The sequence below is a fragment of the Lissotriton vulgaris genome, chromosome 7 (genome assembly GCF_964263255.1).
Source record: "Lissotriton vulgaris chromosome 7, aLisVul1.2, whole genome shotgun sequence".
In the NCBI taxonomy this organism is placed as follows: domain Eukaryota; kingdom Metazoa; phylum Chordata; class Amphibia; order Caudata; family Salamandridae; genus Lissotriton; species Lissotriton vulgaris.
This window is the reverse complement of record NC_141695.1, coordinates 206,992,854-207,064,942: the sequence shown is the minus strand read 5'-3', so window position 1 is coordinate 207,064,942 and position 72,089 is coordinate 206,992,854. Positions and strand designations below refer to the sequence as shown.

Below are 72,089 nucleotides of genomic sequence, written 5' to 3'. Positions count from 1 at the left end.
TGCGTTCCTACATATTATACCTTTTATCCGTCATGTAATTGGACTGCTTTATTTCACTTGCCTTTTACTGATTCGAAAACAGTCACTAAAAGTAAAAACTTTACAAATGAAAATACTACTACCGTGTTTTGTTTTAAAAACCTTTATTGTGAAAATGTCAGTATACAAATACGGGCCTATAACCACGTGGGCCGGCCACGGAGCAAACTGAAATCGTATATGATGAGGAGACATTTACACTGTAGAAGAACGTAACGAGCGGACCATTAGGTGACAAGAACAAAGGTGTCTAACAGTTGCGGAATCGGTGGACGTACATTTTGTAATTAAAATACGACAGGGCCACTTACAATAACATTTTCTAGATATACATTTGCGGGCAAAGAGTTACGAGTCCCATTTATACCGGCGCCATTTTGGGCGAGGCCGGGCAGGTCCAAGATATAGTCAAAATGTCTCCACCAACCATCGGCCAGACCAGAACCCCTTTCGGCCCTTTATGTTACAAGATGGTGTCTTCCATTCAGAAAATATTGGTGGCAGCATTTTGAAAGGAAACAGAAACAGCCGTTCTCCTAGTGAGTTTCACATTGTTACATTTAGGAAGAATGTTGAAGAGTAGTATGTGGAAAATCTGAAGCCATTTTTCTACAAACTCTCAATCAGACTTGGATGGAAAAAAAAACCTGAAGAATGTACAAACTGAAAACCAATTTTTGTCTGTATAGCACCAACAGTAACGCTTGAGTCAGCTTTGTGTCAAGCCGCCATTTTCATTCAATCAATAGCGTCCCCCTGCACACATTCAGGGACCTGGTCGTGTCTTCAGATGAAACGCATTGTAGGAAAAGAAGCAGAAAGGAAAAGGAAAAAAGTTCCGCCGGACCTAGTGAAGCTGCAGCAGGTGCAAATAAGCTTCAGACAGTCTTCAACTTACTCTGATTCTTATAATAAGCTTCAGACAGTCTTACAAGCACTGCTCAGAACTCTCAACTGAGGCACTCAACATCCAGGACTTGCCATTCGGATCTTGGCGCCTTGTATTTTTGTTTTGTTTTTGATGGAGGGGAAACAACAAAAAACAGACATTGAAAAAGGCTCAACAGTGCAGGGCGCCTTGTGCTGGTTCCGACCTATTCACACATCGGTCCGCTACTGACATCACCTCATAAACCAACGGGGCACCCCACGCCGACTTTCGGCGCAGCATTGTAGGATGGCCACACCAGTGCGGCAATTTGCTGGACACCACCTCGGTGCCATCCAGATCTCGGCGCGTTCATTCAATCAATAGCGTCCCCCTGCACACATTCAGGGACCTGGTCGTGTCTTCAGAAGAAACGCATTGTAGGAAAAGAAGCAGAAAGGAAAAGGCAAAAAGTTCCGCCGGACCTAGTGAAGCTGCAGCTGGTGCAAATAAGCTTCAGACAGTCCTACAAGCACTGCTCAGAAATCTCAACTGAGGCACTCAACATCCAGGACTTGCCATTCGGATCTTGGCGCCTTGTGCTGGTTCCGACCTATTCACACATCAGTCCACTACTGACATCACCTCATAAGCCAACGGGGCACCCCACGCCGACTTCCGGCGCAGCATTGTAGGATGGCCACACCAGTGCAGCCACTTGCTGGACACCACCTCGGTGCCATCCGGATCTCAGCGCGTTCGAGTCACTGTGCCGGAAGAGTGACCGGAACTCAGCTGAACACGCCGTCTTTCGGCGCAGCATTGTAGGATGGCCACACCAGTACGGCAATTTGCTGGACACCACCTCGGCGCCATCCGGATCTCGGCGCGTTCGAGTCACTGTACCGCAACAGTGACCGCAATTCAGCTGGACACGCCGTCTTTCGGCGCAGCATTGTAGGATGGCCACACCAGTGCGGCAATTTGCTGGACACCACCTCGGTGCCATCCGGATCTCGGCGCGTTGTGCTGCCTTCGGCCTATTCGCACATCGGTCCGCTACTGACGCCGCCTCACGTGCCAACGGATTTTCTACGCTTTTTGTAGCCCTATGTCGCATAACAGGTCATGTGACTTGTTTATAAAACTTTTCATTGGTTCATTTTACTTTTGGTTTCCTAAAGATGGAAGGCTTGGTCATATGACCTAAAAATAACACTTTTCATTGGTTTAGAACATTTTTTTTTCCCAAACGATGAAAGCCCCACCTTGTTTCTGGATCATTCAGACTGAAGCTGGCGTCAGCATGAGAGCACCACCATCTCGTGGCTCCGTCGTGGTCATTCCGCGAGCAATCATGGCAGCCGCTCCCCACCGGAAGCCTGCGGGAGTCGGGGGCCCCCAAGACTTTTATACAATCTTCACGGCTGAGGGGACGCTTTTCGAGAATGGAGCCCAAGCCCTAGCAGGCAAGCGTCCGAGTTCCAAAGTGTCCCAGGGCCATTTCAGTGGACCAGACCCAAAACCGAGGAGCCGTCCGCCATTTTAAGGGCCATGTGGCAGCCGCCTATCGCTGCACTGCAAGAGTGGGAGCAACTCAACAACATGGTGAGCGAGACGCTGTGGCCGCAAGAGCGAGCGCAACTCAGCTAGATGGCCGCCACCTGGGGAGGCCCGTTCACGCCGGCTCCCCCACGCCCCCCCGGGCCGCCGCACGCCAATTTTCGGAGCAGCATTGTAGGATACCAAAACCAGTGCGGCAGTTTACTGGACATCACCTGGGTGCCTGTCGTACATGTTGTGTCAGCCATGTGACACTGGACACAGACCGCTACTGACGAGGCCTCCCCCCGCACCACCCGGGACGCCCCACGCTGTTTTTCTGTGCTGCATTGTAGGATCCCTAAACCAGTGCGGCACCCAGGCGACATCACCTGGGTGCCGTCCAGAACTCTGCACGTTGTGCTGCCTTGGGACTATTCGCACAACAGACCGCTACTGACGAGGCCTCCCCCCGCCCCACCCGGGACGCCCCACGCCAATTTTCGGAGCAGCATTGTAGGATCCCTAAACCAGTGCGGCACCCAGGCGACATCACCTGGGTGCCGTCCAGAACTCTGCACGTTGTGCTGCCTTGGGACTATTCGCACAAAAGACAGCTTCTAACCATTGTTGCTTTTTGTGTTGAGAAATGTTTAAATGTTTTTAGTTTTTGTTCCGTTTGTTAAAGTTAGTAGTTAATAAAGTTTTATAACCTTACTTTGTTGGAGTGTTATCTATTTTTTTTAAAACGGGTGAATGGGGCCTTGATTCGGGTTATTGTCATGTGTGGGCTTTGGAAGTGTGCTGCTGCAGGATCGGACATTTCAAACTCAAATGCACGTTCTTTTTCTTACCTTTCCGAAGCATGGAGCGCAATAGCAGGCAGAGAAAGGGTGATGCACGTGTTGAACACTACCTGACCTGGCAAGTTGCTGGCAGTGCCCCCCCGCCCGCTCCTGAAAGAGGGCACACACACACCGCCGCCCCGAGTACTTCACAAATCTTTAAAAGACCATGCGCTTGTTCATGAGGCTTAAATGGTTTATCACCTCTTCTAGAACCCCTGCATCGACCCTCTGACGTTTCATGGAAAAATTACCATGTAACACAATACCAAGCCCTGTCAGCTGAAACCCCCAAGGAATCGTGGGGCATATTATCAAGGGGGTTTATCTCCGCTTTTTTGGCTTTAAAAACCATGAAAGCGGAGATAAAATTATTTCCCTATTATCAAGCTGTCGCTAACACCAGTTAGTGACACCTAAAAGGAGATAGCGACCATCTTGGGCCCGGCTTTGCATGTCAGTGATACTTATCACTAATGACATGCAAAGTGGCGTGCCAAGATGTTAGCGACTGGAAACAGTCCCTAACATCGCTACCTTCTATTACCAACTTTTGGAGATATTCGCGCTAAGCGCGAATATCTCCAAAATCTAACACCTGCCCTGAGCAGTTCTTAGCCATGTTATCCAATGGGAGGTGGATAACATGGCTAAGAGCATTAGGTTGATAATACATGAATATCGCTGACTTTTCTGCGATAATAGCAAGGTTTATCTGCGATAAAAATCGCCGATGTGCGGCGATAATTTTTGTCTCTAAACAAGTTATAGACAAAAATTATCGCTAGTTGTTCGTAATATGCCCCCGGGTTTTTGCTTGCAGAAATCGGGAGGCGGGAGACTAGCACTGAAATCAGTACTCACACGCCTGAATCAGGAGGATTGGCATGTCTGAATTCTCTACAGCTGGGGCCATAAACTACATCCGCAGGGGTAGGTGATAGCCTGGGACCAGCCTGGCATCTAAAATGGCTGCCGTGCACGACAAAATTGTGGCATTCGAAAAAAGGCAAGATGGCGCAGCCGCTGGAAGAGATATATCAACATATATCAGCCTCCTCAGCCACCCTCAGGAAACATAGGGGATTAGGATATGTCTCCCGCACCCCCTTATACCTAGTACTTTAATTAACGAAGCACAAAATGGCGAATTCCCGTTTCGCTACCAGTTTGCGGCCCAGTTCGCGGCCCGTGAAGCGCTTCTACCGTGAAAAATCATTTTTTTTTTATTTTCCCCACGGGACCCTTTAATAACCCCAACAACATTCCTAGGGGGTCAAGAGGGGGATACCTTGCCCCCTTTCATTAAATTCCCCCTTAGTTTTTCACCTTTTCTTCTCTCTCGATCCTACCGAGAGACAAGATGGCGGCCGCTCCGGACTGTCACGCAGCAAAAAAAAAAAAAAGCTCACGCACAGCCGCTGGAAGAGATGTATCAACATATATCAGCCTCCTCACCCACCCTCAGGAAACATAGGGGATTAGGATACGTCTCCCGCACCCACTTATAACTAGTAATTTAATTTACGAAGCACAAAATGGCGAATTCCCGTTTCGCTACCAGTTCGCGGCCGCGCTTCTACCGTGAAAAATCATTTTTTTTTTATTTTCCCCACGGGACCCTTTAATAACCCCAACAACATTCCTAGGGGGTCAAGAGGGGGATACCTTGCCCCCTTTCATTAAATTCCCCCTTCGTTTTCCACCTCTTCTTCTCTCTCGATCCTACCGAGAGACAAGATGGCGTCCGCTCCGGACTGTTTAGAATGTTGACAGACACCGGAGAGCCAATCAGCTTTCTGCGCGCAAAGTTCCGATAAGCGAAAAGTAAGCGGACCGGATCGCTGCCCAGAGCGCTGTTACAGATATATATCTTGGTTTGAACGTTAATTTCTCAAAAACTACTGGAGCACATATATTGAGACCTAGCAAAGGCACATCGGGCTAACAGTCCCTACAATTTTGCCAAGTTTCGTGCAAATCCATTCAGCCGTTCGAGCTAAAAGTGAGTCCAACCGCCCTATGGAAAACTCAATGCAAAAAACGCGTTTTGGGACCCCCCTTTTTTCTCAGCCCCCCCTTGACGAAACCCCACCAAATTTTCAGGGGCTGCTCAGAAACAAAATGTGCCATTTTCCTGAAAATTTCAGCCGATTCCGTCCACAAACGCCAAAGTTATTAGACATAGAATTTTCAAAAGTCCCATAGGGAATTAATCCTAACTATATATACCTACTGGCGATAGCCAGTAGGTAATATATATATATATATATATATATATATATATATATATATATATATATATATGACCTTCTGGCGGTAGCGAGTATCTAGTTCTAGTTAGGACCCAGTTTCCATAGGAAGAGCATTTTTTGTTTTAATTATAACTTTGGCGTCTTTTGATGAATCTTCATGGAATTCTCCAAACTAATTCTTTGTTCATATCAGCTCCTATGTTGAAAGTTTGGGGGTGATTCGTCAAGGAGGTGCCGAGAAAAAGGGAGGTCCCAAAACGTGTTTTCTCCAAGCAATTTCCATAGGAAACTTTAGACAAGGCTACAGGTCGAACGGTTGAACAACATAACCCCAAATTTGGCAGGGAGAAGGGTCTTGGTCTAGAAAGCACACTTTTGTGTGGCTGAGTTTGTCTGGCTGAGCCTGGGGCAAGTTGGACGGCCCTGGGTTGTGGTGCCCTGGCCGGAGTGGTGGAAGTGCTGGCGGAGAAGGCTAGCATGAGCAGAAATGTAGGGGCATGCGATCGGCATGGGACCCCTGTGCTGCAGACTGCTGTGTTGACTCAGCAGTGTCACTGGTGAGGCGGAGGCCTAATTCCTTGCCACTATACTGGAGCTGGTTCGATAATCATTGTCATCTGGCGTGTGGTGGGACCGTCCCCTTGGATCGCTGGTCGGCTTGAGGGTCGGGTGCTGCACTGACCAGACAGAGGTGAATGCGGTGTCGCCCACGAGGCTCTGCTAGGTGCTATTGTCGTGGTCGCAGGCTTGCGGCCACTACTGGAACAGCTCTTCCCTGTTCTTCGACATGGTGACTAGAACTGAGCCGGAGAAACAACAGTCAAAGACGGCTAGAGGGGCTAGGTACACTCAAGCCAACAAACTAGATCGCTGCACACAACCCAGAGGGTCGCCTCCGGAACTGGGAAGCCGCAAGATGGAAGTATCGACACGTTTGCTGCAGCACCGGAATTCACGCTGCAAGATGTGATGATCGCGATCGACGGAGAGAAGACCTCTCTTGGTCGAAAGATGGAGTCCCTAGATCATAAATTGGACACGGTCACTATAGAGGTTAACTTAATCCGGGTGGACCTCACCAAAACTAGTGAGAAGGTAAAGTCACTAGACATCAAGACGTCCAGTCTTACTGAGGATGTGGCGCAATTGCAGCAAGACTTGCGTGCTCTCAAAGCCTCCAACGCAGCCGCAGGTCATAAGTTGGATGAGTATGAAGGACGGGCTCGTAGAAACAACGTGCGCATTATTGGTGTACCCGAGAAAGCCGAAGGACAGGCTGCGGACCTATTCGTTGAAGACATTATACTCGATCACTTGAAACCCAAAGGGCTGGGAAACTTTTTTACAGTGGAAAGAGCGCACAGAATTCCGGGAGGTAGACCGCGACCTGGAGCACTGCCCCGGCCGATGATTGCGAGGGTGCCTAATTTCAGGGACAGAGACGCTATCCTGCAGGCCTCCAGAGCTGGGGGCCCCCTGAAGTATGACAACTCCACCCTCAATTTCTTCCCAGATTTTTCGCAGGCGGTACAGAAACAACGGCAGTCTTTAATGGGTGTCAAAAAGAAACTCTGTGATAACGGACTGAAGTACGCCATGATGCACTCGGCCAAGTTGCATGTTGAACATGAAGGTAAGGCGTTTTACTTCGATAATCCTGTAATTGCCTTGGATTGGCTGGAGAGTCTTTCCTCCTGGGATGAGCAACGACGACAGAGTGGTGCTGAAGATGAGGGCGTGCAGGAGCAAGAATAATCATTCACATTGTTGCAGGTGGGGCTGGGCCGATTTGGGGGGTGGACCCAGGCTGAGAAGTGTTTGTGGAAATGTTAATTGTAGTAATGGTTTTAACTAGGTCCAACGATAATTTAGGGGTCAGGCAGGGAATCAGAGGGTCGCACTCCTCCTCGGGTTTCCTTTTCGATAGATAGGTAGTTAGACCATGGGGCGACAGGCACACTGCGAGTTGGGGGCGGATGTACACCGTGAGCAGGGGTGCAGGAGGGGGGTGCTAAGTGGGGTTTGTTTGAGGGGGGGGTTATTTGTTGTGTTTTCATTGTATTTGTTGTTGTTTGTCAGGGCATGGAATCGGAAGGTGGCATGACTATGTATCAGTGGGTGGGGGGGCAGCCTCTCCGTTGGCATCTCATGTGATGGGGGGTATGGACCTGAAAGTATTGAGTTGGAATGTGAATGGGTTAGGGTATAAAATCAAGCGTGGTGTGGTTCGTCAATATATGAAACGTCACACCCCCAACGTGGCTCTCTTACAAGAAACTCATCTAATTGGGAACACATGTAAAACACTGCATAGAATGGGATTCAGATTGGTGGCACATGCAGGCTTTACTTCGGGCTCCAGAGGGGTGGGAATCCTAGCCCGGAAGGTGCTTCCTTTGGTTATTGATTCCGTACTTGAGGATGACAGGGGCAGGTATGTTGGTGTGATAGGCTGATGGGAGGGTCATGTTCTCTCCTTGTTGTCGGTTTATGTTCCTCCAGGCATGCAGGCTCTCACGTTCGACGATTTGGGAAAAACTTTGCTGGCTCTCCCGCGTGGTCTATTGATACTGGGGGGGGACCTTACGCAGTAATCTCGGGAGTTAGGGATAGGCATCCTCCGCGGGAGATGGGACGCACTCATAGATGGCTGGCCGATTTCCTTGAGGTGATGGGTTTGGTTGACGGCTGGAGGTTGCTCCATCCGGACCAAAAGCAGTGTACTTTTCATTCTGGGGCACATGGTAGTCTTTCCAGATTGGATTACTGTCTTGTTCCTGCGGCTCATGCTTCTTATGTGGTGGAGGTGACACATCTTGCTAGAGGTATATCGGATCATTCGCCGCTCTGGGTCGTGCATAGGTGTTTCCTCGGGGTCTGAGGCTTGGTGGCCCCCATTTATCCCTAGCATCTGCGCAATCCCAAAATTAGGAGAGACCTGATTAAGGCATTAGACCACTATTTCCTAGAAAATGAACGATCGCTGTCCTCGGCGGTTACACTTTAGGAAGCTTTTAAGCCGGTTCTACGGGGTCAGGCTCTTTCATTGATCGCAGGGGCTAGAGGAGACCACAATAATGAAGTGGTAGAGTTGGAGGCTGAGATAGTTGGCCTGGAGGTGGAGCTGGAGTGGGAGGTGACGCGTGGTAAGCTGCATGTCCTCAATCTCAAGCAGCACGAATATAGAACGCTGGTCACAGACAGCGCGAAAGCCTTGAGTAGAGAGCAGCAGGGTCGGTTCTATGACGTCGGTGATAAAGCAGGGAAACTTATTGCTTGGCTGGACAAGAAGGATAGGGTGGATCGTGTGGTCCCAGAGATTATGACGGAGAACGGAACACGCATCACAGACCCCCAGAATATTGTGGATAGTTTTGCAGATTATTTTTGCAAGGTATCCACTTTGGTTTCGGATCTTATGGAGGAAGACTTCCAATTGATGCTGCGAGATTTGCAGCTTCCGTGTTTGACCACAGAGGACAGTGAGTATATGGACAGCAACTTCACTGTGGATAAAGTAGCACAAGCGGTGTGCTCGCTAAATTCTGGTAAGGCGTTGGGACCAAATGGGATCCCAAACGAATTGTACAAGCTTTGGCCTGATAAGATTGCCCACTACTTGAGGCGCATGTTTATTGAAGTCCGGGAACAGGGGACATTGCCCTACGATCAGAGAGTAGCTTCTATAGTAGTTATACATAAAGAGGGCAAACCAAAATCGAGTTGCGCTTCCTATAGGCCTATTTCACAATTGAATGCGGAACCCAAGATCCTTGCGAAGATCCTTTCTATTAGATTGATGAAGGCGATCAGTGGTCTGATCCATCCTGACCAATCGGGTTTCATCCCTCACAGGAACACGGCCCTCAATTTGTGTAGATTGTATGGTGTGATCACTAGAGCCCATACCCTGATGGAACCCACCGTCATTGCATCGCTCGATGCAACGATGGCCTTTGATACCGTAGAGTGGTCTTATTTGTGGGCGGTTTTAGCAAAATTTGGTTTTGACCCAGATTTTGGCCATTGGGTCCAATTGCCCAGGTGGTAGTGAATAATCGAGTATCATCTCCATTTTGTCTTGGCCGTGGCACCAGGCAGGGGTGTCCCCGCTCTCCCCTTTTGTTCTCCTTGGCTCTGGAGCCACTGGCTGCATGGATACGTTGGGAGCCCTTGGTCCGAGGTCTCCGGTGGTCACCGCAGTGAGAAAACAGGATCTCTCTGTATGCGAACGATATTTTACTTTATTTGGCTTCACCTAGGAAATCCCTGGATGCGGTTTGCAATGTGTTGACCTCCTTTGGCCGGAATTTGGGACTATCTATAAATTAGGGCAAATCGCTTTTGTTCGTTCTAAGTGGGGATGCTCTGCTCCCCCCGCGAACTTGTCTGATTCAAATAGCTCCTGATGGTTTCAAATATTTAGGGATATTTGTTTCATTGGACCCTATGGCTCGTTACGAAAGGAATCTCCTCCCCCCCTTGGTTAGACTTAAAAGCGATGTCGCGGGCAGGAAGAAGCTTCCTCTCTCTTTGTTGGGGCGTGCAACCCTCCTTAAAATGATGTCTCTGCCTCGTTTTCTATACACTCTACAAAACACTTTAGATGTAGTACCTGTTAGTTATTTTCGGGAGGTGGAAGGATTACAGCGCAGTCTATTGTGGGAAGGTAGACCCCGGATCGCATTAGCCAAATTGACACTTCCGTGGTATGACGGCGGGATTGCGCTCCCTGATATACGGCGCTACTATTGGTCTTCTCAATTGGCAGCAAATAACCTTGGCACTTATGGGCCCCCTTCTGACCCTGGGTATGCAAAAGATAGATGGCTTCTTCCTGGAGTCAATTATAACAGAGCATTGTATACTAGGACGGCCGGAAAAGTGTTAACGGGCCGACTAAGCATGCGGTGCAGATCTGGCGTGACGTTACTAGTTCTTTGGGATGGAAGGGTCGTTTGACGCAGGCCACCCCCCTGTTTGATTCTGACATGTTAGGCAAACTCTGGAATACGAAGGGTTTTGACAGGTGGGACTTGATTGGGTTCTCGACTGTCGGCGATGTCTGGGCTAAGGGTAGGCTTAAAACGTTTCCGGAATTGCAAACTGAATTCACTCCAATCTGCCCCACTCCAATCTGTTCAACTCCAATATGACCTGCTCCAATCCATCCCACTTCAATCCAAAACAATCCACCTCACTGAAATCCACCCCACCCCAATCCAATACATCCCCCCAAACTAATCTAATCCACCCAACTCCAATCCACCTAACTCTAATCCACCTCACTCCATTTCAATCCACTCCAATCCAATCCACCCCCTCCAGTCTACCCATTCCAATTCAACCCACTCTACCCAAAGCCAATGCACCCCAGTCCAATCCACCAACTACCTCAATCCACTTCAACCCACTCAATCCCACTCGACACCACTCTCCGACACTGCACTCTATGACACCCTCTGCCACTGAACTCTGCTCCCCTCTACTCAACTATATAACACTCTACTCCCCGTACTCCACTCTATGACACTCTACTCCAACAAATACAGTCTACGACATTCTGCACCACCCACTCCACTCCAGGACACTGGCAACTTCCACATATCAACAATCCACATCATGCTGTTGCAGGGATTCTGCACATACACAGAACTATCCGCAGGAATATGGGACTTTGGTATATAGCGGCTAAGCCTTCCCACCACCTTAGTTCCCATGAACCCAAGACCCACAAGCTAAAGTGTCTCACTCGCTCTCCTACACACTCATGAAGAAGCAAATGATTATACACCCCATAACACAACACTCCCGGATCTCTCAGGAATCGTGGTAACAAGATACACCTTTTTGCTCACACTCTCGTACCTGTCCACAATAAGAACTGAATGAAACATGAGTATAGTTTAACATGTTTGTTTTAACTATCATGCTGTAACCAGCAGAAAAATGCCTAAAACTAATAGTTAGCATTACAGCTAGGCCAAATATCATAAAGGGAGATGTCATCTTATAAAGACAGAGGAGAAAGGACTATAAAGCCTAACCACCCTCCCCCTGGTAAGGAGAAGTATTATTATATATTATAAAATCTTTGGGTTTTGTCAGCAGACCGCATACCTTACACTATGGTTGGTATTTCTACATCGTACATGCATGTTGCTCTTCTCTCTGGAAAAATCCCTCTCCTTCTGTGTCCCTCCTCAACATGCATCCCATTAATATCAAAGTACGAGTACCCAGAAGCAGCTGCATGTGCATGTTGTGTCTAGGTGCTAGGACCTGAACAGAACATAATAACAACTCGCATTGTTTATCGACCTTGTTCACAATGTTCAGACTAAACTCCAGGAACCAGCAGAGAACGAACTCAACAGACGGTTCTCATGTGAAAGGCATAAACAGGTATTGCAAAAATCATGGAGTAATGTGTGCAAAAGCTGCATGATGGCAGCAGGCCTCATGCTAACTTAGTGATGTCGACAAAGCCCCTATCGGCCATGTGACAAAGCCACATAATTCCAAAGCTAAAGAACCGAACAAGGGCTTTGACTCACCTTCAGTAAAGCAGAGTCTAATTTAGATAATGAACAACAAAAATGCCAATGCTGAGTTCTACTCCAAATCATATCATATTCAACAAGCTAACAACAAATGAATTATTAGCCCTGTGTTGGATTTAATCCATCAATAATTATTTCTTTTTTTCCAAATTTCAAAAGAACACACATAGTACACAATGAATTTATAAATATGTGCGAACACCTAGAAATTGTTTAGGATACAAACGTACACCACAAAAATGAACAAACACATATTGTGACACATTCGCGCATAAATCCTTACACACCTGATTCAACTCGTCTTTAAAACAAACTCACACACATTCAAGCTTGTGAAACCAGACAAGACACACAACAACGAATAATATTAGGGACATGTCTACGTGTAAATCAAAAGGTTTTTGAATAAGCCACAGGGGGATCTTTTAGAGACTTCCAGACTTAATATGCATCGCTACTCAAATACATCAATACATGTACAAATTAACAACATAAACCCTACAAACAAGGTCGACGCATTTCGAATCAGGCCCTTTGTCCGATTCTCATCAGGACCAGACAGAGAATCTGAAAGAGGAAAAACAAGTTCCCTTAAAATCGACACAATTCAGTGTATGATGAAGACAACAATCAAGCGAGTACCAGCTCCACAAACTCCCTACCTGAGTGATCACAGCTGTCGATACGACTGTTTTTTTAAAAGAGGAAAAGGGGTGAACGTCTGTGAACCAAATAAGCCCAAGGTTAGTACACACGATTAGTGCCTATTTGTCATTCTAGGAATGAAAGAGCCCAGAAGCGGGGCATTACCTGCAACAAGGACTGAGTGAGGACAAGTCTCCTGGTTAAAATGCTGGAAAACTGTTTGGCTTCTTCATATAAACAGAGTACCCACGGGCTGTAAAACAGGGAAAAGCCGCTAAGTGGCAAGTACTGGGCCGATCTGAGCAGACTCAATGTGAATGGTTACAGGGATTACCTTTTGTGATGAGTCTCTGGAGGATGAAAGTGTGGTGCAGGTATTTAATATCTGCGAGGCCCCTCAGACGGTGGACTCAGTTCCATTACTGTTCGCCATGTTTCTACAAAGAGTAAAGAGCGCTCGTCAATAATCCGCAGAACTTTCATGCTAAATGAAGCAAACTGGCGTGTTGTAACGGGGGTAAAAGTTGTTTGTTCAATGCGCGGTACGTACCTTATGCGACAGACTCCACACGATCGAGAAAGAAAGACAGGCCGAAGTTCAATGCGGCCGTACGCTCCGAGTCACCCGCGGTACTGAGGGAGATGGTTTGAAACGGGTGTCTAATGACAAGCATTGCTATTGGTCCATAGGAGACCATAGGGATTCTGGTAGTTGTAGTGTATTGAAGCACCAAAGGTCCAGTTCCGTGTAGATTGGGGAGGGGGTTTCAGCAATTATCAGTTGCTACAAGGGTGGTTGGGAATCTGTGTATAAAGGGCGACCACGTCCATTGTCACCAGCTGGTGACAATGGACGTGGTCGCCCTTCATACACAGATTCCGCAGGAAGATGCCCTTGACACTTTGTCATATTTTTTAAATACAAGGGAACAACCTGTGAGGGTACCGACCGATTTCATCATCGCTCTGGCCAAACCAGCTTTGCAAAAAAACTACTTTATGTTTGGATCAGATTTCTTCTACCAAATCAAAGGGGTCGGCATGGGCTGCCTCTTTGCGCCGGAATTGGCAGTCCTGTTTATGGGACTTTTTGAGGCTAAATTCATCTTGAACAACAACCCTTTTTCTACTCGTATTAGCCATTACATGCGCTATATTGATGATTCCTTTTTCATTTGGAGCGGTGAAGAGGAACAACTTATAGATTTCTTGACTTGGCTTAACAGACGCACAAAAGACATTCAGTTCACCATCAATCATGCTAAACATCAATTCACGTTTTTGGACGTTAAAGTGTATTCATCAGATTGGTCACTAGCCACCACCCTCTTCAGAAAAGCCACAGACCGTAACCGCGCACTACACTACACAAGTAATCATCCACGGAACCTTCGCCAAAATCTTCCATTTGGCCAATTCTTACGTATCAGACGTAATTGCACATTCAAAGATGAATATTTTGAACATGCCTAAAATCTACTTGAACGTCTCATGGAACGCGGCTATCCGAAGAAACTACTCAAACATGCCATGCAGAGAGCATGGTGGACCCCACGAGAATCCCTTTTCGAGAAAAAGTCTAAGCCACCATTAAACAGAATCGTTTGCGTGACCACATTTTGCCCGGATGCAAATCAGCTTAAAAAAGTGGTCAATCAAAATTGGCACTTGGTAAAGAAACTAGAAGCCAGTTTACAACAACCGCCACTGTTTGCCTTTAAAAAGGAGAGGAGTATTGCCAACTTTGTGGTACAAGCAGCACTACCCAAAAAGGAAACACCAACATTGCGGAGCATGTTCAGCCTACAGCCCATACATGGACACCATAAATGCGGCACTTGCGTGTGTTGTGACAACACAATGGAAGGAGATGTTTTTGCACATAATGGCATCTCCTGGAAACACTCTGCCTTTTCGAATTGCAAAACCAAAAATGTTGTCTACGGAATTCTGTGCCCTTGCCAGAAACTATATGTTGGAAAAACGTCACAAGAGATCCGCCAGTGGATCACCCAACATAAGTCAAGAGTAAGAAGACTTGTGGCGAATGCACCTTTGGTAAGTCATTGGATCTCTGAAAAACATACAGAAAATGATCTAAAATGGACGGTGCTGTCCAAACTGGAAATGGATATCAGAGGAGGTGATATGGAAGCAAAACTCTGTCAACGTGAAGCACAACATATCCTGAGATTTGACACCGCTACTAATGGACTGAACGAATACTCGGAGTTACCGAGGGCACTGTAACACTCCCAGCAACCCTTGTAGCAACTGATAATTGCTGAAACCCCCTCCCAATCTACACGGAACTGAACCTTTGGTGCTTCAATACACTACAACTACAAGAATCCCTATGGACTCCTACGGACCAATAGCAATGCTTGTCATTAGACACCCGTTTCAAACCGTCTCCCTCAGTACCGCGGGTGACTCGGAACGTACGGCCGCATTGAATTTCGGCCCGTCTTTCTTTCTCGATCATGTGGAGGCTGTCGCATAAGGTACGTACCGCGCATTGAACAAACAACTTTTACCCCCGTTACAACACGCCAGTTTGCTTCATTTAGCATGAAAGTTCTGCGGATTATTGACGAGCGCTCTTTACTCTTTGTAGAAACATGGCGAACAGTAATGCAACTGAGTCCACCGTCTGAGGGGCTTCGCAGATATTAAATACCTGCACCACACTTTCATCCTTCAGAGACTCATCACAAAAGGTAATCCCTGTAACCATTCACATTGAGTCTGCTCAGATCGGCCCAGTACGTGCCACTTAGCGGCTTTTCCCTGTTTTACAGCCCGTGGGTACTCTGTTTATATGAAGAAGCCAAACAGTTTTCCAGCATTTTAACCAGGAGTTTTGTCCTCACTCAGTCCTTGTTGCAGGTAATGCCCCGCTCCTGGGCTCTTTTATTCCTAGAATGACAAATAGGCACTAATCGTGTGTACTAACCTTGGGCTTATTTGGTTCACAGACGTTCACCCCTTTTCCTCTTTCAAAAAACCAGTCGTATCGACAGCTGTGATCACTCAGGTAGGGAGTTTGTGGAGCTGGTACTCGCTTGATTGTTGTCTTCATCATACACTGAATTGTGTCGATTTTAAGGGAACTTGTTTTTCCTCTTTCAGATTCTCTGTCTGGTCCTGATGAGAATTGGACAAAGGGCCTGATTCGAAACGCGTCGACCTTGTTTGTAGGGTTTATGTTGTTAATGTGTACATGTATTGATGTATTTGAGTAGCGATGCACAGTCTGCAAGTCTCTAAAAGATCCCCCTGTGGCTTATTCAAAAACCTTTTGATTTACACATAGACATTTCCCTTATATTATTCGTTGTTGTGTGTCTTGTCTGGTTTCGCAAGCTTGAAGGTGTGTGAGTTGGTTTTAAAGACGAGTTGAATCAGGTGTGTAAGGATTTATGCGCGAATGTGTCACAATATGTGTTTGTTCATTTTTGTGGTGTACGTTTGTATCCTAAACAATTTCTAGGTGTTCGCACATATTTATAAATTCATTGTGTACTATGTGTGTTCTTTTGAAATTTTGAAAAAAAAAAAAATATATCGATGGATTAAATCCAACACAGGGCTAATAATTCATTTGTTGTTAGCTTGTTGAATATGATATGATTTGGAGTAGAACTCAGCATTGGCATTTTTGTTGTTCATTAACATAATTCCAAAGAGCATCATTTCACTCAAAGCCACAGTTCCACGCAACATAATTTCACACCACACATTTCCATTCCACACCAAATAATTTGCCAGCAAACCACATCAACTCAACAACACATTTATATAACACAACACATACATCTAATTCAATTCAATTCAATGTATTAGTCTTTATTCGGTACTTAAAAAGACACCATAAAAGCACATATACAATACATACATAAAAATGTATACATTTTTTAAAAAATCAGCTAAAAACACATATTTTCATTAAGCTAGGGAAAAGGAGTTGTCTATAAGGGATTAAATGGCATTAGAGTCAATTTTCTCTTGTGTTCCTTAACCGTAATGCAACTCGAATGAAGTTCACAATACAGAACAGTGTATGGGCATCTGGGGCTTCCTGTAGGAACTTCAAGGCCATTTTTGCTTGTCTGAGTTTTGATTCTTTCAGAATCCCTACTAAAAACGTACGCCTTGGGGCAGAGTAAAAAGGACATAGCAGAACAAAGTGAAGGGTATCCTGCGGAGACCTAGCGTCGCAGCCGCAGGTACCCTTCGCCTCCACTGTAAGAGTGAACCCAGGGGGAACCGCAAATAAATGGTGGAGCATATTCAGTCTAAAACGGGTCATATGGTAGCGATCCTGTGCATTATGATTCACCCTCAAGTACAGTTCCATTCCTTGCTTCACTGTTAATTGGCAGTAAGATAAAACAGTGGGCTTGCGTCTTTCCCTCTCTGCCCTAGTCGTACTTAACCGTTCTGAGAAAAGTTTTTTAACCGTTATTTTATTCTCAGCAGATAGGGATATCGTTATGACTATGCTGTATCTATTGTAGACTATGTAAATCTTTTGTATATATGTGTCTTTTATGATGAAAAATCGAAATAAAGACGTTAAAAACTGAACTGAACTGATTCTGGGGCTGCAAATAAGTTTTTACAGTCAATATCCTCCATAGAGTCCTTGATGTACTTCAGCCAAGGTATATGAGCCCATTTATCCCGTTTTAGGCAGTCTTTTATAACTTGCCTTGTGAATGTCGCATCAGGGTTGGTCCAGATTTTAACCCAGGCTAGGAGAGATTTCATTCTAATACGATCTTCAATGTAGGACTCTCCAACTTCCTCGTGAATGATGACGGCCGGTGCACTCTGTGGAAATTTCAGAATTCTTCTGAAGAACTTATTTTCTTCCACCTGTATTTGGTACAATTTTTTATCAACAAAACCCCAAAGTTCTGCACCGTAAGTGACCTTGGCAAAGCATATTGATCTATACAGATTTAATATTTGCTCTGGGGACCATCTGCCCAGTCTTCTCCCGAACCCCATGATAGCACCGGATGACGCCGCCAGTTTAGTTGCATGTTTCTCCACCAGGGGTTTAAAAGTCAGTTGGTTGTCAAACTGTATGTCAAGATATGAAAAAGTCTTAACCTGGCCAATTTTGTGTGAACCGATATGATAGATGATATTCCCTTTTTCTTTTGGTCCTGTTGACATAATATAAGATTTTTCGAGGTTTGTTGATAGATCTAGTTTGGCCATAAAATCAACAAAACCATCAATCAACTTCTGCAACCCCAAGGGGGTTCTGGCTAACAATACCGCGTCGTTGGCATATAATAATACCGGCACCGCGCGATGGCCAATTTGGGGCGAATCTACCTGTAACTTAAGGAGTTCTTTTTCCAGGAGGTTTATATATATAGAAAATACATCCAGTTCACACCACAGAATACCACATCATGAAACAAAATTCAACAGCACACAACATAATTAATCTCCACAACATACCACTACACAACACAAAATACAATTTCAAATAATTACGCTCCATGACACACAATCCCACTCCACATAGGGTGACCAGATTTTCAAAATTAAAAACCGGGACGGGCACAAACATAGAAAAAGGACTAAATGTTCTCTCAGGTTTCAGGGATATATATATATATATATATATATATATATATATATATATATATATATATATATATACATGTACAAATAAATACATTTTTTAAGAACATAAAGAGCACCAGGGTCCAGCTACTGCAGGGCCTGGCCTTGCCCTGTGGCCTCTGCAGCCCTGATTCACACCTCATTATATCCTGCTGTGCTGCTCAAGTGAGGCGAAGCAGCACAGCAGGAGAGGTAAAGAACTGAACTTCTGCCGCCTGGAGGGCGGGTTGCAATGTGAGCCTGCATAACACTAATTAACTTGCAGGTTCACCCGACCCGTGCTTAAAAACCGGGACATTTCCTTTAATAACCCAGGCACTATCCAAAAACCCGGACATTTCTCTAAGTTGGAGGAAAGTGCCGGGACACCGGGACACTTCTCCAAAACCCCGGACCGTCCGGGGAAAACCGGGACGTCTGGTCACCCTAACTCCACATAACTCCAGTACACTCAAAAGGGGCAGCAGCAGCAGCAAAGCGTGCCAGGAACAACAGAAGACGGGGCCAGCGCCGGAAAAAACACAAAAGTGCCCAAAAAACCAAAGCGGCAATATTGGCGCAAAAACAAGTGAGTGACAATACCGTAGTAAACCTTTCCTCCATTGACCTTACCAAGGCTGAGCAACAACTTTTAAGTCTTGGTCTCTCGTATTGTCCTGCTACTGATTTTAACTATGCCAAGACCCGCATAGATGTCTACATGTACATCAGAAAATGGAAGCTTAAAAAATTCTTTGAGATTAAGGAGGGTCTAAATAATAAAACAACACAAGGAGTTGGTATGACTATCAATGTTCTTCCCAACCTACCGATGCTTCCAGCTAGTGACACTCGAACAGCACTTACTGTACTAAATCTTTTGGGCAATGACGCTCTCACTGAAGAACTTGCATCCACACAGGATGAATTGAGGGCAGCTGACATTCCCCAAATTGGAGCCAACACCAGTCCTTTTAAACCGACGTCTAAATTCAACCCTACCATGCCCAGAGACTCCATTGATGTGTTTCAAGACGTGGTAGTAGAGGATCTAAAGCGACTACATCATCAGATAAAGCACAAAAAGCGATATAGAAGCAAACAGGAAACGGACTACCATGCTTTGGTCAAAAAATTAAGCAGTGATCACAACATCATAGTGACCATGGCCGACAAGGGGGGCAATGTGGTCATCTGGCCCCAAGAGGAATACATTAAGGAGGCAAAGCGACAGCTTGGTGATGATACTTGTTATTCGATCACCAACATGAAACACTTTGAAGCTTCAAGGGAATCGCTTAAGAAATTACTTTTCAAATACAAAAGGGAAGGTATGATTTCCTTACAGGAATTTGAATTCCTCCATGTCGAATTTCCTGTTTTGCCAAAACTTTATTTACTCCCCAAGATACATAAACTATCAAGACCAGTGCCAGGCCGACCGATCATTTCGGCCATTGCAGGAGTGGCTGAACATGTCACTGAATACATTGATTACTTCCTGCAGAGCCTGGTCCAGGAACTACCCACATATGTCAGAGACACTGGCGATTTCCTGGCTAAAATTCAAAATATCCAGTGGAATGAACAAATGCTCTTGATCACTTTGGACATAGAGTCGCTCTATACCAGTATAGAGCATGTGTGTGGTATCAAAGCTTTAGAGTTTTTCCTTGGCAATAGACCCATAAACTGTTACCAGCACAACAAAGTTTTGATCGAGTTAACATCCTGGTGTCTCCACAATAATTTCTTTCTTTTTGGGAGTGACCTATATCTGCAAAGACGTGGGGTCGCCATGGGGGCATGTTTCTCTCCCAGCTACGCGTGCTTGCACGTGGGCTGGTGGGAGGAACATGTCCTCAGACGACAACATGCCCAAATTTACTCTGATCATGTTTTACTTTGGCTCCGTTATATTGACGACGTTTTTTTGTTATGGCAGGGTGACAAACACAGTGCACAACTGTTCATTGATTCTATCAATGTGAATAATGAAAATCTGAAATTCACTAGTTCCATCAGTGAATGTGAGGCAGAATTCTTGGATGTTAAAATCCAGATCCACAATGGCAGGATGACCACCAAACTACATCGTAAAAGTACTGCGGGGAATAGTATTTTGCACGCCAGCAGTGCACATCCGCGCCATGTGGTAGATAACATTCCCCTAGGTGAACTATTGAGAATTAAAAGAATCTGCAGTACAGACTCTGATTTGATATCCTGCACCAATGAAGCCTTGGCGAGATTTCGTGCTAGGGGGTACCGTGAATCAGTCCTTACAAAAGCTATGGCCAAAGCCAAGACTAGATCCCGTGCTTCCTTACTTGCAATTAACAGCAGTGCTAACACATCTTGCACCTCTGATGAGGACACCACGAACCCCAGGTTCCTCACACCGTATAGCAGACAGGCAAGGCAAATAAAATCCATTCTATCTAAAAGATGGCCAGTCCTTGCTACAGATCCTGTACTCAAACCCCAATTAGCAGAAGTACCCATTGTCACCTTCAGGAAGGGTCCCTCTCTCAGATCCCACGTCTGCCATGAGTTTCCTGAATTAAGAAAAAAGCAGGAATGGTTGAAAACTAGATCTGGCTTTTTACGTTGCACCTCCTGCAGGGCTTGCAAATTTGGCAAAAGTACTCGGCAATACAACACGCCATTCAGTCCAGACCCTATTCAAATTAGGGGCCAATACAATTGTAAGACTGAATTTGCCATATATGTTTTAACCTGCACATGTGGACTCAGGTATGTCGGCAGTACTCGACAACCTGTACACGTTAGGATCCTCCAGCATCTACGTGCCATTGTTAACAACGACCCAGCCTACCCTGTAGCCAGGCACTTCAAGGCAATGCATAATAATAATCTGGAGTGCCTGTCATACTTTGTCATCTCCGCAATAGATAAACCTAGAAGAGGCGGGGACAGGGTAAAGATGCTGAGAAGAATGGAATCTCATTTCATTCTTGAATTAGACAGTAGATCCCTGAATGGTCTTAACAACACGGAAGACCTACATGTGTTTCTGTAACCTTAGCCCTGCTCTTTCCAATACACTTTGCATTACTTTGGGTGGTGGGGTTCAGTTGGTTCTTGCCCCCGCCCCCTCTCCACGTGTTCCACTATTTGTCTCCTTGTTGGGTTGTTGCACGTATTATTTATACAATTTTTCACGGTGATTGACCATTGAGGTGTTTTGCATTTATTTTTTCTGACACACTTATTTGAGGACATAGACATAAAAAGTTTTTTTCTGTGATCCGTGTAGAAACATGTTCTTACAACAGTTCGTTTCTTGACTACGAAACTCCCATGATTAGATGCCAAATAGCCCATGCCTTATTATTTTTTCTGCTGCAGTCATATGTTTACATATTATGCTGTTTTGCACGTTGATAGTTACAGATGTAATACAATATTGTTTACATTCAAGCATATTTTGCACATAACCAATAGTATCATTACTGGTTTTCAATTGCATCTGGTATAACTGCAACTATCATTTTTTAACTATGCACTATGCACTATGCACTTTGCACTTTAATATGCTATTTGCACTATCAACATTAAAAATTAACGAGGGCTATCTATATATACTAATATTTGTGTTATATATGAAAAATCTTTTGGTATTTGCACTTTATGCTGTGTATAGAAAAAAAGTTTTTAAAATCTTTTTAAAACTTTTGTATCATGGGTTCTCATTTTTGTCAATTTAACATATGGATTTTAACCTGTTAATGAATTTTTCGAACTGTTGTTATTTCAATATTGTTTGGAAAACAGACTAGGCTACCATTCACTAGTAGTTTGTCCTCACTGTTTATTATCACGTGGTGTACTATGAAAAAAAGAGTAAAAAAATGCATTTTTTCACTGCTCAGTGATTACTATTTAAAACGCATGCATTACCAACTCTGACTGTCTGTGAGCAAGGGCGGATGCCCGAAACGCGTCAGATTGCTTGGTTCAGCTTTTGAATAAAAGAACTGTGCTTATAATTACTGGATCCGCGTGATTTCCTGGGTCGCTGTGGTCGGAGCTCGGGAGATTGCATTTGTTTGATATATATATATATATATATGGGGGTCTGATTTGGGTGGTTTCTGCGTTGTTCGATGTCGCCAGCGACCCAGTGGGTGCACTAATGGCCTTTCTGGAGGCAGATTGGCATCCATTACCTCCTTTTTTTCAACAGCAGCGGTGTCACTCCTTTTGTCTCGCTGGGCCGGCTCATTAATATATGCATATTGAGAGGAGCGGGGGGGGCCTGACCAAAAGTGGCCTCACATGTTTTCAGGTGTGTTTCACTAGTGTAAAGTAATCCGTGTATTTTTTTTAAACCCCCCCCCCCCCCTTTTTTGTTTTAAATAACATTTTGCAGGAAAAGTGTTTTGCAGAAAGGCAATATGCAAATGTGGGCCACTTTTTTTTAGCATGTCCGAGACGATTTTTAATCCCAATCCATCCCTGCCTTGGCCTTTCCCCCTGTTCCTTCCTGTCCACCTAGCCTTAGTCCCTCTCTCTCCCACATGCTATCTTTGGAAAGTTGTCCCTTAACTTGCTGTGCCCACTGACTACTATGAACCCCCCCCCCCAGAAGGAAAGAAAAGTGTTACCCAGAAATGCTACCATACAATGCAATACATTTTTTTTATTGTATTCCAGTAACATTCACAGGAAAGGACATCTCAACAGGCAAAGCACAACCTCCCTGCTCAGTCACACTCAATTTTGCAATTCTCAAATAGCGATTCTCAAAAAATCGCTATTTGAGAATCGCAAAAGGGTATCTTGATACATCTGGCCCCCAGTTTATTAAATATAAACACACACACACACTCTCTCTCTCTCTTTCTCACTCCCCTCCCCCACCCCAGTTGTAGCGGAGAAAAACTCTTGAGTGTGTGTGTTTTTAGGCAATTCCTGAGGGCTGGCCCAGCAAACATATGCACGATAATAAACCACCTTGAATCCACTCCGACCCGGCGACGCAGCCAGGGAAGGGACCCTAGAGGGGCAGGCACCGGCTGAAATGTTGGCAGAACAAGGGTCGAAGGTCCTTTGTGTTTGTATTCCTGCAGTTTACTTTGCTTCGTGGGAAGAGCACCTGGGAATTTGTGAAGAGTGTAAGTACCTGGGAGAAGACACTGGGCAGCAGCACAGCAGTGTGGAGGGGGGGCGCCGATGAGGCCTGGCAGTCCCTGGCAGAGGGCACAGTAGAATCCGGGGCGTGGCTTAATGCGAGCATTTGCAAAACCGGACCATGACAGGCAGGCACCATTCAAGAACACCAGACGCGTCTGCCATGCATTACCGGAGAAGGCAGACACTGCCTCGGATGGTTTGTCAGTGAGAGTGGCATCTTCAGAAGAAAGCCACTGACAGCACCATGGAAAGCGCTGCGAAAGTTTGGCAGCGCCACGAACTGGCAGAGTGCATTGCAGAAAACTGGGAGGAAGTGTTGGGACAGGTGACAGAGAAGGCAGGGGTTTGGGTGTAATCTTCTATCATGGCCAGGAAGGCAATGTTTATGGCAGAGCCTGATAGGAAGATTTTTGGAGCAAATTATCTGTGCCTTGGAGCTAAGTCCTTGGGTCGAGTGACAATGTCTGAAAGGGCACGCTAGGAGTAGACTGGCATAACTTTGGATGCGGGTACAATGGCAGGGCCATTGCTGATCAGTAGAGCAGGGTGGCATAGTGTGACGTGGTACTTCAATGGCTTGGTGGGCAGAGTCTGGTGTGGAGTGGAGCGGGTATACATTGTATGGCTTGTTGGGCAGAGCCCGGGTTGGGACAGATGGGGCAGGATGGCGGAAGCTGGCATGCACCGTTTATCGAGTCTGGTAGAACCCTTCTCGGGGTCGAAGGGCAGAGTGGCGGAGCCTGTGAGGTCACTCTAGGCTGACTGGCTGATCCTGGGAATGGACCTTTGTGCAGAGCGGTGAGGCCTGCAAAAGGAAACAGTGGGAGAACGTCACGTGACCTCACTTCCCTATTCATGCTCAGCTATTGATTAACAATCACGCCTGGCACTGTCTGATAACCGGCTCAGCAGAAGTGCTGACTGGCACTCAGTGGAGACAGCGAGAGACGGGCAGAGTGAAGAGACCTCCAACCATGAACAACATGGCGTTTGAAACTGAAGCTGACAAGCACAGCCTCCCCCCGCCCCCCTACGTGGAGGGCGACTTCTGGCGCTCTGCCTGGTGTGTGGATCCTGCCGGGCATACCAATACTGACCCAGGGGGGTACCCCAACCCCCCTCCTCCGACAGAGGGATATGGGGCGGACCCCCTGCCTCCACCCTACCCTGGATTCCTCTACCCGCCTTACCTGGAAGACCCCAGTCAGTGGCCAACAGCGGTGAGAGGCCTGGAGCTGTCGAGGCCGCCCCTGCCTCCAGAGAAGGTGCAATCGTACCTGGGCTACTCCCTAGTGACCATGGTTTTCTGTTGCCTGCCTCTGGGGATAGCCGCACTCATCTTCTCTCTGAGGGTAAGTCCATCAGTGGCAGGGATCACTTCCTGAGGCCGTGTGGGAATCCACTCATGGAGCACGTGGAAATCAAATGTGGAATCACCTGATGCTCAGATAATGGGATTGTGGTTGGGCCAGGCTTGCCACCTTGCACCATTTGTTCCACAACACAATGCATTCTGGGAGTTGTAGTCTTCATTTGCTGTCATGAAAGCAATGCACGATATCAGTTATTTTTTTGAAAAAAGCTTAGGTGGTGAAAACAAATGTTCTGACGACACGAGAGAAGTGACAGCCCAGAGAAGGATCAGTTGGAAAGGCGAAGGAGGGTCGCCTTGCTCTCTATTTCAGGAGCCGGCGAGTGGAGGGTTGTGGGAACGGAAAGTCATCTTCTTTCCAGACAGATCTAACCTCTTGTGCTCTGGTTCTACTTGTTGGTGGCCTTGTAGCACCAAAGTATGGCGTAATAAAGTGCAGGTAAACCTTTCTTTTAAGTTAGGCCCTGCTGGAACCAAAGTATGATTAACTTCTCTGAAGACCGAAGGATGAGAATGAACAGGGCAAATGGAAACACACTGTCTAGTGCTTTGTAGAAGTCAGGAGATACAAGGCAGAGATGTACACATAGTGCCAAGACAGAGATATATACATATTGTCAAGCTCCATAGGGACAACAGAGAGGTACAAAATAGACACACAGGGAACGGATAGGTCAGAGAACACACACAGTGCCACGCCTTATAGGGGTAGAAGACAACTGTCAGAGTTGTACACACAGTGCCACACTCTATAGTGAGAAGCAAGAGGTTAGACATGTCTGAGATATGCACATACACAGAGTGTCAAGAAGGAGATATATCCATAGTGCCATACTCCATGGTGAGACGCGAGAGGTCAGACATGTCCGAAATAGGCACATAGTGCCAAGACGCAGATATATCTGTAGTACCACACTCCATGGTGAGGCGCGAGAGGTTAGATGTATCTTAGATATGCACATAGTGCCAAGAAGGAGATATATCCATAGTGCCACACTCCATGGTGAGAAGCGAGAGGTTCGATGTATCATAGATATTCACATAGTGCCAAGAAGGAGATATATCCGTAGTGCCACACTCCATAGTGAGAAGCCAGAGGTCAAACATGTCAGAGATAGGCACATAGTGGCAAATAGGAGATATATCTGTAGTACCACACTCCATGGTGAGAAGCGAGAGGTCAGACATGTCCGAGATATGCACATAGTGCCAAGAAGGAGATATATTCATTGTACTATACTCCATAGTGAGAAGTGAGAGGTTAGACATATCTTAGATTTGCACATAGTGCCAAGATGGAGACATATCCCTAGTACCACCACCCATAGTGAGAAGCAAGAGGTTAGATATGTCCGGGATATGCACATAGTGCCAAGAAGGAGATATATCCGTAGTACCACACTCCATAGTGAAAAGAGAGAGGTTAGACATGTCCGAGATATGCACATAGTGCCAAGAAGGAGATATATCTTTAGTGCCACACTCCATGGTGAGAAGCGAGAGGGTAGACATGTCTGAGATATGCAAATAGTGTCAAGAAGGAGATATATCCATAGTGCCACACTCCATAGTGCAAAGCGAGAGGTGTTTAGGCTGACCGAAGATGAACCTAGCGGCCTGATTCTGGACCAGTTGCAGCGGATGTAACTGGTAGGCCGGTATGCGAGTATACAGGGAGTTTGCATAGTCAATAAGCGAAATGACCAGGACAAGAACCACTTGGGTCAGAGCTGCGGTGGAAAGGAATCTGCTGATTTTCCGAATTCTCCTGAGAAGGAAAAAACACGCAGAAACCACTGAGCTGATCTGAGCCTTCATGGTTAGATCATTGCTGATAATGATTCCCAGGCTTTTTCCCGAGCTGGTTGGAAGGTGGGGCTCCCTAATGGCGGAGGCCAAAAGATGGAATTCCAAGGGTTGGCCAGCCCGCCAGTGAGGATCAACTCCATTTTGCCTGGGATTAGCTTGAGTTGATTGGTATTCATCCAATCACTGATGAAATTCACAGTAGATTGTAAGCTGGACACAGATGATGCGGAGGTGTCAATTTTTAAATGCCAGCTGGAGGTCGTCAACGTAATTAAAGACTACAACCTCTCTTTTATGCAGGGGCAAGACCAGGGCAGAACATACAGATTGCAAAGTAAGGGTGAAAGGGAGGAGCCCTTTGGGATCCCACAGGTCAATTGTTTTGCTCTGCCCTGAAGCTAGCCAGGTGTACCGATTGAGAGCGGTTGCTAAGAAAGGAAGTGGTCAATTTAAAAAACAAGCCCTAAATCCCAGCATGACCGACACGGTCAATCAGAAGATGGTGATCAACCGTGTCGAAGGTAGCTGACAGATCAAGAAGCACCAGGGCCTCGGTAGTGCCCTGATCGGCCCCCTTTATCTGCCAAAATAACGGACTCAGTGGAGTGTACAGGTCTCAGGTCTGCCTGGTGAGAATCCAGATAGTGAGTCTGCTCTACAAAGGAGCTAAAACAGGTGGCAACATGGGCTTCTAAAACCTTGCTCAGGTAGGGTAGCAGGGAGATGGGACGGTAACTGCCGGGTGTTAGTGGGTCTAGGCTAGGTTTCTTAAGGTTGGGGACAAATTCCGCCATCTTAAAGATATTGGGGACAGTCCCTTGGGCAAGGGAGTTGTTGAGAAGCAATAGAGGAGGATCCGGACAGCGTGAGAAAATTACCCGAAGGACATAGGGAGAGCCAGATCCAACTTTTTTGAGTAGGGCGAGGAAAGCATCTCTAGTAATGGTGTGGGGAATATGATCTAAAAGCAACACATTCGTGCATAAGTGATGGGGAGCCAAGGATGTAGTAGATTTGAGAATACTGGCTTTGATGGTATAAATGTTCTTGATAATAAAAGTTTTGAGCGAGTCACATAAAGATTGCAATGGAGTTCGTTTAGCAATGACTCTGTCTAATTTGGAAAGTTCATCCACTATGGAGAAAATGTCCTTCGCTTTATTGGTGGAATGTAATATTTTAGCGGAAAAATATTCTGCCTTAGTTTGGAGGAAGGTTGTTTTATAGTCTCTTAATAAAGACACAAAAACGGCCTTTTGATTGGGGCTGTAGTCACTTCGCCATTTGCGTTCTGCTTTCCTCAAGGCATCTTGAGGCCTCTTTGTTTGAACTTTCCTCAGTGGTACTAATCTGTCTCTGGCCGAGTCCAGCCAGATGTCAATATTTTGTGCTTGGACATGGGGAGACTCCTCCCAGACAACCCGAGCTGAGACTGTTAGCAAAGAGCAGAGTTCATAGATATCCACTCAACACCAATTTCTGGCCATAAAGTTGCCTGGCAGAGGGGCGTTTTCTAGACAGACATAAGGGATAAAGAAGCACGAGGTTAGACATGTCTGAGATATGTCTGAGATATGCACATAGTACTAAAAAGGAGATATATCCATAGTGCCACACTCCATGGTGAGAAGTGAGAGGTTAAATATATCCAAGATATGCACATTGTGCCAAGAAGGAGATATATCCATAGTGCCACAATCCATAGTGAGAAGCGAGACCTAAGACATACAACCGAGATATGCACATAGTCACAAGAAAAAGATATATCCCTAGTGCCACACTCCATGGTGGGAAGCGAGAGGATAAATATATCCGAGATATGCACATAGTGCCAAGAAGGAGATATGTTCATAGTGCCACACTCTATAGTGAGAAGCGAGAGGTTAGGACATGTCTGAGATATGCACATAGTGCCTTGTTCTACAGGGTGAGAATGAGAGGTCAGAAGCATTCTCCTCTGGTGAGGAGTCATAGACCAGAGGTAGACACTCAACCCCCACCTCTATTTGTGAGAAGACTCATATCAATAGTGGACACACAGCCTTGTTATCATCTTGTGCGGAGACAAAGGAAAACACGGAAGCTCACAATACTCTAGTGAGAAGACACCAATAGGAGGTAGACCCACAATGGCATGCCCCTCTGGCAAGGAGTCACAAGGCATAGGTAGACACAGAGGTACCATATCATTTTGTCAGAAGACACAGATCAGAGGTAGATACACATCCTTGGGCCCCTTTTTGGGAGAAAACACAAATCAGAGGTAGAAGCACAGCCTCATGATCCTCTGGTAAGGAGTCATAGGGCTGAGATGGACACACAGCAGCATTATCCTCTGGTGAGAAGATAAAGGTCTGAAATAAACACACAGCTCTATGGTGAGGCGATACAGGTCAGAGGTGAATATGCAAATTCAAGCTCCTCAAGTGAGAAAACACTGGTCAGATGAAGTCCTACAGCTCGACTTTACGCTGGTGGAGTGACACAGGTCAATGGTAAACCACAGGTGCAGGCTCTTCTATCCTAGGATGACATAGGCTAGAGGTAGGCACACAGCTCAATGCTCCTCTGGTAGGAGGACACATTTCAGAGATGGCACACAGCTCTGTGTTTCTCTTGTAAGGAAACAGACGTCAGAGGAAGACATGTAGACCAAGGCTACTCCGGGTAAAGGGACAGAGGTCAGAGGTAGGTACATAGTCCTACATTCCTCTAGTGAGAAGAGACAGGTCTGAAGCAAACACGGAGCTGCAAACTGCTCTGGTGAGAGGACACAGGTCAGAAGTAGGCACACAGTTTCCTGCTCCTCCGGTGAGAAGACACAAATGAGTGGTAGGCAACCATCCCATGGGCCTCTGGTGAGGAGACACAAGTCAGGGGTAAACACACAGCACCTGGCTACTCTGGTGAGAAGATACGGCTTAGAGGTAGATACACAGCCCCATGCTCCTCTGTTGAGGAGAGATAAGTCAAAGGTTGACACACAGGCCCATGCTCCGTAGTTCAAGGGTAACACTCAACTCAAGCTTCTCTAGTAGGTAGATACGAGTCAGAGGTAGACATGCAGCCCTACACTCTCTGATGAGAAGACGCAGGTCAGAGGTAGAACACAGCTCCATCCTTCTCTGGTAGGAAGATACTGGTCAAAGGTAGAACACAGCTCCATCCTTCTCTGGTAGGAATACACAGGTCAGAGGTAGAACACATGACCATCCTTCTCTGGTAGGAAGACCATAAACAGAGGTAGACACACAGCTCCATGCCCCTCTGGTGAAGCAACACAGGTAAAAGGTAAACAAAGCCCCATGCACCTCTGGTAAGACGACACAGGCCACAGGTAAAAACATAGCCCCATGGTCTTTGGTAGAAAGATACAGGTCAGAGGTGATGGAGAGGTAATTTCTTCTGGTAATTTCTCAATGCAAAACCCTCATGCTACCTCTAATTTACCGCTCAAAAGGTGTTGGGCCCTTCACACCATGTATTACCTTCAGGAGACTTTAAATAAAGATGAACAGTCAAAAATGCAATTATTATTTTAAGCCAATAAAGAGAGTTGTTGAGTATTTAAAGGGTTTTATTTTCTATTCAAAAGTTAATTTTTCTCTGACCCTTTATTCATTAGTAAAATATCAATCAGGTTACAGAATTTGGAAAACAGAAAAAATAGCATTAATACAGAACATTTTACAGTCTGCATATAAGCTTTACATATAGGATAGAAAATGTGGCGCAAAATGTCATTCAAAATTCTTAAGGAGTTTCTAAGAAAAATAGTCTTGCAAGGCGAATCAAAAATCAAATAGTTTGCAAAAATCTCCCATTAAGAGAAATAAATGCATAAAACAAATACATCTTTTCAGACCTAATTAATTAGTCAAAGCATAACTGAAGTTTAGCATCTAATTCTATTTAATTAGCTGCACTCTCTGTCTGTCTGTGTCTAAAGAGCAAGCAGGGAGTGAGACAGCCCCTCCTTCACCAGACCTCAAGGGAATGTGGCCAAGATATGACGTGGAAGCAAGAAACCTCCCCCTGACACTCCTCGGACGCAAACCCTCCCTTCAGCAATCTCCCGGGACGTTCTCGTACCTAACCCATAGGCTGTCTGGCCTAATCTGTTCCTTCTCTTCAAGAGCTCACACACCCCCTAATGAGCCTAGAAGCCAGCTGAGCTGAGAAAAGCCAGCCCCTCCTTCGGAGAGGTCAGTTTTATACACAAAATTTTGGCAGACTACACAAAGATGTAACATCTTTCAGGAAAACCTGTACTGATTGGTCAGTTATGATGGCATGAGTTTGCACTTTCCTGACGCATTAAAAAAAACAGTTTTAACAAAAGAAGCATATATGAATAATACATTTATAAACATTTGCAACATTTACTAGGGAAAATGTTTCATTTTAATTCTTCCTTCCTTTTCTCAGCGCAGTAGGACGGCTACTTTAGTTAGCTGGTACATTGGCACAATCACAAGAATGTACAGTTCAAGCTGTCCTTCACTTCTTGGCATGAGGAAAGCTGCCACAGTCTGCGCATGCTCCCTTCTCATTCAAAGCAAGCCATAGCTTTTGATGGTTTCACAGGCAGCCATTTAATGGTAGGCCCCAAAAATAAAATAAACAAAAAGATAATGTTAATTTCATGTAAATCAGCCCATTATGTTTCCCAAATTCATACTAATACTCCTTATAAATGTTTACCTAGCCAAGCTACTAGGGTAAAGCAGCTTTTCTATTATTTATGTACAACATGCAAAATAAATATGCAATGTGCAACAAAGTAAAAGAGGTGTTATTAACTGAAAATATTTATCAAAATATGCAACAAGTCAAAGTCTTTTAAGACAGAAATAGTGAATGTATATTGCATGGGATGAGCTGGGAAGAGAGAAACATATTCTATTATTCTTCAAAGCTAAAAAGCCACTTTTCTCTACATTGCAAAAACACATGTTAATTCAGCAAAAGAATTTGAGAGTGAATAGGCCTCCCTTTCATATTTTTCATGTGCCATTAACTTGCACCAAAAGGTGCGTGGCAATTTAAATGCAGTTTGTCTGAAGCACAAAAAATAAAACAATGCCTGACTGCAGATGAAATCTGCTCCATCAATCCTTCTGATAATTCAAATCATAGTAAAATGATTTATAATTCATCACATATATTTCATTTTCACAAGTGACATTTTTTTTTTAAATTGCAAAAGCTGAGCATATAACAACTTTACTTCTATTTCTAAGGCAAACACAAGTCTATCTGTAATCAGATCATATATAGCCAAGCCCAAATGTTTTAGTGCAGAGTTCTGTAAGTAGCTTCCTGGAACAGTTAGTCTTCTTTAAAATAAGTAACTAAAATTAAAAAAAAAAGGAATTCAACAGGACAGTTTCAGCATTTCTTTGCTCTTTGTCATCAGCTTGCCATCAGAATGGCTCATTGGCATTCTGTACCTTTTTCAATGCAAATTAGACTACTAAGGTGCTGAGAAACTCGGACAGAGCACCATCAATCCTTGGCACTTTTTCAATCAATGCCTTTCACTCTTATCTTCACTTTGATCAGATTCAGATGATTCACTACAGCATCTCTCAAATCAAAGCCGTTGCACCATCCATTATGCAGATCTTGTGTAGCAGCTGCAATCTGGTGAGAAACTGCACACTGTACATCAACCAGACCTACACAGCCATGGCTAGTGTTCTCCTCAGTGTTTTCCACAAGTGCATTTGCATATGCATTTTCAAGCCACTTTGGTGTTGGTGAGACACCGTCTTTTGCAAAAGGTAACTCAGTGCTGCCATTGTGTTGCTTTATCATGCTTGACACTTCAGGCAGATAGCTGCAATCCATTCCTTGTCCAATCTGTTGTTCTGCACTCATTATCTTTGTGACCTCATTATAATCTGATTTCAGAGAAACTGGCAATCTATACCTGGGCATCAGTCTTTGCAATAACCCTTTTGCCACTTTGCATTTGTCACTTTTCCCAAAAATAGTTCTGATACAACCCTGTTGTGCTGCTTCAAAAACATTTTCTTGAGCCTCTTTTAATTCACCTGTGAAGATTCCATAGAATGTGCATGCTAACAGAACACAAATGTGTGCAACTGAATTAACATTTCTCTCTCCCATGACAACAGTGACTCTCATTTGAGCAGATATACTGCATGGTATGGTAAGGGCAATCAATTTCGAATTTTGGGCTGGGGTCATTACTAAAAGCCATGAAGCTTTGACAACATCATGTATAAGGAGCACAGCATGTGCTGCTTTTAATGTGTCACCTTTCAAACATGGGCCATCTACAAAATGGACATTGTTGGGCTGACTCAGACATTCATCATTAAAGTCTGATTTTGGCTTTATGCATATTTTCATGATATTTAGACACTCATATTCAGTTTCATCACAATTCAATTCATTTGCTGACATTTCTGTGAAGCTAGGGTCAAAGGTCATTGGGCAATACATCACAGACCTTTGAACACAGTCATCTTTTTGAATAGGCAATGAGAGAGTGCAGCCCTCCCTCTCACTGCAAATTGGTGCATTTTCTTTTAAATAAACTTTCATTCCTAGTGCTGGGGCGCAACATTCTTTCTCTTTCAACTCTAGGAATGCTTTTGTGCAACTGTTGTCCAATGGAAGCGGATCAGACACACCTGTGTGTGTCAGCCTCAGTAAAGGCTTAGCCACTAGGGAAAGGTTTAGTAACCACTCTCTACAGCAGCTAACCATTCCCAAACATTTCCTGACTTCTTTCTGAATTTGAGGTGGATTTTTCTTGGAAAATATTTCCACCCTCTCTGGTGACACCTTTCTACCTCCCTTTCCAATTTTGTGTCCCAGGTATTCGTCTTCTTTTTGACAGTACTCCTTACTATTCTCATGCAATGGCACTGTTACATGGACTTTGCAAAAATCAACAAAAATAAGCCATACTTCAGCACATGGAATGTGAAAAAATATATTGGCTGGATTCGGTACCACAGGACAACATGAAAAAAATATGCTTTTAATCTCCTGCACTATTCTGTTCTTTTCATTTATTTTCTGTGAACCTGTGATCAGAAAGTTACACAAACTTCCAATCAAGTCCATCAAAAATCCTTTTATTGGTAAAATTCCTGCAACTGATGGTATTCCTGAATACATGTCATTTGGTTCTAATTTTAATAAGACATGTTCTGCACATTTTATTAATTTGGCATCCTTCTCTGTGAACTCTCTTATTTCTGTGTTTATTTTTTCAAAATCAGAAGGTAATTTTTCAACTGTCTTTTCTGAAAATAATGCTACAGCTGTTTCTTGTCGGGCCATTTTAAAATGTACATCCTCATCAGGAATCTGGGAAATAACATTATCTGATGTACAGTAATTTCTGCTGTTTAATTTGCAAAACAATTGTTTTCCTGCTAGGCCTGAATCACAGACAACAGTTTTGTAATCCTCCTCAAATGGGCCTAATTTTGGTGCAAATTTTTCTAAAACTGGGTTTACAATTTCTTTCTTTAAAACTCTTGAAATTAAGTCTGGACTTTCCACTGCCTCCACAATGGACTTGACAAACTCAGAATTGTGAGTGTTAAAACTCTCATTTTAAAACACAGCAACCTGTTGGACTGGGCTCTGATTTTGTCTCTGGAAATAATTCACTCTTGCTCTGGACACCTTATTTAAATTAATTTGAGCTTTTTCGATATTTTGTGGGACCATCTTTGCTTGGAAAATTCCTGCCATAGGTACCTGTTTCTGAACTGACATTTGCATTTGCTTAGCAGGTATATTTTGCATCTGCATTTCTCCATGTTTTTGTGCATCATTTTTAAATTTATATTTCTTCTTCCAATGCTCAAATCTGTCATAAAGATGGCAAAAGGACACATTTTCCAGCAGTACAACATCCATACCTGAATTTTCACAAACCAAACCAACTTTACTTCCATCCTGTGTTCTTTTAATCTGTACCCAATCAACATCCTTTACTGGTACTCCACCCTTCAGGAAAATAATCACTGCTATATTTTCCTCCATAACAACAGAAAATGATGGTGCATTCATGCAAACCCTTTTCATTGTCTCCTTACTTGGCCTTTGAATAACTTTAGGTTCAAACCACATTTTATTCTGCATGGCAATGTAAAAGAACATTTCCAAAATAATGCACAACTCTTTTAAAATTTCAACAAATCCCTCAACATTTGGGTACCACAGCATAATTCTGTCTCTCAATTGTGGGATTGTGTTCAGAAATGCTGCAAGTTCACTTTTATTCTGTGGCATAGGAACATGCACTTCTCCCACCTTTTCTCTCAATAAGTAAGCAAAAGCTTCTCCCTCATTCTGCTTATTATTTTTCTCAACTAAATATGGTGGCTTCTTTTCCTTATCCAGTTTCAATGCAAGGTCTGGTGGTTTCTTTTTCTTCTCATGTTTTCGTGTCCATTTGTCTCCTAATTTCTCAAACCCATTGCATTTAAAAATATATTTTATTTCTGCAATGTGCAATTGCATTCCTGAAGAACACATTTTCTCATTTGCTTCATCATCCATATGTGCCCTAAAACTTTTCTGAAATGGGAAACTTCCTGAAACATCAATTTCATAATTTTGAGCCAAATCTGTCAGGCCATTATGGGTAGTTAATGCACATGCAACTGTTTCCTTACTCAGGGAAATTAATTCTTTTTCCTTACACTGGTTCACATTTTCATTATTTAAACAGCATGGACTGTTATTTTCTCCATGTTCAAGTGCCGAATTTAAAACACTTAGCTGTTTCTCTTTTTCAGGGCCTGTGTTAATATGTTCTCCCATGTTTTCAATCGTTTTAATCACTGCTGCTTCCTCAAAGCAGGTTTGAAAAATAACATTTTCAATTACATTTATTTTATTCTGGGCTGTAGATGTTTTAAAGGCCATTTTTCCCTCACCTTTCAGTGCTTGGGGTAATTTCTGTTCAATAACCTGTGAATTCTGAGTTTCTGAAATAAACTCTGCCATAATCACTCCTTCTGCCGCTCTTTGAACCTTTTCAGTAGGGACCATGTTAATTGGGACAGTCATAATTTTTCTATGCATTATCTGTGCATCTGCAGTTAGCAATTCTTGGACTGAATCAGGCACATTTGAAGCAGTAACACCTGGAGGTATCACTGTCAGTGCTGAATCAACAGGTAGTGGGTCAATCTGAAATGTTTGCACAGTTTTCTCAATATGTGTTTTTCTCTGCTCAACAGAAGCAGTAGCCACTGTAGTGCTTACTAGTACACCATTTTCAGTATTTTTAATGGGAACCACATAAAGTGGTGGACACTCAGTTAACAATTCATCCATTATTTTATCCCCTGAATCATTATTTATTTGAAGCACTTTATCATCATTAATTCTCTTCTCCTGCATTTGGTGCTTTACCTTTTTATCCTCACTTGCTTTCTCTCTTGCTGTCTTTTCCCACATGCTTAAGGCCTCAAATTGTGCAGCTTTAGATGGTGTCTTTATTTCACATAACACTTCCCTTAATTTGTCAATAATTTGCAATTCGAAAGTACCATTTTTTGGAAACCTCAAAGCACCCTCTTTTTCAGTAATCTTGCACCATTGTTGAACCCACATACATGTATTTTGTCCCGAATTGGTAGACATAAAATGCACAGGTGTTCCTTCAGGAGCATCACCAATAAAAAACGAATGTTTCACTTTACCTCCTAACAGCTTCTTTAAGCCTTCAAACAATTTCATTTTTGCAATAGTTCAATGCAATTTCTTTTTTCCAAAGCTGTCAGTCTCAATTTCAGTCACTTTTACTCCTACCACTGACCCTCCACAAAATCTTACTGCAATATTCCTCTTAATCAATAACTCTGTTAGTAACAACATAAATACATTCGCTACTCTGTCTGTTGTGCTAAATAAAGGATAGATTTATATTCACTGCGAGTAACACATTCCGCTTACCCTTCACAAAGTAAGACTTTCCGTTTACTCTTCAAACACTACAGGTAAATCCCTTCCGCTTACCCTTCACACAAGCTCAGAAGAACCTGCTACTCCTTTGGACTTATCCTTCAGGATATATCTTAGGCCAAAGTTTCACCAGCGAACCCTTTTGCTGTCAATCAAGCTCAGAAGAACCTGCTACTCCTTCAGTGTGACCCTTTCTAGGTGATATCAGACTAAAGTTTCACCAGCGAACTCTTTGCTATCAATCACTCACACAGAAAATAGTCCCCAATTTAACACTGCCAGCCCTACCTAGCTTCTCAGTGCTATTCCAACAGACGAGTAACCTCAGTGCAGTGTGGCTTCCATTTACCACCCGCTATTCCTTCCCGGGATTCCACAGGTGTGCATACCTGCGTTTTCAGACAATATAGAACAAGACACTTACTTAACATAAAGAGTTAAAACATGTAATCAATAACCAAAAATTATGTCCTATGAAATTACAAATATAATCAATAAATCCATCAATTCAAAATGAGCAAAATTTCACCAACAGTAAAAAAAAATCCTTACTATTTTCAACACTTCAAAAATACATACATGCTAGCATATTAACAACATTTCACAACCCTATTGATACTCACACCACTTCTTGCATCACCTTCCAGTACTGCTTTGCCAATTTTCAGGTTCTGAGCATTGGAGTCAGGAATCAGGACTTGGACATTTATCTAACTTAGGCAATTATTTTACTTCCCTTCTAAGGTCAATGATCCATTAGTTGAGTAGTTGATGGTGAAATCAATAATCATTAATCACCAAACTAATCAATAATGACCATCCTCTGATTACCAAAAACTGATGGAGAGGTAATTTCTTCTGGTAATTTCTCAATGCAAAACCCTCATGCTACCTCTAATTTACCGCTCAAAAGGTGTTGGGCCCTTCACACCATGTATTACCTTCAGGAGACTTTAAATAAAGATGAACAGTCAAAAATGCAATTATTATTTTAAGCCAATAAAGAGAGTTGTTGAGTATTTAAAGGGTTTTATTTTCTATTCAAAAGTTAATTTTTCTCTGACCCTTTATTCATTAGTAAAATATCAATCAGGTTACAGAATTTGGAAAACAGACAAAATAGCATTAATACAGAACATTTTACAGTCTGCATATAAGCTTTACATATAGGATAGAAAATGTGGCGCAAAATGTCATTCAAAATTCTTAAGGAGTTTCTAAGAAAAATAGTCTTGCAAGGCGAATCAAAAATCAAATAGTTTGCAAAAATCTCCCATTAAGAGAAATAAATGCATAAAACAAATACATCTTTTCAGACCTAATTAATTAGTCAAAGCATAACTGAAGTTTAGCATCTAATTCTATTTAATCAGCTGCACTCTCTGTCTGTCTGTGTCTAAAGAGCAAGCAGGGAGTGAGACAGCCCCTCCTTCACCAGACCTCAAGGGAATGTGGCCAAGATATGACGTGGAAGCAAGAAACCTCCCGCTGACACTCCTCGAACGCAAACCCTCCCTTCAGCAATCTCCCGGGACGTTCTCGTACCTAACCCATAGGCTGTCTGGCCTAATCTGTTCCTTCTCTTCAAGAGCTCACACACCCCCTAATGAGCCTAGAAGCCAGCTGAGCTGAGAAAAGCCAGCCCCTCCTTCGGAGAGGTCAGTTTTATACACAAAATTTTGGCAGACTACACAAAGATGTAACATCTTTCAGGAAAACCTGTACTGATTGGTCAGTTATGATGGCATGAGTTTGCACTTTCCTGACGCATTAAAAAAAACAGTTTTAACAAAAGAAGCATATATGAATAATACATTTATAAACATTTGCAACATTTACTAGGGAAAATGTTTCATTTTAATTCTTCCTTCCTTTTCTCAGCGCAGTAGGACGGCTACTTTAGTTAGCTGGTACATTGGCACAATCACAAGAATGTACAGTTCAAGCTGTCCTTCACTTCTTGGCATGAGGAAAGCTGACACAGTCTGCGCATGCTCCCTTCTCATTCAAAGCAAGCCATAGCTTTTGATGGTTTCACAGGCAGCCATTTAATGGTAGGCCCCAAAAATAAAATAAACAAAAAGATAATGTTAATTTCATGTAAATCAGCCCATTATGTTTCCCAAATTCATACTAATACTCCTTATAAATGTTTACCTAGCCAAGCTACTAGCGTAAAGCAGCTTTTCTATTATTTATGTACAACGTGCAAAATAAATATGCAATGTGCAACAAAGTAAAAGAGGTGTTATTAACTGAAAATATTTATCAAAATATGCAACAAGTCAAAGTCTTTTAAGACAGAAATAGTGAATGTATATTGCATGGGATGAGCTGGGAAGAGAGAAACATATTCTATTAATCTTCAAAGCTAAAAAGCCACTTTTCTCTACATTGCAAAAACACATGTTAATTCAGCAAAAGAATTTGAGAGTGAATAGGCCTCACTTTCATATTTTTCATGTGCCATTAACTTGCACCAAAAGGTGCGTGGCAATTTAAATGCAGTTTGTCTGAAGCACAAAAAATAAAACAATGCCTGACTGCAGATGAAATCTGCTCCATCAATCCACCCTTCTGATAATTCAAATCATAATAAAATGATTTATAATTCATCACATATATTTCATTTTCACAAGTGACATTGTAAGACGACACAGGCCACAGGTAAAAACATAGCCCCATGGTCTTTGGTAGAAAGATACAGGTCAGAGGTACAGACGCATCTCCAGTCTCCTCTGGCAGAAAGACACAGTTTAAATGTAAATAAACAGCTCCATGCTCCTCTGGTAGGAAGACACATGTCAATGATAGACACATAACCTATTGCACCTCTGGTGAGTAGACAAAGTTAAGATATAGACACACAGCCCTATGCTCTTTTGATGAGGAGAACACAGATTCAAACCCACAACCCCAAGCTCCTCGGATGAGACGCAGGTGACCTAGTGCTTAATTTGAGTATCTGGTTTCTGGTGCTCAGCACCCACAATAAATCCTCAAGGGAACAGTCCAGCCTGAACTGCCAAGCCAGGTCCTCCCTGGACCGGAAATAAGAATCCTGGGACCGGCTTCATGGTATCACGCCTCATCAGCCAGGCTAAATTATTGTTCTTTTTGCACTTGTCACCCCGAGTGGGACTGGTATGCTGAGACCTGGGTCCCGTGCTCTCCATGCCTCTGGAATCAAGCTAGCCTGGCTGATGAGGGGTGAAACCCCAACACCAGTCCTAGGAGGCTTGTTTTCAGTCCAGGGAGGACCTAGCCTGGCAGTTAGGACTGGACTGTTCCCATGGGGAGCAGGGTCAAGACTGAGGTTAAACGGCTGGGTTAAAATTGGAATGGCATGGGGAGCAAAAAGAATATGGATTTAGGCCCAGATGTCTGTACTAGGGTGAATGTATGACAATGTTCTGCATTATGTCCTTCAATTGTTCTTTTTGCGTTTGTCACCTCAAGTGGGAGAGGTATACCCAGACGTGCGTTCCGTGCTTTCCATGCCTCTCAAATTAAGCTAGCCTCGCTGATGAGGGGTGAAACCCCAAAGTCGGTCCTAGGATGCTTGTTTTCAGTCCAGGGCAGACCTGGCCTGGCAGTTCAGGTTGGACTGTTCCTATACAGAGCAGAGTCAAGACTGATTTGCATATCAAACTGGAATGGTTTGGAGAGCAAAAAACGATGGATTTAGGCCCAGATCTCTGTACTGGCTGAATGTATGAAATCGAACTGCATTCTGTCCATCAATTGTTCTTTTTGTAATAGTTGTGGTGGTACTGCTGTTGGCATCGCTTGCAGAGGCAATAAGTGGTACAGCTTCCGTGACCTCTTAAGAAGGGTCCTGACACTTACCTTTTTTTATAAATGAAGCACTGCAAAGGTCTCAAGTACACATATCTTCCCGCTACTCTGGCGATAAGACACAAGTCAGAGGTAGACACACAGCCCATCACTGGTGAGAACATGAGACACAAGTTGTTCATGCAGCATAATGCTCCTCTTGTAGGAAGACACAGTTCAGAGTCCATGCTTCTCTGGCGAAAAATGCTGCAGTGTAAATATAGACTTGTCTGAGAAGGACACACAGAGTCCTGCACCGTGTAAGGTTGGATGAGACTAGTCAGAACATTAATATGTCCTTACAGCATGCTAGGATATCCTGGGCTAGATGAGCCCGACTGACATTGGTCAAACACCCTCCGTATCATCATGACCAAACTTGTTTTATGCACAGATAACTCCGGCACCTCTAAGAACAGGATTGTAAGGCACACACTCCCCATCTCTTTCACCCCAGTTTGTCCAGTAGCGACCTACTGAACGTTTGCAGAACACACTCTGGACAGTGTAATGGTATAAGGCTTTAGAAAATATTTATTTAAAATTCATTTTTGGGGGGTTTTATTATCACAAAAATAAGACAGCTATGCTGTAGGAAGCTGTTTTTTTCTATAGTAGTGCAAATGTAAGGATACACTATGCAAAAAGTGTAGATGACCCTTATTGGTTAACAGGACCTACTTTAATAATCACAAGTGCTTTATTTGTTGTAGTGTGGTTGAGCTGCTTAAGTTTATCATAGAAGAGTGTTAATGTTAAGCATTTGTTGTACACACAGAGTCAATAAATGAGACACACACTAAAGAAGAAATCCAAGATCAATTTAGAAAAGTACCACAGATTTTATATAATTTTAGACATCAAGATCATCGGAATCAGGTGAGTACTTGTGGAGTTATGGTTTTTACAAAATAACAGTAAAACTCACGAATAATGGTTTTTGAGGTATGAACCCCGAAGGCGGTAATGTTATCCCATGGGAGGAAAGATATATACTACAAACATATACTAATATAGTCGAAGTTTGGGGATGCCCTTTGGAACTTAAGGTGCTACGGGGGTCAAGATCCAAAGAACCACCAGCCGTTTTAGGTTACCTACCCTGGTGTGTCCAGGTGCAGAGGTGCTCGTCGGGTTGGTAGCCTTAAGCGCTACACCATTGAAATCAATGGCCACCAGAAAACAAAGGCAGCAAGGGGGGGACTTGAAGGACAGAAAAAGAGGGGGCTCCGTTCATGAGGGTCTTTGGAGCGAGGGGGCACAGACGGCTGACGTGAACGCGGGCTGTGGGACTCGGGAGTAGCAGTGTTTGGCCGGGTGGCCACTTACCCTGGAGGCTCTCATGGTTCTCGGTTGGTTTCTAGAGAGGGATGGAAAACAAGACAGCAGGGCCACTCTCAATACGGATCTCATCAGTCCTGATGCCCCTCATTGTGCAGGTCAGTATTACTTGGCTGTGATGTCTGGTCTGGACTGGACTCAAACAAGCCTAGACTGTTGCAGATACTCCAGTACCCATCATATTGGTGCAGGGGGGTTCTTAGAGAATCTAGCACCTCAAAACCTGGGTGAGGAACAAGGCTGACTTCCTAGAGACACAAAGACCTCCTGCTGATGTGCTGCTCCCCCGGTAGGGCAGATGGCCAACAACATGGTGTACCAAGCAGATGCAGTGTGTGCCTGCAGATGCAGGGGAGTGACTCCTCCACCACAAGGGAGAGGATTGGTGAAGGGTTGGACAGTCCTCCAAGTTTTGGGGAGGATACACAGCTTTTGGACAAGTCGGGTCTTTGCATTTTTTGAGGTACAAGCAGGCAGGCATGGGTTAGCACCAAGTTCGGTTCAGGCCCTCTGTTCTTGCGGTGTCCACTCTTCTTTGTCTTTCTTCGCTTCCCATGTAGTCCAATCTGTCACTCTGGTTTTGGAAATGCTTAATTTAGGGGTGTTTAGAGGAGTACATCATAGTAACCAGTGGGCTTCTTACTACTGGGCCGACAACACCCCCATTTTACCACTTCCTGTGGGGAGTAGGCATAACCCTGACGACAATTCTCTATTTTCACCAAAGCCAAGATGGTGAAACCCTTCTCTGGCTGTCCACCCTTATGGTGTGATTAGCCTGTAAGTGAAACATGCCTACTGAATATCTAATTCCCCCCCCCCTTCTGTGGTGCCAAATGGGCCTCAGTGCAGGGTTTGAAACTTGCCTGTGGTGGTAGGCTGAAGAATACCAGTCAGCCAGCACACTAAGTGATTAGTAGGGATACAGGGGGAGCCTCTATGGTGTCCTCTGGGTGCATGTCTTCATAAATCTGGTACTGGCATCAATACGGATTTATTGAGACATGATACCAAACATCAGTGGTTTCAGTGAAGCCATTATGCAGCTGGGTAACTCATAATGACCAGTGCCCAGTACATGTCTTTAAAATGGCTTCCTGATCACTTGCAATGTCTAGCACTGTAACTGGACATCTCAGGGTTTTATCTGCTTATGCAGATATACCCACACGTAGTAAAATGCACCCTCCCTTAGGACTCTAAGGCCTGCCGTAGGGGTGACTTACATATAGTGCATGCAGTGTAGGTGGTCACCAAATTAAGCCGTAGACTAAGGGTGGAGTTTGGGGTGGAGACAGGGGAGGGACTAAGAGGAAAGCATTTATTAATAAGATTAAGACTTTCTCAGTGCACAATTATGCATGATGACAAATACATATTTTTATTATGATTATTTTGCTTGTGCAAAAAGATACATTTAGCAATGTTTTTAAATTTTTTAATTAGTGAATTTTCACTTATGCACAATAATGGATACAGTGTGCAGTCTGAGAAAGAATCGTAGACAAGGACATATAATGATCCAGTTCTTATTGACAGATTCTGCATCTTCTTCTTTATATTTTTCCTGTTTATTCAGCTGGGGTGCTTACTTTAAAATACCTTTTGTTAGTCCCTTGAATTCAATAATAATGTTTATTTGCCTAACGTGGAACTAGTTTGTTTAAAAGTAACAAAATAATGAATGAAGTACATTGATGTAAACTATTTGGAAAGAAAAAAGAGTGTGGAACTTAATGCGGTGACTAATAAAATAAGCATTGATGATTTATTCATTTATCCTACTTTGTTGCAAGCCACCTGTCTTCTTGGCAAAGTTGTCATTGAATTCATAGCTCCTAATGTGTGTTTTTATTTGTAGGGAAAGGGCCCAAGAGCCTCTTTTAAATATTTACTATGAGTATGCCTACTTATTGTTTCATTTTGTCTTCATTTTAGCAAGTAACTTTATATGAGGAAAAATATAATTCCAATGAATTTTGGAGCGAAGCTACTCCTTCAGGAGAGTGGCACCCCCTTAAAATGATTCATTTATAGCTCAATCAATCTATCAATAATGTAATCTATCAGCATTTCGATAGCTCAGCAGTGTCACCCCAGGGGGTTTCTGGGTGCCGTGGGTGCGGCGTCTCAGAAAAGCAAGGTTGTACTTTTCTTCTGGTGACCACCAGGGAGGGTGATTTTTAGAGATGGAGGGGAAAGTCATTCCAGGTCTTGGCGGTGATTAAGAAGGTGAATCCCCTGCTGCGACGGATGGAGGGAGGGGTGCGCTCCGGCTACTGAGGAGGAGCGCAGTTGCCTAGAACATTTATAATAAAAAACTGCACTTTTCCCATCTCCTTTTCCCTCATTCTCCCTTCAGCTCTCTCATCCTTTGCATCAGTCCCTTCCGTCCTCCTTTCTCTAACTATATATATGTGACTCCCTATCTGAATCCTCTGATCTTATACTTAATATTGTTCTTTTGTTCGCCCCTCATTCTTCTTTTTATCACTCTTTATCATCTTGTTGCCTCCTTCTCTTTATTTAGTACCTTCCATTCACTGTCTCTAAACCCTTATCCTCATTTCTATTACTCCTTTTCACCCTAGCCTCAGATTGCCTCTCTTCTTCTTTCTATCTCCATCTCATTTGGAATGATCTAAATGTGCATATGCAAAACTCAGGATTAGACAACTCAGCCAGACCGCCAGTCGATTGTTGTTATCCTCACAGACCGACATCCATGCAGATCATATACCAGCCAGAGCTATCTACCAGAGAATCAGTGGCAAACAGTATTAACCTTTTCACAATGGGCAAACACCTGGTGCATGCATTTCAGTGCACTGGTTTGCACCCCTATATTCAGGGCCACTGGAATTATGCAATTCTGTGGTTGCATGATGTTATGAAGTTAGCAGGCTAGTGGTTGTGGGTGGAGCCTAGGGGGAACAGGAAGAGGAGGAGATGGACAGAGGAAGGGGCAGTTAGAGTAGGGACAGGAGACAGGCTAGATGTACGAGAATAAAGCTCCAGTATTAGTAACTAAGAGTGTCTGTGGTTATTGGTAGCAGGATGCTACAACTGGCGACGAGGGTGGGATATCACTAATTATAGCCCACAAGACGACATAGAGACACCCTGTCCCTTGCAGCGTCGAGGGAAGAGCTCCGCTGCTGAAAGAAGCTGAGGCCGGAAGAGGAAGGTCAAGAGCAAGCGACCGCGGCCCTAAAGACGCCGGGGAACCCTGAAGAAATTCCGACCAGGGATCGCTGAAACGCTCGGTCGAAGAAACCCCTGAGCGCGAGTCCCGCCGGGGGTGTGTCGCCCAGCAGCCGTGCAGAAACAGGAGTTGGGAGCCCACTCCGACCCTGTCCAGTGCCCCACAGTGAGTGAAGAGGCGCCCTGGTGGAGGGGGCGCTGCCCCGAGAAGCTGCCGTCAAGCGCGACCAAGCGCGCCAGAACCGGAGCCTGTGCCGGTGGAAGTGCCTACCTCATGCCTGATGTGTGGGTTTTGGCACGCGGTCGGCCGAGAAAAGCGGGAAACCGAAAGCAAGGTGAGAGCCCACCCCAGCCCTACCTGGTCGCAGCAACAGATGAGGAGAGGAAGATCCTGAAGTGTGCTGTTGCTGAGAACTGCCAACCGGTGAGTCCAGAGTGGACGAGTGATCGAGTGAGCAGGGGGAGAAAACCTTGTGTGTCTGCAGTGACGGCGGCCATCTTGAAGTCAGGCACGTTTCAAGACAAACCCCTTGACAGTTACACGGCGGCCATTTTGAAGTCAGGCAATGGGCAAGGAAACAAGCATTGGCAAATAAACAAGCATTGGCACCTGAAATTTAACAAGCATTGACACCTGAAATTAAACAAGCATTGGCAAATAAACAAGCATTGGCACCAGAAGTCAAACGAGCACTGGCAAGTAAACAAGCATTGGTATCTGCAACTAAACAAGCATTGGCAAATAAACAAACAGTGGCAAGTAAACAAGCACTGGCAAGTAAGCAAGCATTGGCAAGGAAACAAGCATTGGTGAAACCAAGTGAGATTGATAAAGACACAAACAAGCACTGAACTCAACGTCTAAGCAAACATTACGTAGAAGCAAATAGGAAGCGGGTGACGCCTGCTGCAAAATGGCGTCCGACGAAGAAGATAATCAGCCTCAACCAAATGACGCCAGTCCCAAGGCCACAGGTGGGTCGCACCTGCAAGCACCCGAGCCTCTCAAAGTGGCAACTGGGGGAAGCATGGGTCCCAGATGGCAAGAATGGCTGGAAGAGTTTGAAGATTACATTGAAGGATCGGATATTATTGTGGACAAAAAGAAGCTGATCGCCCTGCGCAACCTGGCGGGCGAGAGATAGTTAAAATAATCAAGGACCTTCCTGCTGCTGAGGCGGATACTTATGTCAAAGTGCGTGACGCTTTGAATAAAAGATTTTTTCACAAAAGGAACGTAGACTACGAACGCCACACGTTCCACTCTGCTCGGCAAGGGAAGGATGAGCCCATGAGTGCCTTCATGATGCGCCTGCGGAGACTAGCCAAACACTGTGAATTTGATAATTTCTCAACGGATGCTGCAATCAAAACACAAATAATAGATGGATGTTACTCCGATCAACTTAGGAGGCGCCTACTGAGAAAAGTACATGAACTAGATGACATAAAGGAGATGACACGAGTTTATGATCAGGCGGAGGAGTATGCAGCCGATATTGTAACAGGACACAAAGATAGTCATGAACAAGTGCGACGTGTGCACACCAAAAGTGACAGTCGAAGGAGCTCGAGAGACAGACAATGGAGGTCACGCACGTCCTCCCGTCAAGACCATTCAAAATATCAGCGACGAGAACCATGGAAGAAAGAGAGAAAATCGGAAAGAGTGAGGAAATGTTACCGATGTGGGTATGATTACCCTCATGTGGACAGTTGCCCTGCCATGGGTCAGAGATGTCGGAAGTGCGGTCGAACTAACCACTTCGAAGTGATGTGTGGGGACTACAATAAGGAGAAACGAAGTGGTACCACAAGGACACCCCAACCTGACACACGAAGCAGAGCTCCAAGAATGTCTCGGTCCGACACCTGAAGACACCTTGCGCGAGCTGTCCAAGACCAGACGGAACAGTCCTCTGGGTCGTCGCACTCTAGCAGAGAGTCACGTCAGTCCAGGTGGGAACGGAGGTCACCCTCCAAAGAATCCAGACCGTCATCCCGAGACTCAGCATACACCATCGAGTACCTGAACCTAGCTGCAGATCCGGACCAGCTTAAGAAATATCCTCGACTGGATATCAAAGTTGGCAATCATGACACAAAGTTCGTATTAGACTCTGGTGCATCCTTAAACTACATTCCGGTCACCGAATACGAAAGAATGAGTCCACGGCCTCCTCTGACGTTTGCACCCGTGAGAGTCTTCACGTGAATGGCTAAGAAGCCACTTCCCTGCCTGGGGAAGTTCTCGACGACCCTTAAACATGACAACACAACCATATCAGCGGTCATCCACGTTATCAAGGGCCCAGAAGCAGACTGTCTACTAAGCTTACCGACAGCTGAACGCCTTCACCTAGTAGAAATCCTTTTTAAGGTCAGCGACAACCAAGATGTGACCCGCCAGTTTCCCAGATTATTTCAGGGATTAGGCAAATTGAAAGACTGTCAGGTGCCACTGCATATTAATGAACAAGTCAGACCCGTCGCTCAACACCCTCGACGGGTACGATTCCATCTACAGACCGCTGTTGAGGAAGAGCTCCAGGACCTGTTAGCTGCAGATATCATCGAGCACACTGATGGCCCAACCCCGTGGGTTTCACCAGTAGTTATTGTCCCGAAGAAGGGCACGGCCAACAAAGTCAGACTCTGTGTTGACATGCGCCTGCCCAACACTGCAATCAAAAGAGAACGACACCCGGGCCCACATCTGAGTGATATGATCGCAGCTCTCAATGGGGCCACCATGTTTTCCAAGTTGGATTTAAATAAAAGATACCATCAGCTGGAACTGGATGTAGGGTCAAGATATATCACCACCTTTGCAACCCATCTGGGGTTGTACAGATATAAAAGACTGAGCTTCGGAGTTTCCTCAGCGGCCGAAATATTTCAGGAAGCAATTCGACAAGTCATTCAAAACATTCCCAACACGGTCAACTATAGCGATGACATCCTTGTCTATGGTTCTGATCTACAAGAGCACGATATCGCACTCAATCGTGTCTGCCATGCTCTATTGGAAGCAAACCTGACTCTGAAAAAAGAGAAGTGCGAATTTCACCAGGCCACACTGAAGTTCTTTGGCCATATCTTCTCTGGAGCTGGCATGAAGCCTGATCCTGACAAAATTGTGACTTTAAACAACACCAAGAGTCCCCAAGACGTCAGTGAGCTCAGGTCATTCCTTGGAATGGCCAGCTATTGCGCTCGTTATATCAGGGACTACGCAACAATCAGCCATCCCCTCCGCATCTTAACCAAACAAGGTCAACCATTCGAATGGACTCCCCAATGTGAGCAGTCATTCAAGGAAATCAAGAGAGCGGTGGAATCGGCGGATCACCTGTCATACTTTAACCCAAAGCGAAAGACTGAGATAACTGTGGATGCCAGCCCCGTCGGGCTTGGAGCCATCCTAGCACAATATGAGAATGACTCAGATCAACGCCGTATCATTGCATACGCGAGTCGTAGTCTGACTGACCCGGAACGGGCCTACTCGCAACCCGAAAAAGAGAGCCTAGCCGTAGTATGGGCATGTGAACATTTTCATGTCTTCATATATGGCAAACATTTCACCTTAATCACAGACCATCAAGCTCTCGTCACCATTTATGGAAAGCCGCGATCCAAGATGCCCCCGCGGATCAAAAGGTGGGGCCTACGGTTACAGGAATATACATTCACCATAATCCACAAACCGGGGAAATCTGAAAATCCAGCGGACTACATGTCCCGGCACCCACTTCCATTGTCAGTCTGTAATCCATCCATCGCGGAAGAGTACATACATTTCGTGACTGACCAAGCCCTACCTCCAGCTATCCCCATGGATACCATTTGAGAGAGTACGGCACAGGACGTCATCCTGCAGAAAGTCCTTCACAGGGTTTGAAACAATCGATGGAGACACGACCCTCAGGATGAAGATACTGATCCCTCTGTTAAACGTGAAATGCAGGCCTTCCTGGCGAACTGTCAGCCACCACTGACGGCATACTATTGCGAGACCAGAGGATTGTGATCCCCACTCAACTGAGACAAGGAGTGGTTGCTCTTGCACATGAAGGGCATCGGGGGATTGTGTCAACCAAACAAGCGCTAAGGGAACGAGTATGGTTTCCATATCTCGATCAATTGGTGGAAGCCACCTTGAAGGATTGTCACCTCTGTCAACTCACCGGCAAAAGTGATCCTCCAGCACCATTACACATGACCACCCTGCCCCTTGGAGTGTGGCAAGAGATCGCCATTGATTTACATGGACCCCTGTCATCGGGCAAATATGTGCTAGCCATCATTGATGAGCATTCTAGATATCCCATTGCATGCTTCGTACTGTCTACAAACGCCTCTAGTACTCTTAAAGTACTTGATGAAGTCTTTGCAACATGGGGAGTTCCCAAGACAGTGAAAACAGACAATGGGCCCCCTTTCAATGGGCAAGACTTTGCAGCATTTGCGAAACACCTAGATTTTCATCATCGCAGGATTACACCCCTCTGGCCACAGGCAAACGGGACAATCGAAAGATTCATGGCCACGCTCAAGAAGACCTTTCAACATGCTACAGCGGAAGGAAGAGATCTGCAAGTGGCACTCAATGAAGTCCTCCGAACTTACCGCACAACTCCTCACGCAACGACTGGCTAGTGTCCAGCGACACTCCTGCTAGGACGCCCCATGAGGAATCGCATTCCAACGTGGGATGGAGCCTTGAGAGCATCATCATCTACAAGAGATCAGCAAGAAATGATGGCAACTGACAAGCGCAATAAAGATAAAATGAAGTCATAATCAGATCACCGGAGAGAGCGAGGTCGCTATCATTACATGAAGGGGACCATGTTCTCGTCAAGAAAGAGCAGCAGAAAAAGACCAACTGTCTTTTCAAGGACGAACCATTGTTGATCACGAAGAGGAAAGGAACTATGCTGACAGCGGAGTCCGAGCAGCGGCGAGTCACGAGAAACATCTCGCACTTTAAGAAATTGTCACGAGATACCTCCAGAACCATGACGAGTGAAATGGACACTCCCAGTTCGGAAGAACCACATTCAGCTGATCGTGAGAGCACTGCTCCGATCAATGAGACACTGAGTACTAATAGTCCGAGAGCCAGGTCGCCACGACCTCATCGTGACATACGTCCACCCAAGAGACTTATCGTAGAGATGGACTGAGAAGTCAGTATGTTTGTTTGTTTTGTTACAAAGGGGGGAAATGTTATGACGTTAGCAGGCTAGTGGTTGTGAGTGGAGCCTAGGGGGAACAGGAAGAGGAGGAGATGGACAGAGGAAGGGGCAGTTAGAGTAGGGGCAGGAGACAGGCTGGATGTACGAGAATAAAGCTCCAGTATTAGTAACTAAGAGTGTCTGTGGTTATTGGTAGCAGGATGCTACACATCTTTTTCCGCATAACAATGGGATTGATGCATTTGCCACATAAACTGCTGCATAATCTTCAGATATTACCCTCCAAAAATTGCTTCCAGCTTAAATGGATCAAAAGTTTCTAAAAACATGGTGACACATGTTTCTGTGCAGTGGAAGAACATTTGCAAAGGGTACCTGATCATCCTTGAGTTTCGAATTGCTTAATCTGGGTATTTAACCGGTACGAATAAGGGGAAATCTTTTTCCAGACAGTGTTACTATATGTAAAAATGACAAAATAGTGAAGCAATACTATCATAAAATGTGCAATGAGGTCACATAATTTGCCTTTTCTTGCTGCATAATTTATTCAACCCAGTTGTTTGATCTGGTCCCCCCGTGCCGCATAAACCCAATGACCCTGCCCAAAATCTTTAAACACAACCCCATTGCTTATACGATCAAACCACTCACGCAGAATGAGGTGCACCGTGCTGCAGCAGAACCAACTTAAAGTACGAGGGCAGCTTACTTTGGGCATAAGTGCATCACATGTATAAAGTTCGAAATAACTGAGAATAAATACAATTGCTGCTGAAGAGGGCTCAGTTGATATTTGGCAGAGTTTTTGTTGTTGTTTGAATAGCATCTTACTAAGTGTTCACAAATTCCATCACTATGATATTTGTTCTTTTCGGTTATATTTACGTCACTTGCTCGCTATCCTTCTCTTCACTATCTCCACTTACTTTCTCTTGTCATCTCCTTCTCCTCTCTCACAGACCTACAAACTCACACTGTGCCACTGTGTGTCACATGATTACGGCTCCCTTCACACCGTGACAATGAAGACAAGGTGGAAACCAATGCACAAAGCAGCTTTCCAGCTGTCTTCACAGGCTGTAAGCAGCATTGGGGACCCTTTGGTTTTTTTGTTGGCTTTTATATTTTGGGAGACAGCCTGGGGTGGATTTGTGGAGGGCAGAGTGCCTTTTAGGTAGCTCTTGGCACATGGTTCCACCCCTCCAAGTCCACGCTCCCTCCTTACACGGTGAAGTTTAGTTGTAGTTTGGCTGGCCTGCTCTCATCTGCTTCTCTCTACTTTCACTTTCTCTCCCTCTCTTAGGGGCACTGTGGGAAATTGAATGCATCTTAATGTTTTGCCCTTGTAAAATTGTGTCCACACAGAACTCAAGTGTTTTTCACACTGCCCTTGCCTTCCAAACTCTACTGTACCGCGAAAAACTTCAGATTTGCTGAAAAAAGAATAATACCTTTACACAAGTTGGATTTAATGACTCATTTTGCATGGGACTGGCAGCCAGCCTTGCATTGCACGCCTATAGTGGGATTAACTGCACAGGGTCAATGGAACCCGCATTGTGAATAACCGTGATGCACGCTGTCCAAACCCATGGGTAGCCCTGATAATGCAAATGAGCTACTGTTGATTTCATTACAAGACCGGAGGCTACCATTATGCTTACAACTTTTAATGCAGACCAAGCAGCCGCATATGTCACAAAGTAAAAGTTCTATACTAGAACACAACAGATCAAACAATAGCAGTAATCACTAGGCAATCAGCCTCTTTTAAATGCGGCTTCAAGCAGATAAGTCATGCTTTTCTTATCCTCCTTATCATTGCTGGTTTAATTTATTTTATCTGATTATTCTTATTATTGTTATAGCTATTGCTTTAGATTTATACATAAGTATTTAAACTTGCCACTTCTATCTAACGAGCATATTGCTTTTCAGGTCTTTTCAGGTGAGTTTTATTTTGTATGTTTCACCTAACCGATTCTCCCCCCCCTATTCCTGTCTCGGGTAACCGTTCTCCAATTTACGGAGATCGGCCTCCCCCCTCTTCTCTCACCGCCTTCGTAGTCTTTTTTCAAGTGTCTGTCCGCTTTTCCGCTTTATGCGCCCGCTTTTCGGCCGCTTTATGCGCCCTTTCATATGAAGCCTGAGGCGTTTCTTACCTCGCCTTTCCTTCGGACTTCGGGACCTTTTCCCGTTTCTTTCCCCATGCCTCCAAGCCCACAGGGACCCGAGGAAGGACCGTCGGCAACACACGCGCTGCGTGCTATGCTTGCCTAGGTACCTTCCTCAATTCCCTCGTTTACCATGGGCGTCTCTACACAGCTCGCGCTCGAGGAAACAAACAGTTCCCCGACGCGATCAGCTGTTTTGAAGGAGATTTACCGTTCGTTTTAGCGCTCTTGCCAAATCCTTAGCGCTCTTGCCAAATCCCATATAATCCCTCTAAAACGATCCATTAACCCTCCCAACCTCACACTTTAACAGTTTTAACACTGTTTCCTGCCCTTTACTGTCTATTAATCTGTGATTAAGAGTCTCTTCGTCCTACTGGACCCTCCCCATCCATCCCTACTATATTAATATATTTAAAAAAAAAAAGGGGGCACTGAATTATAGATTATTTAAACATTATATTAAAAAAAAAACTATAATTATTATCCTTGAATACATAAAGGCATCACATATTTTATTGTAATTTTACTCATGTCTGATTCCGACTCAGATCAAGCCAACGCAGCTGAATCTGATTTTAACGATGAATCCATCAGGAATCTTATACATAAAGAAATGAGATCCTGCATGTTCTCTACCCTCTCTCAGGTCATGTCCTCCAAGAGATCACTCCCTCCCGGAAGGGATGATTTTAATAACGATGACCTGGCAAACGAGAACACAGAAATAAGGGGTAAGAGGCACAAAAAATCTAACAATATTAATTTTAACCCAGAGAGCACGGGAGGTCCTAGCACCTCAAATTCTACAGGAGGTAATCTCACCTCACTTGCCTCAGGTGTCCTTAGCGGCACAAATTCAAGAGGTATCCTTAGCGACACGAAAGTTTTGGGTGTCCCCCGCGACACATACTACCAAAGTGCTCAGAATGATACCAATGATGATCTCAATGATGATGCCTCAGATATTCAAGATGAATATATCCTTGATCGAGATGAAAATGACGAAGATTTTGACTCACTTCTCTTTGGTGGTGACCTTCCGTCATCTTCTAAGGATAGTATTTTAGACCCCTTGGGAGAAGAAATGTTTTCCCCTCTTAATATTAAGCACCCTAGAAGTTCCGAATGGACCCCCCATGACCACATTTGTAAGTTCATTACTAAGTGGATCAGAAATCCTTTGGAGAGGGAGACTCGAAACCTTTTAAGAGCCGAATGCTCCAGGCCCTCTATAGACGGTAAGGTTTGCCAAACCCCAAATCTCGACCCCGAGCTAATAACTTATCTGTTTAAGCTCGGCAGGGACCCTCGTAAAGGATTGGAAAGATCCCTAAAAATATGCCAAGATAAGGTCTGAGATATCCTTGGTCCCTTAACTAAAATAATTAACGCCGTGGAAGAAAGCTACCTCACCGACTCACCTCTTGACACTCTTTCAATCCGTGGTTGGAGTCAAAGAGCTCTAGTCTTGTTGGGCAATGCTAACGCAGGGCTCAACTCCGAGAGAAGAAGAGTGGTCTTAACCAAAATTAGCCCAAAACTAACCGATTTGGCCGACAAAGAGCCCTCCCTTAATCCCAAAGGTCTTCTCTTCGGGGAGGACCTAATTAAAAGCCTTGGCAAATATGTCAATACCTTTACCGCCTTGGATAAGGCCCATCAAAACATGAAGAAGGTCTTCAATTCAAGTAACCTTTTTGGAAGGGCCGGAAGACGGGGCCAATCTTTCGGCCGTTCCAACCGACGGCCTTTTCTAGATCCAGGGGTTATGGCGCAAGAGGATACCAACACCCAAGCCAACCTCCCTTCTATCCCCCCAGAGGAAGAGGCTTTCGTTCCAGAGGTTTCAGAGCGAGAGGAGCTCCTGCCGACACCAACCCTCAAAGTGAGTACTCCTTCTCTTCCCCTTTCTTCGAATCCAAAAGTGGGAGGCAGGCTGAAGTTCTTTTACCACAACTGGAAACTTATCACACAGGATCCTTGGGTTCTAGATACTGTAGTTGGTTTCCACGTAGATTTCTTTCAAACCCCAGTTCAGAATTCAATTCCGAAATCAATTCCACTTACTCTGGACCAAGAAAAAATAATAGAGGAAGAAATTTCCTCAATGCTTCGAAAAGGTGCTATCATAGAAGTCCCTATGGAATTTCTGAGGTTTGTAAGCACTCTTTTTCTTGTAGAAAAGAAGGACAAAGGTTGGAGACCCGTTATAAATCTCAGGGAACTCAACAAATACCTTGTTTACAGACATTTCAAGATGGAAGGAATCCATCTTCTCAGGGACCTCTTATTAGAAGGAGACTGGTTAGTCAAGCTGGATCTGAAAGATGCCTACTTTACAATCCCCATGGCCAAGGTTCATCAACCTTTTATTCAATTCATTTGGAAAAACCGTCTTTACCAATTTCAGGCCCTTCCTTTTGGCCTCTCCTCAGCCGCTTGGTGTTTCACCAAGGTGATGAGGGCAGTGACCTCCTCCTTAAGAGAAAAAGGTATTCGTCTCATCATTTATCTAGACGACATCCTTGTTCTTTCTCAAGATTACGATCAGATCATTCAAGATCTCAAAACTGTTGTAGACCTTCTAGAAAGTTTGTGTTTTATCATAAACAAGGAGAAATCCATTCTTTCCCCCTCCAAAACGATGGAATTCCTCAGTTTCACAGTAGACACAGGGAATTGTCTTCTTCTCCTTCCTCAAAAGAAAATCTCAAAAATAAGGAAAGAGATAAAACATGTCCTGAAACAACAGTATCTCTCTTTGAGAGAACTAGCCAGACTCTTGGGCCTTCTCTCTTCTTCCATTCAGGCTATCTTTCCGGGCCCCTTGAATTATCGAGCCCTTCAAAGAATAAAGACCAAAGCTCTCAGATCAGGTCTCTGGTACGGCGACCGCGTTTCTTTGAACCAAGAAGCGGTCTCAGAACTGAATTGGTGGTTAGACAATTTGGACGCATGGAATGGCAGAGCCATCTTTGGTTCAGCTCCAGACTTTATTTTGGAATCAGACGTGAGCCTTCATGGCTGGGGTGCCTGTCTCCAAGATCAAAACACTGGTGGGATCTGGTCTCAAGAAGAATCCTTTCAACACATCAATTATCTGGAATTGACTGCAGGGCTATATGCTCTAATGAGTTTCAAACACTCTCTTCAAGGCAGATCAGTCATTCTAAAAAATGGACAACATGTCCGCAGTTGCCTACATAAACCGCTTAGGTGGCACCAAATCGGAAGACCTGTCAAACCTAGCCAAGAAACTTTGGATATTCTGCCTGGAACACAAGATCTCTCTCAGAGCAGAATACCTTCCAGGGAAATCCAACCTCTGTGCAGACTGGAACTCGAGGTTCCTCATAGATTACAGCGATTGGAAACTCAACACTTCTGTCTTCAATTCCCTCAATCACTTCTGGGGTCCTTTCCAAATAGACCTTTTTGCCAGCAGACTGACTTTCCAACTGGAAAATTATTACAGCTGGATGCCCGATCCGGGTGCTCTAGCGGTGAACGACTTTCTCCAATCTTGGGAAGGGATCATCGGTTATGCTTTCCCTCCTTTTGCAATGATCCAGAGAGTACTTCAAAAAGTGAGACAACAACGCTCTTCAATAATTCTGATAACTCCGTTTTGGCCGTCCCAGGCATGGTTTCCCACTACTCTGGAACTAACTTACGATCTACCGTTCCTGATTCCCTCACTCTTAGACCTCCTTACAGACGTAGACGGTTGAATTCACCCTCTCGTTCAGACAGGGAGTTTGAACCTTCTTGCCTGGAAGGTGTCAGGAGATCTAACCATCTCGCAGGACTTTCGTCAACAGCTTCTACTCTCCTCGGAGAATCTTGGGCTCCCGGTACACATTACCGGTACAACAACATCTGGAAGATATGGTTACGTTGGTGCTTGGAAAGGCACCTGGATCCCGTGGAGGCACCTATCGTTGATATAGTTAATTTTATGGGAGAACAATTTGATAGAGGTCTGAGTTACAGATCTATCAACTGCTATAGGTCTGCTATTTCTGCTGGTCATTCCCTTGTCAACAATAAGACGGTAGGTAAGAATCCTATTATTTGTAGAATTCTTAAAAGTGTAAGGATCAGAAGGCCTCCCAAACCAAGATATCAATCTCTTTGGGATGTTAAATTAGTCCTTCACCTTTTCTGCTCCTGGCCTGAGAACTCTCTTTTAAGAAGAAAGAATCTTTCTTTAAAATTGGCAACTCTTCTTTGTTTAATTTCATGTCGAAGAGTTTCTGATGTTAAGGCTCTTGACATTTCATATAGGTGCTATGATATGTTTGGGGTCAAATTTGAACTACATAGGAGAACCAAAACTATGTCTGATAGTATCTTTTATCCACGTTTTGACATGTGTAATAAACTTTGTGTTGTTCACTGCATGAAAGAATATGATTTAAGGATGAATTCTCTTCGTCCTCTGGGTGTTGATCAATTGCTTATCTCCTTTGTTAAACCTCATAAAGGTATTTCTTCCAGTTCTATAGCAAGATGGGTTAAAACTGTTATGGGCCTTGCTGGCGTCAATCTGGATCTTTTTAAACCACATTCCATTGGAGGTGCTATGGCAAGTAAGTCTTTCTGGTGTGGCGGTAAGTTAGAAGACATTCTTAAATCTGCTGATTGGTCAAATTCTAGGACCTTTGCTCATCATTATTGCAAACGTATTACTCATATGTCTGATGCTGTTTTACATGACTACCAACAAGCATAATGGTAGCCTCCGGTCTTGTAATGAAATTGCGATTCTCCTATCAACATGACCAGAGAATCTGGATTTCATTAAAGACACGGAGGCTAACATTATCCCTCCCACCCATCCCTTGGGTGGTTGTGTTTAATTTCACGATCATATTTAATTCATTTTCTGTTGCATTTGTATTTCATTCTCATCTTATACTCACATGCTTACTTTATCCTTTATTACAGGATTTATCTTCGATTATTCTATAATTTACTGCATAAAATTTTGTTTTATTGTTCATATTTCTGAATTCATTTATACCTTTCTTCTTTTCAGATAACCTCTCATGAATTTATTTTATGGCTCCTGTTCTACATCCTTTGGATTTAATTCCTGTTTTTTCGGATTTTCAAGTTCTTCTATCTTCATTCAAACTGTACTTCGTGGATGCTCCTTGGACTTCCTTTGCTCCACATTTAAAAGAGGCTGATTGCCTAGTGATTACTGCTATTGTTTGGTCTGTTGTGTTCTAGTATAGAACTTTTACTTTGTGACATATGCGGCTGCTTGGTCTGCATTAAAAGTTGTAAGCATAATGTTAGCCTCCGTGTCTTTAATGAAATCCAGATTCTCTGGTCATGTTAATAGGAGAATCGCAATTCTTCAGCAGCTCAGCTTCGAGCAACACGATGGACGTCTGTAGAGCGGCGCGCTTACGCACTCGTCTGATCCTGCCGTCGTGTTCCTCTGAGTACCGGTACTCTCATTGGCGAAGGAGAAGTTCTGGTACTCAAAGGGTGAAAAGTGCTGGTACTTAGCACTGGTGAGTATCGACCCATTTAAAGCACTGGTCATAACTAGCAGCTCTGACTTGTTTTGAGCAATCCCATCTTTGCTAATCTAGTGCAGGGAATTTGTCTCCCTAAGAACTTGAGAAAACTGAACCAAGTTGTTTATTTTACAGCAACATATGACATAAAGTACCTACTAGCAATACGTCTTTGAAAACCTTTCTGCAGGGGGGACATTAGTTAAAAAGCCATCGTTATTACATGAATTTCAAATAATCTGGGTATGCACTTTTACATGGCCTTCTATGTATGTTGCATGTATATATGTGTTATATTTATAGGGCAAACATAGCTAACTGGTACTGGTGTGTTGTACAGGGTCAAAGACAAGGAGACAGTCAATAAGTGATTGCAGAGGTGGCTTGTTTGTGGACTATTCCTGCCTCATGATGTAGTGTTCTTAAAGAGGTACATCTTGAACTCATTCTAGAATTAGAGCAAGGTTGGGGTGGTCCTAATAGATATGGGGATGCTGAGCTTTACAGCCAGAAACAACATGGGGGGATTGGTGAGCTTCTCCGCCAGATAGGCATGATGGCATTGTACATGATGCAGCTGGTTTTGAAGAAGGTGAGTGCTGCAAAGGGAACCAATGCTAATCTGTCATATTGAGGATGACATTTCTTTAAATCCTGGACGCAACATGCTGTGGTTTATAGGAAGGCCTTCGGGGGTGCCAGAGTGCAGTCTGGCCATTTCCACACTCCAGACGAGAGAATAGGAGGCTTCTACAGGAGTTCTTAAATTGCATTCTGGGAGAAACGGTTTCACTTTTCTTAGCAGCGAGTGCTGGTACCTAGGTATATTTGTTATTTTGCCATGATGTTTATTGAATATGAAGTTGGTGTCCGGTTTAAATCCAAGTCGTCTGGCATTGGGTGAAAGTTGAGTTTCAAACTTTGGACTATTTAATTCTCTTTGTTCTTGGCAAATAAGAGGACTTCTGTTGTGGAGAGGTTTAGTTTTGGGTAGGTGCTGGACATCCAGCTCTGAATGAGATGTAGGAAATGATTGAGGTGTTGCCTTTCTGGAGCAGAGTAGACCTTCAAGTAGAGTTGTGTATGTTCAGCATATTGGTGAATTTTGATCCTGGTATTAATGGGCAGAGCTTGAAGGGGCTCCAATTAAAGGCTGAAGATGATGTGGGACAAAGTGGTACCCTGGAGAACTCCATAGGTGAAGGTATCTTACAGATTCTGGCCTCAAGCAGAAGCATTAACGATTATGTTGTAAAACGCTTTGCGACTGTATATAATGAAAGAGCTCTCCCTCTCTCACACCAGATCAACCCCTGTTCCTCATGTAATATGCACATCCCTAGTAGACATCTGCACACCAATACCCTCCCTCTCACCTCTATCTCCAGGAGCCCAGCACATTCTTCAGAGAGGTTACTCAGATTAATTCCACCCCTCTCCTGCTAATCTCATCCCTTCCCCTACTCACTCACATAATCCCAACATCATCCCAACCCTGATCCCTATATTATCAACCCTTCTCCCATCCTTTCTCTTAATGATATCCTTGAGCAATTATATCCTCTCAGAGACTCGACTGTCTCCCCCACCCAGTGCATAATGTGTAAAAGAATGAGTTCCGGTGTTCAAAGCTCTGGCCTGAAGCTTGTGCCCAGTCCAGTAAAATGCCAGCATGCCCAATACCAAGGCTGAGTAGTCTCGGAAATACCTCAACCCTTTTTACTCCACTCACAGACACCACCTGTCCCTTTATCTCACTCTTACAAGTTCCTGCTTTCTTCCTTTATCGTGTCTTTTCTGTCTTTCTTTTCCTCTGTCTTTCTGCTTTGTTTGTTTTCCCCTCTCTTGCTCTTCGGAAACATCTGATACAGGAAAATAACTGCTGGTCCCCAGAAATTAGTGCCGGGTGCCCTAACCTGCAACCACCAGCTCAAATTAAGCACCGCCTCTACCTTACCAAAACCCATACAACCAGAGCTCACCCTCAGAACTCCAACAGAAAAAATATGCCATTTCATTTCAGATGCTCTCTCCATTGGCTGCCTTCACAATTCTCTTAAAGTGAGATGCGTGCTACGGTGCCTTTCCAAGTCCCTGTGCTGTACAAAATGATATCTGTCCAAACAAGGCTTAACAGACTTAACGCTCTCCTTTCTGAAGTGGAATATTTATACAACGAAAAACATGACACAGATTGAATAGAACTCACACCAACTCCTCCACTGGCCTGCCCATCCACATCAGAAACAGCCAGTCAATATAACCATTAAAAGAGTCTCCCTAATGGAGGACAAAGCCATCCTTTCAGGGAGGGACCATGGCTGGTTCACCACAGAGAGCTACACTAAGTCCATGCTTCAAACAGCTTCTGCATCAGCTTTTCCAAAGTCACCAAACAGAAGCTCCTGATGTTCCACCTAGATATACTACCATCAGCTCTCCATCTACCGCTGTGGCTACGCCCCCTGACTCTAACAACCTGTTGACTCTTTGGGGAAGGAATAAAGACATTCTGCACATGCTATGTATATGCAGGGAGCTACTAGGGGAACGGTGAGTATTACTCAGACCACTCTTCGGCAGCAAAAAGAATGTGCTCATAAAGACATACAGTGAAAGCAAGTTTCTCTGGAGAGGATGTCCAGCTGAGTTACCACCTGGTTAATTTATTGAGTATAGTGGAAACAAATATTAAAGGCAAACTAAAGTAACATATGACAATATAGTGGAAGGACTATGCAATCTCAAGGAAGATCACACGCGGTGGGTGCGTTAACCCTAAAAACAGAAAACAAGCCAGTCTAGCAACAATCCAAATTAAATTGCAGTTAACTCAAAGATTATCTTTCAAGTACACAAGCTGGACCCTTAAACCCAATTTCTGCAATTTTTGCACGTACATTATATAATAATTTCTATTTTTATTGACTGGGCTTTGGGGCCACAACATCTTAGCGACTCCGCAAACCTTAATATACAATTCATTTTAACCTGTCTTTCTATGTGAACTTTTGTTATTATAGCTTTGCAGGAACCTGGTCACTTTACAAATTTTAAACAACTTGTATTAGAAAATGTTAAGATTTTATCTTCTATTTTTATGAAAATTATTGCAACCGTTTGAATTAATCATGCAAATAAACACTTACTTCCTAAATACTGTCCATCCCTTTAATGGAAACCCAGTTCTCTGCCCTCTTTCAAAAATATTTGCTTTTCCTGGACCAGCTCATCATTATATCACAAAAAAATAATCTGACTCCCATATATGAAATTCATACTTATCCAGAACTCTCAGTGGATAAAACCAGTTCTCTAAATCTTTCACACCTCTGAAGGCTGCACACCTGTTCCCGCCTTTTTTTCAGTCATCAAGGGAGCTACTGCAGCACTGATCACCCCTGAAGAACCCACGCTAACACTAAAAACCTCATTCCAATCCCAATTGCCTTAACTCACATCACTTGAACTGCTAAATTCTCTAGCAGATGCTTACTCTACAACTGTGAATTGACAGCCAGAAACCACATTGCAGACTTGATCCTTCCTCATAGACTGGATTTTTTATTTGTGGTGACAACAGGTCTCTCTGACTCCTCGATACCCATGATTGACCTACTGATTCTTCCAGGCTATGCAACCATTCGACAAGGTTGAGAGGGTATGGTTATCAAGGAAGGTGAGTAATAGTTCTGGAATTACACTTATTAGTATTGGCTCATAAGCAGTTTTGTTTGCTTACCCTATGAGGGCAGTACCCTATGGCCACAACCATTACATATATTTAAGTAAGGTAGAGTAAGCAATTCTCAACAATAATAATAAACATGTGGTTTGATATTCCTTATGTAAAATAGTGGGCAGAGATTAAATACTAATCATCACATATATTTTTATTTTAATAAAAATGTAAAACAAATAAAAGCTTTTCAATAATCGCGAGGCAGCAGAGAACTTAGCCAGCCAACACGTGTTTCATCCCTTAATGGTGCGCAGACCTAAGGCTTTTTCAAGGCTGTTTAAGTATTGAGAGGGTAACCTAGGCAGACATGTTGGCATTATCCACAGCTCTGCCAATCATTGCATAAGTCTACATCTGTCATTCTCCCTGTTCCAATGTATCAATGTTGAAATTGAGTATTATGAACAAAAAACATACCACCTGTCATCTGGGTATAAATTTCCCTTCTTCAAACAATGCATAGAATTAATAAAAGAAAGGTCAAACTCCAACACTAATACTTCAACCTACACTGGAGTGATGAGTCTGTGGCGGCTGCCTTGCAGATATTTCTCTTTCTGTACAACAACACACTTGTGCAGTCCTATTCTACACTCACACACAATGGTGGTTCCATCCTCAGTCTCCTCATATGAAAGAAAATTGTCATTAAAATCTACTCCCCCATTCTGGTTGACTCATCTGATAACTTCCTGGCTTCCTTCTCCTTGCATTGCACCAAAGTGTCTATTTGCAACAAACAAACACAATAAAGGTTTGAGTCAGGAATTCCAATGACACTGAGCTTTCCCTTGTATGAACCAAATTAACAACAAAGCATAGGCACTCACAGGCCGGATCTAATCTAACCACATTAGTAGAGAACGATTAATCATGTCCGAAGTCACAAATAAACGTGCCCCACTCAAACAAAACAAACAGAACAAATCTTTGCATTAGTTCTACCAACAACTTCTATATAAATGGAAATTCCTTAAAATAATTGAAAAACAACTGTCAAAATCAAAAGAAAATCTTGGAATGGTCACGTAAATGCAAAGAATACAGACATTATATTTTCTAAGCAAAAGCAAAACTTTAAGCACAGAAATAATGTGGCTAAATGTAGACTGAGAAACATTTTTGACTTTGTCAAGAAGCTCTCAAACCCTGTACCTTCTTTCAATCTTGTGAACACCAGAAAAATCTCTAAGAGTTGGTACAATTTTTTCTCAAAAGATTGATTGAAATTTCTCATTTGACATTTCCTAACATCTGAATCTGTTCTTCCAGCAAAAAGCAAGCAGAGTAGATCTGAACTTACTAAAGGGCTTGCCGTAGAACATTCTGCTGACCCAATCCCAGCCTCCACAGTCAGGATAATCTCTTCATCCTCTTTATTCGTAATCTCCTACTTAACTCATGTAATCAGTCTCTCTCTCTCAATAAAGGTCTAGTTCTTGGTTGTGTCAAGAATGTCAAGTCATTCCTGCGACCTCATTCGGAGTCCATTGATCTCATCAACTTTTGCCTCATTTCCAAACTCCCTTTCCTATTTAATGTGCTAGAAAGCTGTGTATCCAGATAGCTAAACAAACACATCAAAGGAAATAACCACCCTAGTGACCGTCAATAGAGGATAAAGGAATGTCTTTGTTAGGAGTTTGAAATAAGCACGTTTGTGTATCAGGAGACAGTGGAGCTCCGTGAGGGGTGGTGTGATGTGAGTTCTGTGAATGACATTCCCAAAACACATTGTAACTCTTTGAAGCAGCCCTCAACTTTACTGCTTGCCTAAAAGGCTACACCTATCCTTCCTATCTTAATTGCCTCCCCGTTGAGGCCAGGAGCATCATTAAGCTAGTTTGCATAACTCACTTATGTGTACATGATGGGTCTGCTACATACCTGGCACACAAACTCACCAGCAGGTGGCCCCCATGTTTGGAGAGTCCTACATTCAGTGGCGGCTGCCACAAAAAAAAGTGGTAGGGGGTGGAGGCAGGGGGCAAGGGATGGGGAGAGTGGGAAGGGCAGCGGGTGGGTTAATTATACTTTTTTACAAAGACGACTTACCTGAAGCTGCTGGCCTCCTCCTGCATTGTGCCTCTTTGTCCTCTTCCTGGTCCTAGCAAACAGTGGGACAGCATCACACACTCCCTGTGCAATCCTTGCACTGCTTTCATGCTATGAGAGCAGTGTGGGGATTGGCCTGAGCGGACTAGTTTGACACTCTGCTCACAACAGGGAGCCTTGTGCCGTTTCTTCAACCCGGCTGGGTTTGGTGAAACCTAAGTGCGCATGTGTGTTTGGCCAGCCTAAGACAGCCAGCCAAACACATATGCGCACTTAGAAGTGCCCTGACACCGGCCCGCCCCTGACGTATCACGCTGGCTCAGCCAGCAGATGAAAAATTAAATGATGATAGAATATTGTTTTATTTTTGAGTAGCCATCCCTGCCTACATTGACATAAACCAGACCCTTAAGCAATCCTTCACAAAAAACAGTCCCGGAATTTGGAACCCCATTTTGACCACCATCAGGACAAACCTCTTGGATGAAGCTTCAAAAGAGACCTAAAAGTCCTTCTTTTTTTAGCTTAATTTCCGCTTATAAGGGGGGATTTCCAACGATATACAATTGTCCAGTAAGGAAACATGGAATCTCATTCCGATGTCAACAGTTTTTTCTCTTGAGATTATTGTACAGTATTGCTTAATGGTCTGAGTTATTGCTTAAAGAAATGCATCCTCATATCCTCACTACTTCCATTGTCTCTCTTCACCTTGCATTATTACTTAAAGGTCTTCCTCCTCATGTTCACCCCACTGTTGCTTTTTGTTTGTTTTTGTATGTTAGACGACCATGTAGTCTTTTATGCTAACACCTCTCTTTGACCTCACAGTTGCCAGGGTCTCCATCCGCCTATGTCAAAGGCCCTGCTATTATTTTTATCCATACTCCTCTAATTGCTGCTATTGTTACTTCAACACCTATGAAAGGTACTCTGATGACCCACAGGGTCTGGTTTGCTCTATATCAGTGCTTAATTTGAGCCGGCGGTTTTCAGTGCTCGGCACCGGCACTTAATCGTGACACTATGACTGTCTGTATAATTTAGAGATGCGCAGAACAACAGTTGTTTATTAATTCAATATATATTAAAACCGATTAATTCAAGACACCCAAGCCATTCTTTTAGCTTTGGGGGGCCTGGAATAGTTTGTAGGCGTGCTATGGATGGTAGTTACATAGGTATTGTCATTGGCAGTGCTGGCAAGGCAATGGGTGGTTGAAGCTGCAGTGGCCTACTGGTGAGGGCCCTGGCACATATTTTATTACAAATTAAGCACTTGCTGTAAAACTGCATCAACAAAAAATTGAATAAAACATGACTAAAGTATCTCAAGGATGGAAACTCTAAGTCAGAATGAGCATTATGGAAGGGTTGGCCACACTAATGCCATGTATGTCAACAACATGTCAAGAAGAGTAACTGTATTCCAAGTGCACTATTATGCCAAATATTTCAACAATAATGTCAAAGTTGCCCAAAAAATGCCTAGGAGAGCTACCCCTGCCAGTCTCAGTATATAGCTATGGATGACCACAATAATGTGTTGCAGGGATGCTTGTTTATGTACAGAAAAGGACACCTTACTGCACATAAAAAATATTTGAAGGTGATTTTCTCCTATGTGTGCTGCTAAATACAACACACATAAAAAGAGCAAAAACAAGGAGAAATAAAAGTATTTCTCCTTGTGGCATCAATCTAACGCCTGCTATCCATGGCATTCTTTTTTGGCGCTAGCACAGATTTACATCTCTTTGTAAATCTGGGGCAGCATCAAAAGCAATGGGTGTTCCGGCAGAACGCCCACAGCAACAACCATTGAACGCCCCTTTCATGCATATACCTGAGTAAATGGGTACAATATTTACAAAGTGGCGTTAAGCCATGCAAAGGGGTTTAACACTACTTTGTAGAAATGGAGCAGCGTATAAAAAAGTGATGTTCCTGTGGCTCAGTGCCCTTGTACACATGACCCCTGTCACCAGATTGATGTTGCGTAAGTGCACATTATGATAACACAGGCTCTGTTGGGCAGCAGGTAGGGGAGCCTTAGGGCAAGAACAGGCCTACATTTTTAGGTCTCGCCTAGCCTTGCAGTGCGAATGCGAATGCGTTGCCATTGATTTGCGAGGCAGGCAGTATACACTATAGTATGGAAGCTTTGTGGAAGCTCCGCCCACTGTCCGGCCCATCTTCTTCATTGGCTTAGGTTATAAATGCTGCCTTCCGATTGGTTTAAAGCTTGTTAGTCCCTCTCAATGACAGCCATGTCAGTCATTTGTATCCTACCATGGCTACTGGCCCCTTTACTGCACAGTCTACTTTCTTCCCGTCCCTTCTACCCCCCTCCCACAATCTGTGACTTCTTGGGGCCCCCTACCCCCTCCCGCACACTTCCGGTCATGCTCGTGCCTTCTTGTGCCGGCCCGCACTCACGTGTTCAATGCAATGGGTCTCCCGTATATTGCATTGCCAATGCTTGTTAAGGTAGTGTGCATTAACATGCACACTACTTTGACTGACCGGGGGATCCCGAAAGGGCTAACGAAGGGCACGGAAGGTTGCCCCCACCCCTGCAGCGCAGGGGCTGCGTTACCTTGCATAATCCCCCTGCATATCACAGGCTCAGTCTGTTTCACAGTTCTCTGGAACCTTATGTTAGCATTCGAGTTGTCTTTGCTTTGCATGTGCATTGCTTGTGTGTTCACTGCACAATAGAGGTGAAGTACACGCTGAGTACACTGCCTGTCTCTGGAGACATCAGACCTTCACATGCACAGCCACCGGATCCAGTGCCAGTGTGCTCAGTGCGCACCCCTTAAAATGCTTCCGGCCGGTCCAGGTATTTTAACTCAGCTGTGGAAACAGCTGTCCACTTAGTCTTAGAGAGTGTATGTAGGAATAGTGCAGTGACAGTAGGGTTAAGGGTTCTGAGGGGCTCACTACACCTCAGTTATAGCTTTTTTCCCTACCAAATAGGAGGGCGTGGGCCTACCAAACAGGAGGGTGTGGGCCTATTACCCTAGCTTGAATTAGGAACACATAGCACCCCTGCTAAAACACTGTGTCCTTCCTGGTAATACGCTACGGCATGTTTTCATTGGATTTTAGTTTTTATACCAAAAGGAAATTTTTCGAAACATTTGCGTTCATAATAATTGAAACACTATGTGTCATGGGCCGCTTAGTGTTAATACATTGAAGTGTTATTGTTTCTCATTGTCACTGTAGTCTCCTGGCTGGTAAATTGTATATTTTCTTCTATATATACATTTTTAACCCCTTTGACGCTGTGCGGGAGAATTAATGGCTGGCCGTCCTCCACACACGCCCACCGTAACGTCGGACGGCTGGGGGCCGTCATGAGCACCGTAGAGGTTAAGACATTTGAAACCAGTCTTTAGGTTACTATTGCCATTTAGTCATTCACATGAAGTAGCTTACTTGATAAAAATATAGCAAGAACAAACATACATGGCTGAAGGTCAAATGTTCAAGCACCCAGGTTTAAATCTCCTATAAAGCAGCTCAATACAATTAGATGAAAGTTATTTGACTTTTAAAGCTAGAGAAGAACATCTGTTCTGATGATGCATAGTACGGAATGTAGTAATAGGTGCCCATTCCATTATCGCATGTACTATGCGCAGACAACGCTTTTTATTCTACTCTCCTGCTTTGTGTGCTGATTCAATAGGATGAGCTAGTAAGTCACTCCTTAGAAAGGCAATTGCATACCACCAGTCTCTGATGTTGATGGAGACCATGGTTCAAGTGAAGGTCCTGGAGGTGATGCGTCTGTACCATACCGGCCATGGAGTCCAAAGTACAAAATGTCAGATCTTGTTTGCAAAAAATCCTTCTTTAGTTCACACCACATATACTGGATCCAATGAATTTTGACCACCAGCGCTCTTTTCTAAGCATTCCTGTAATGTATGTGCCAAGCTAGCACCCCTCTTGGATTTTATAACTATGAGCTAGAATAGTTAAAGACCTGTTAAAGTCTGTGGTATATGCAACAAACCCACATGACAAACTGAGAGGCAGGTGGTAATATACTTTTGTAAAGACTTTATGACATAGCTGCTACCATTTTTTTGTCAAAAATGCCACACAGTAGCAAAGCAGAAACATTGTTAACTCTCTCCTGTCTCCTTCTTAGGCAGTGTGGGCCGAACTCTCTCCTGTCTCCTTTTTAGGCAGTGTGGGCCATGTTCATTCATTCTGATCATCGTAATTTCTATTTTACCAAGGTGTTAAGGCATTGACCCCACGCAAAGGAATAGAATTCTCTGCAATGTTTGATTTCTGCTCTGATTCTAGTATATTCTCGTTAAAGAAAGCTCTGGAAACTTATATACAGGGCTTTAAGTCAGATGAAGAAACTAGGGGGAGGGTCTCTCAAAGGGGCGTGTCCAATCTAATAAGGGAGTGGCTTAAAACACATAAGCTAAAATTCTGTGCTTAGCATAGTGTGCCACATTACTGGTATTTTGCTGCTTCTGTCGTTGCATCCACGTATATCATACAACAAGTAACATTACACCTACAACAATCCAGGACTATTGGCTTTGTCAATGGCTGTTAGTTGCATGTTACTAGGGACAAATGAAAGATGTACTGCTTCTCTGTGCTTGTTTTAATAGCACCATAGTGTTTAAGGCCGCTTAATATCTAACACTAGATGTTCCTAATCGCACTGAACGACTTATGGCATCCATTGGCATTCTAAAACTTAGAGGTAGATTTATGATGCCCTTGCGCCGCAATTGCGTCACTTTATTTGACGCAACTGCGGCGCAAACAATGCGCCCTATTTACAACGTGATGCATCTAGGAGATGCGTCACGTTGTAAAGCCCTGCGCCATAAGGAGGCGTTCCTGCGGAGGGGGGGGGCATTCCTGAGCAGGAACGCCTCCTGAAAGTGGCTGAGTGAAATCTATGAGATTTCACTCAGTCACTTTCAGGCCAATGCTGCGTCAAAACCCTGCGCCTGCTTGAAGCAGGCGTAGGTCTTGATGCAGCATTGTGTAGATGGGGCACCCTCGAGCCTTGCTGGAGCTGCGTCGCGCTTGCGACGCAACTCCAGCAATGCGCCACATTTCCGGCACAGATGCGTCACGCATCTGTGCCGTTTTTGCACCATGGTGCACCACATTATAAATGCGGCGCACCATGGGTGGCGGAGCTCTGGCGAACTGTGGCGCACGTTAACTGGCACATCCCCTGGGATGCGCGCAGGCCCGGACTGGCCGTTGAGGGCACCGGGCAATTCCCCGGTGGGCCGCATGGTTGGGGGCCGTTTTTGTTACAGGGCCGTTATGCTGCAAAAACGGCCCTGTAACAAAAACGGCCGAAAACCGGCCCTGTCACAGAGCGCGGTCGCACCTCTCCCCCCTCCCCTCTCCTCCCGGAGGGGGGAGGGGGGCCGGCCGAGCACTTTGCCAGGGCCGGTTCTGGTTCCCAGTCCGGCCCTGGATGCGCCAGTTAACATAAATCTGCCCATTAGAATTTATACTCATTGGTTTCTTTGTCTACACATCTAAAAACTTATAAGGTCCTAAAGGCGAGACCGGTTGTTTTGCAAAGGCTTGTTTGAGTACAAGTCAGTTTTGTCATTTGCTATTTTATTTTTCCTTGTTGCTTGCAGGCACGCCGAGAGAGGGGGAATCGGCCCTACGCCCTGAGAAGTTCCCGTAAAGCCCTGACCTTAAACCACGCGGCCTTGGCCCTCGGAGGGCTCACCTACTCACTGGTCACCATCCTCCTCCTCCTGGTGTTATACGCAGACCGGAGTTAACCCTCACAGCATCAGTGACGCAGCAGCGAGACGTCACCAGCTGCCAGCCCTCAACAGCGACACCTGGAGCTCCTCCCCGGGCACACAGGCTGCTGATGAGTGGGACTGCCCCTGCTTGCTGGCTCTGCTAACTCCACGCACTTTGCACTTTGGAGAGGGACTTCGCGATAACGGTGATTCGAACGGTGATTCTGTAACAAACCTGCTTTATGCCACGAGGAGAAAGGTTGTCCACTTCCTGCAGAAAAATCCAGCGTACTGCTAGTTCTCCAGACGGTGTTCCAATAATAACACACCTCGAAATTACCTGTTTATGCTGTTTTGTAAATCTAATGTTTTTAATGAGTCTTAAATCAAAAGGAAGCAAATAGTGTGTGTGCTATCACAGTTTATTGTTTTAACTGTAAAACTTTTTTACGGATTTGTTATAACAGGGGCCATAAAGTATTCACATGTAAACTTTATATATCAAACTGAGATAAAGCAAATTAACTTTTAACAGCCAGGTTAAATGTAGTTTAGAATTTTTTTATGACGTGACTAAGTTCACTGGAGAATAATATAGAGGATATTTCCGTGCTCTGACTTAAGCCTAGGACGCAGTGGTTACTCGAGCACTCACTTCTGATCACACAGTTTGAATGTGTAACAGTTTTAAATCAACATTTGCACGTTTATTAGATTTCACCTATGAAAGCAAAAATGCTTTTGACTCAAGTCAATATTTCTGCCTTCACCACAAGGTGCAGTAAGACAGCACCTGATAGCATCAAATTAATAGAAATTGTAGTTTGCCTTTGGTGACAAAAATGTCATTTTTTTGGTCTTGAATAAAGACAGCCTCACATCATCACTGATTATGAATTAGATGCTTGACAATGTCATATTACATTAATGAGGGAGGCAAGAGTGGCATGGAGAAACGAACACAGCCAGCAAAGATGGCCACTTTAGTGCCATGGATAGCGACACGAGTTCATATAATGCAATGCCCCCCATATTTTATGGTGATATGGATAAATGTAAGTATGACGGGAGCATAAATGGGGCTGCTGTAGTAAACTGACATTTAGTGTATCACGCCTTTCATGTCTCTCTACCTTGCTGCTCAAGCAGTGTAGGTGTTCTGTGGAATGTTGGATGTGTGGTGAGGTAATGGAATGCTGGAATGTCTGTGAGTGGTGAGTGTCAGTTGTGAGGATGGGCTGAGCAGCAAGGGAGCTGCTCCTTGTGGGGCTCTGAAGAGAAGATCTAATCTACATCTTATTTCTGTACTACCCCATGTTGTGATTCTTGATCTTCTTAACCTACAATAAAACTACATGGAAATCCAACTGGCCTTTCTGTTACATCCATTATTACAGCTGCAAAAAAACAATTGACAAATGTCTCAGAATATACAAAGCAAGTCACAAGAAATATAGAACTTGTTGTGCTACTATATATTTTTGGGCATATACTTACACCAAAAACCTCCAGACATACTTGTAAGTTCCAAGATGTAGTCATGGTGTTGTCTAAAAGATATAAAGCAATGGCATTAGAGTTTTGCACCAAATATAAAAGCATGGACGATGGACATTATACAATGTACCATGGAAGCTATACTACAGAAAAGAGGCATAGTACGCACAACTGGGATGTTATTATCAGTTGAGGCCAAAACGGATTAAAGACCTCCATAAAGAGTGATTATATTCTTCAAACTGTAGTTAATGTTTGGGATAAGATGTGATAAGAACTGTATTAGAAGGGTAGTAAGACGCACCATGTACAATATTGTATTGGGGAAAGTGTGTCTGAAGTAACACTATGTTAAGTACTATCAAGGTAATAGAAAAGTGCCATTACTATTCGCTGTCATGGTGATTTTGTGGAAGGATGTCATGTTTCTGTAAATCCAAACCCAGAATTAGGTGCATAGTATGAGGCCTATCTACAAACTGTACTGAATAGTACATTTAGTAGTCTTATGGTAGTACTGATAATGTACAACAAAATGATATTCACAAACACTTGCATGCAGGTCTTCACCTCCACCGCTCTTACCTTTTATCTTTTATGTACGAAGATCTCCTCCCCACCTGCCTTACCTGCTTTTGTTGTAAATGCGGAAAGCGCAGGGAAAATTAGTAATTTTTATGACTAAAGGGAGTGGTTCTGGGAGACATAAGGGATGGCTAGGGAGGGTGTAGTAATGCTGTAATAGTGCTTTCATATATACCCTTGATGTTTCTGTGTTAACAGTAATCATTCTCTATGATGTAACTTGTGGAATCTCTGTGTTGCCTAGGTACCCTTTACCTGTTGCAGTTGGGTCGGTCTGCTGAACCTGGTGGAGCTGTTCTCTACTGGCTCCACGACCATGTAGTTTTAATAAATACCTCAAGTATTTATACCCGTTTCCGCAGAGAATGATTACTTTTAATACAGTAACATGAAGAGTATATTAAAGCACTATTACAACATTACTACAGAGGGGTTTAGGGA

General features: G+C 44.1%; 1 long non-coding RNA gene across 1 annotated transcript; it reads left to right on the top strand.

Moving 5' to 3' along the window:
- The first annotated feature begins 24,430 nt into the window (after positions 1–24,430).
- LOC147701207 (uncharacterized) lies at positions 24,431–70,933 on the top strand. The gene is made up of 2 exons (XR_015297440.1): positions 24,431–24,897; positions 69,450–70,933. It is a non-coding gene; the product is annotated as an uncharacterized LOC147701207 (long non-coding RNA).
- Positions 70,934–72,089: the final 1,156 nt, after the last annotated feature.